The following is a 67,366-nucleotide window of genomic DNA, read 5'->3' on the forward strand; positions in this document are numbered from 1 at the left end:
CTACATGTTTTTTGTTGTGTAAATTGGTGGGTAACATGTTTAAATGACTCTGAGACAACAGTAACAATGGGTTTATTCTTAGCAGTCTTCTATTTTCCAGTCAATTTAAAAATAAATAAAAAAAAGAAAAAAAGAAGAAGAAGATGATATATTTCATGCTCTAAAAGATAAAGGGGGCATACTACATACAGAATCCCACAACAAAGAGAAGCAGAGTCTAAATAGACTTTCAACTTATTCAAAACACACAGGCAAATTGTTACATATATGATATATGAAAATTGTTACATATATAAAAATCACACTCAGAAGAACATGAACCCACAAGTTGTGAATAACAGATAACATGATCCCACAAAAGCAAAAAAAGACTTGTTTCACTTCAACCACCACATCCCCCACCACACCCACCACCACCACACCCACCACCACACCCACCACCGCCACCATCATAACCACCACCACCACCAACGGTGGTACTGACCACGGCTGTAGCAGCTATAGCAGCACCAGCTCCTAAAATAATCATGCTGCCATCTTTGGTGCCACTGCTTTTGCTTTTTTGGCCCATTTCCACATCATAATAAGAAGACTGCCGGGGCTGAGGGGCAGTTACAGTCGTGGGACGTTTGGTTTTATTGTTTTTGGGATCATTACAGAGGCAACACAAAACTATGACTGCTGCTGCTACAGAACCACATACTATGAGCGGGATAACGTATCCTTTCATTGTGCTTAATTACTAGTACCCACACAATAACAATAACAAAATCATCCTTGCAACTTCTCTTTATATCCACCACATATTATGTGAATTGGATCCGCATGAATTTATTTGGAAGCTTACAGGGATCTATTTGGAAGTTTACAATTATATATGTTTTTTATTATTGAAAGTGTGAGAAAAATTCTATCAGTTGACTTTTGGTAACCAATTAAGGGATTTTTTTTTTTTATTCTATGAATAATTTTCCAATGGGCGGTTTTACGTGGAAGTTTACAGTTACATTCTTTTAGCATTGTAGGAAAATATGAGGAAAGTCCCATATGTTTGACTTTTGGTAACGAAAGGACATTTTATTTATTTTTTCCATGAACTAAACAAATCAACAAACTTATCAAGAACTTTCGTGGAAAAAGACGATGACAAAGGCAATTGAAAGGTTCGACTCAAGAAATGCCTCATTAAACATGCTTAATAATTTAAATACTTATCTAACCCGCTTACCCCTAAACTAACGATAATTAAAACTTAAAAGGACACCACGTCAAACCGTCACCTTATCCTTATCTCAATGCAATCTGTTAAGTCCCAACTTACCCCCTGAGATTTGGAGTTATGTTAAGTATGGACCTTGTTATAATTAGGGTTGATAAATTACGACACGAACACGATCCGAATTAAAAAAGTTGGGATTTGACATAAATAAATTTGGGTTATAAAAGGGTTGACACGATTAACCGTTTACTTAAACGTGTCGGATTAGAATTGAGAGGCTCAACCCGTGTAACCTGTTTATGACCTATTTAACTCAACATGTTATAATTGTGAATATGACATATGTAATATGTTACATGTTTAAACCCAATTATTATGAATAGTTAAGTCATTTTAACATAAGTCTTGTCTATGTGTTATGATTTTTTTTTTTTTTTTTTTGAATATTTGGGTTAATTATGACAAAATTTTTTTCGTATTTGATTAAATATTAAATGTTTCGTTTTGATAAACAAGTCATTAAACGGGTTAACACGTTTATCTGTTTAATAAACGGGTTCAGTTAATATTGAAAATTCTTGACACGATTATTAAATGGATTGGATTTAGATTTACCTATTTAGTATAATGCTGTTACATCGACACGACACGAACACGACCTACAAATACGAATTGCCACCCCTAATTACAATGACACTCCTCTAAGAGAAAAGTCACTTATGCCCTTAAAATTATACTATTAAAAAATAAAAGTATCTTGAACAGTTTAAAAACCCATTTTAAACTTCAACACTATAACCATCTAACATCTAGTTCCGGTTCCTCTACTCTAATCATTCTCTACGGTTTTGTTTGGATTGAGGGAATTAGAGAGATTTGGAGAGAAAAGAAAGGGAAGGATAGTAATGAGTGTGTTTGGATGGAAAGAATACAAGAGAAAAGAAAGGATTTGGAGAGATTTGAAGGGTTAGCAATCCCTCAAAATCTCTCATTTGGAATCCCTCCAAAATTGACAAGATTTGGAGGGATTTGGAAAGAAATGGAGCAAATTACAAAAGCAACCTTGAGAGAAGGGGCAAGCTTGGTTAAGAGAAAGGTCAAATGGTAAATTATTTATTCCTTTCTTTTCTTTTCTATCCATCCAAACAAGAATATTACACATTCCTTTCTTTTCTCTCCTGTCCATCCAAACATGAATATTATTATATCTATCCTTTCCTTTCTTTTCTTTTCTATTATCTTATAATCCTTTCTTTGCTTTTCTCTCCTGTGTATCCAAACGAAACCTACAGGTTTCTCTATCAGTGCATAATCCAATGGCCCAAAATTTGCCATGTCAGCAAACTAAGCTAATGACCCAAATTTGCTTACTCTCTCTCTAATCTCTCCCCTAATTTTCCGACGTCGGCGACTTCACAACAGTGGCCGAAAGTTCCCAACGGTCCTGTCCTTGTAGCCTTCTTGGCGCGTCAGGCTTGTCCCCTTCTGATGGGTCGGGTTCAACGGTAGTGACGCGAAAATTCAAAGTCGTGGGTGATGGCTTTGGCAACACAGTCTAGGAATTTGGGGATGAGGTGGTCGAGTGGTGGTTTGGTAAATTTGGAGGCATCCCGACCCATGGAGAGAAGGGGACCCAAGGAGGAAAGGGTTTCCACGGTGCAGGAATCAGTGGTGGTGGAGGAAGATTGTGGAGGGATAAGATCGGAGAAGCGATCGGCAACGCGATTCTGGAAGAGTTAAAAGTCTTCAAGCTCTTGTTTGTGGTTCCCATCCATTGAGACCACCTGCATTTTTAGGGGCGGTCGCAATAGATGAGGGTGAGGAGTCGTCGGCGTCGACATCGGAAAATTGGGAGGAGAGAGATTAGAGAGAGAAAGTTAGAGAGTGAGCGAGCAAATTTGGGCAATTGGATTAATTTGCTGACATGGCCTATTTTGGGCCGTTTAATACTTGTAAGGAATGATTAGGGTAGAGGAGCTGGATCCCTAAGGTCAAATTCGTCATTGAATGGTTGTACGTAATAAAGAATGAAACCTCCACTGTTAGAAGGTCCATACTTAGAGGGGTGAGCGTAATTCACCCCAAAAAAATATACTCATATACACAAACACATTTCGTGTGATAAGCAAAACCAACCAAACCTTTGTGTTAGAACTCGGATGAAAATTTAGTAAACACCTTCTCCATGTACATCACAATGCAATGATCAATTCAAACAAACCTCTCCCCCCTAAATTCCTAATGGATTGCAAAATTTATCAGAGCTTTGAACCCTAAATTTTGATTCAAAACCCTAATTTATCAGTCTCATTTTGGACATAAATCCTAAGTACAGCAGTTCAACTTTTACTAAAAGACAAGCAAACACAACAGAAGTAATTTGGAAGCCCCACCATTAGCAATAACAAGCAATATCATAGACCTTCATCCCCATAGAAGAAAATTAATTGCAATCATACATATATTTGGAGAATAAAGAGTTCTATGAATTCAAATATTTTGATTATAACAATACAATGAACACACACTTGCACTACATATATATAGATATCAATTTAAGATACTGCTTTTTGCATAATTAAAGTTCCAGAAATATTCCAACCAACTAAAAACCTACATACAAGATAATAACAGGTGTTTCGTCACAGATGGGGAACATGACTTCATTTTAACATCCACAATAACAGCAGCCACAACTGCCTCCTCCACCACCAGTTGCATTACTGTCACCACCATTCATAGCATCATTGATAATAACTACAGTTGCTGTAGCAGTTGTAACAGCATCAGCTCCTGCTAAGATAATCACACTGCCATTTTTTTGCCATTGATTCTGGTTTCTCACCACTTGCAACATCATGACCATAATAGCTACAGAACTGCAGGATATGAGTCCAACAACATGCCTTCAACTTCCTTATAGCTTCACATATGAAAACATCCAATAGGCTTTCTCTTGTATCTAAATTAAGTTTGGCGAAGGCGGAACAATGTTAAGACCTTTCACAGATATAATTTTCTAATGTAACGTTTTATGATGGAAGTTTGCATTTAGATTCTTTAGAATTGTCGGTAAGAGAAGGAAAGCTTTCATTTTTGGTTCACGGGGACCTTTTTTTTTCTTTACTACGACCTCAACCTTCCAACAGTAGCATATACAAGTTGCAGATAACTAGACTCATCAAAAATGAAAATGAAGATAGAGGATTCCTGGGTTGGGATAGGGATTGGGGTCAGGATTTTAGGGTCAGTTTGGTGCAATGGCAAAGGGAGGAAAGGGAAGGGAAGGTGATGGAGGGGCATTAAAAAGTTCTGTTTGGGCAAAAATTGTTGGAAGGAAAGGGAAGGAAAGGGAAGGGTTTGGAGGGTTAACACAAGGCTTCAACAGTAAATTCTTAACCTCCAAAAAATGGGAGGAAATGAAGGGAAAGGGAAGGAGAGGCTTGGTGTGTGATTTCAGATGCCAATTTTGCCCTTGATTACATGTGAATTTAGTTTGCAAAACAAGAATTACAGACCTTGATTAGTTGATTTAGCAGTTGCAGAGAGAGAGGGGCAAGCTTGAGAGTTGAGAGAAAGAGGGCCGACAGCTGAAGCTTGCGAACGGCGAACCCGAATTGGAACAACGGGCGATGGAAACTGAAAGATCGATATGGGTTTTGATTTTTTGAACAATCTGAAATTGGGTTTTGATTTTTTGAACAATCTAAAATGATGCCAATATGGGTTTTGAAGTTTTGATTCTTGTAGACAAATATATAAACTGAAATATATGGGTTTTGAACTTTTGATTCTTGTAGTAGTTTGCAGTTGCAGAGAGAGAGAGAGAGAGAAAGGGCAAGTTCAGAGTTGAGAACGTGAATAGAGATGGAGGCTGAAATGATTTGTCCTAATTTTTTTTTTTCATTTTCCGGTGGCCGATCCATGAGCCTTTATATAGGAGACAAATATATATATATATATATATATATATATATATATATAAATTTATATTTTAAAATATAAAATGGTATAATAGTAAATTTATTAAAATAATTCTCCTTCCCATGCTTCCCTTTCTTTCCCCAACCATGATTATTATCCTTTCTTTTCTTTTCCATTCAATAATCAACCAAACACGATAAGAGACTAAAATTATCCTTCTCTTCCCTTCTCCTTATAACTAATGTTATCCTCTCCCTTCGAACCCACCCTACGAAACATAGCCTTAGTGTTGTGGGGGTTTGAGGATGTCCTCTGCGGAAATTGAAATTTAAGGGAGACTTAGGTGCTACTGGAAACGTCAGTTCACTAACCACAACGCATAAACAAATACTTTGAAACCAACAAAACAGCAACTTCATAAAGAAGCTTACCATAACTTAAAAAACATATATATATTTTCCAAAAATCCTAATTTAAACTTGATATGACTAAGTGTTCTGTTAAAAAGGAAAGAAGAAAAAAAAATTGCCAAGACTCTCTGCAAATGCTGCTCTCCCAAATTTTTTGCCATTCAGAGAGGGAGGTGGGGATAGGGTATTTAATATAGAAACTAATTGACATTTAATACCTCTCAACTCAGCTGCACGCTTGACATATCCTCTGTTCAACAGATACAGTAGTGAAGTGGATCTTGAGTATTTAGCACAACATAGTCAGTTGCAGTCTAAAATGACCAAAGTTATTAACAATATGCATTCAGTTCTAAACCTAAACTGCACTCACCAGCATCAAGCAATACAATGCCCCAACACATCATAAAGAATTTGGCCCGGATGGAATGAAATTACAAAATGAGATTCACAAAGTAACAAAGCAGGATAGTCATGCATAAATAAAGTATAAGACTTTATTTAGTTTGCAAATAACTAAATTTCTTAAGATTTTTTTTTGCAAGAAGTTAAATTGACCAGACGTAAGGCTTCAAGCATTCAACAAAGCATCAAAATCAACCCCAACTCCTACGACGAACCCACTCTCAATGACAAATTTCAAACTTTCGAATAACAAAAAGTAAAATTGATCATTTATGAAAGAAAAAACAAACGAAGAAGTAAAACTAATCAAATAACATTAAACTCGGTAAGAAAAATATTTCACCCATACTAATAATAAGGGCATTGGTCTGATAAAATGGATCCATCATTTAGTCTTCAAATGAAATGAGAACTCTCCGGACTAGGAGTACTCCCAGTCTCAGAGCCCGAACAATCTTTGCTAGAGCATCATTTTCATGGAACCGAGGGCCGAGCCAAAATTTCATTTCAAGGGGGGCGCAGTGTACTTGTAAAAAATAAAAAATCAACTAACATGACAAATACAGATTGTTCAAATCAAAAGGCAAACAAGAAAAAAAAAAAATCATTGCAAAATAATATGCTAACAAGGAGTAGTATAAGAAAGATAAATACTTGACAAATATAAGAACCGAAATATTAATTGATAAAATTTCTATTGAATACAATTACAACTGTCCACGATTGGTCTTTTTATTTTGAAAGTGATGAGTGAAATTACACCCATTGAGTTGAAAAAATTATAGTAATAAATTTAAATAAGAAAAAGAGAAATAAAAAGAATAAGAAGAGAAAGAAGAATTTTAAGTGGAAAAAAAAAAAAAAAAAAGAAAGAGAGAGAAAAAGAAAAAAAAAAAAAAAAATGACAGAACTTCGAACGGAAAAAATTAGGGTTTGATTGAAGAGGGGAATGTAACTTTTTAAAAAAAGAAATTTGAAAGAGTTAAAAAAGAAAAGAAAGAAAAAAGTAAGAGATAATTTTAACAATTGAACATTTTAATAACAACGGATGTCATTTAATTACTTATCAAACTAAAAAAAACCGGATGTCATTTAATCATACTCCAAAATTTTCAAATATTCACCAACTTTAGTGGGTTTATATTCATTTTATCAACTCTTTAATCTTCAATACTTCAAACACATACACCTTAGGAAGCAGACCTTGGATTCACAATTTAAAAGTTGCTAGGTTTCCAAGTGCTGACTCTAAAACAATCATTTATAAGTTCAGTGTCACATAAGTCAGACAAGTCATTATTGCAATTTTTTCAATGGTAGATTCATCTACCTATCTTAAAAGTAGGAGTGTGATTGTGAGAGACATGGTGGTAACTTTCATATTGTGAATCCAAGGCATGTTCCCAAAGATGTTAAGGTGGATGTTCTTGAAGTCTTGAGGATGAAAGAGTTGATAGAATATCAATCCACCACTGCATGAGTGATGACACTAATCAAAGTTAGAACCTAATTTTGGAGAATGTGATTCGATAGGGTCCATTGCTATAAAGACGGCAGACAGCTTACTTCATCAAAAAAGAAAAATGATACTCCAACTACAAGCCCAAGAAGTATTCCCAGTCCGGAGAGGTATTATTTCATTGATGAGTATATGATCAATCCATTTGGTAATTTATGATAAAAAATTGAAATTTCAATTAATCTTGACAAGAGGAATTTATTTTGCAAACTTCAAGTGAATATCATGGAAAGAGAAGGAATCAGTTGTTTGCATAATCATGCAGACATATCCTAGAAGCTCAGCACAACTACAGATGCTGCACCGGGAGAACATCTAGATATGGCAAGCCATCATCAGTACCTGCTATATTTCATCACCTTCCTTCATATCCTTGTATATGTATTTTCTTATTTTCCATAACTTGTAAAAGACTCGTCAGTATACAAAGCTCACAATAACATATAAAAATGAATGCAAAAGGATTCGGATGAGCTTTTTGGTACGCAACGAAGCACCAAATAAATGAACCATCCCCTTTTCTGAGTTTTTGACCGACACCGTAATTTAATTGTCGAACGTATAATAAATGCTACCAAAACTGATATATTAAAATAATTATCTTAAAAGTTAACAGGTGGTCAGCCATAATAACTTTGGCAGGAGATAAAGACAGAGATGTGGGAGACGTGGCTCATATGGCAATTAAAATTTGAATGGACCGGTTTCCTTGACTAAAATCATGTATCATGGACTTTTTCAGTTAGTATACAGGTTGCAAAAAGAAGTAAGGCTTTAATATACTAATACAGATTAGATTTAAAAATATCAGATATTGTGTATGACATTTATATCACATCAGGGAAACTAATTAGTCTAACTGTATGTATAAGAAAGATCCATGACCCAAACTCAGGCATTCAAATACCAGGGTTGATTAAAGAATCTTGTTTAGAAAGATCAAGAATCTTGTTTAGTGTGCCTGTGTATTATGTACACTGTACAACGCATACAATACTTGTCGCTAAGAGTCAACTTATTTACTATATTTAGCCACCTTTGGTGTGGAGACAAGGTTTCAAGTATTGGAATGATGACTAGAAAAATACAAAGAACTTCAAGTAAGACACTCAGATGAGTAAGGCAAACATCAAATCCAGCCACAGAAACCACCTGCAGCAGCAAGCTGGGCAGTCATTGGGCACAGGATCTACCAGATTGTTTCTTCATGGTCCATACTGAAAAATTATGTAAAAAACTATATAAGACTAGTGTGACTACAAAGTGGTTTTGGAAGGGCATTTATTTATTTATAAATAAACATATAAATCTATAAACTTAATTCCAGATGCAAACATTTGAGTAAGCATATTAGCTCATGCAAATAATAGTATTCCACAAATAAGCTCAATTTAGGTTGGGTTTTTTTTTTTTTAAATAAATTCTTTAGATCAAGGATAAATGAAGATATAAACAATTTGGGTGTTGCATAAGTGGAGGTAGTGACATTTAACGGCACCATACAAGAACCAGTAGATATGAATATTTTGACCCACATGAGTACATGACTATATCTAGGAGGAAACTTCACTTAGTTTCATGAACGTCGATTCTGAACTAGGGGAATGAGCAACTTCATTTGCTAAGGATATCTGAACTCCAAGAGCCTACTAACATGCAATAAAGGATACTTGGGAAAAAAAAACGAGTATACCCCCAACAACAACAAAGAAGAAGAAAAAACAATGATGACCACAAGGGCAAGCACAACTTATGAAATCAAGAGAGCAAAAAGGATATTGTTCTCCATAAACGAAATATGAGTAATGCTATTTATACCTATTTCCCAAGCCTAGGAGTGTAGCCGAAGGGATTCTTATACATTTGATGAAGTGGATGGGCCCAGTGTTAATCTCATCCACTGAACCAAAGGGATAAAAACCCCTTTGGCTACACAACACGACTTGTAAATGCATCCATAAAACACAATCGAAGTGGAAACACATCATATGAACTAAAAATTACAGTTCTTAGAGAACTTATATGAAACCAATAGTAATATCTAATCAACTCTATTTTAGGGCAACAGAAAACAGAACCATTCTACAGTCCACAAGTAAAACAACATTGTTTCTCAACTACTGAGTCATGAATTAGGACACAGAGAAGGTGAAAATTTGTATATTTGCGTCAACTCATATATAGTCATTAAGAACAACACCTCAATACCATAGAACGTCCAATAATCATTGGTAAAATTCATGTTATAGTACATGTAGTATATATATATATATCCATAGAAAGAATTGGAATACATGCAACACAAATTGGTTCCAATCAAATCATCGTGATTAAATGTATTTTCCAAGTTCTCACATCAAATCAAAAGCAACATGTTGATAGAACAAGTGGGCTCATCATAAAAATAAATATACATACTTGCGGGTGGTATATCGAAATCACAGAAGAACGAGGTTCCGCCGCCGTCATCGCGGTGGTTTGGTGCTTTCTCTTTTGTCTGTGATTCTCAGCTTGGGAAAGGTTGATTTTATAGTGCAAAAGTGGGGGATCCTATATGGATCCGGATCCGGATAGTGGCTAGGTCATTCAGGTGGTATTCCTTGGGCCTCTCCATCAAATGAATCAGGACCCATATCTCTTTATGGGCATGTTGCCTTAATTCTTATTCTTTCGATTTCGATTTTGCTGCCAAGTGTACTTTTTTCTTTGAATGACCCAAATAGGGCTACATGTAAAGGTGGTTGTACTTACTCCAGCCTGTCTTTGCTCTTATCCTTAAATTGGGTCTTGCCTTAACAAGACTTTGTTAATTTTCTGTCCTTCATTCCAGAGGCCCTTATGCATTCTCCCTGTCCTCAAAGAGTCCTACTATTACTCTTTGTTTGCTCCTTTTACTTAGAAGTGAGTGGTTTGGTCAGATCGGGGTTCTTGGCCCATCGATCGATAGTTTGTGGCCTAGCCAGATTGAGGTTCAAGGCCAGTCGATCGACAACTTATGACTGAGTCGGATCGAGATTCAAGGCCTGTTGATCGACAATTTGTGGCTGAGTCGGATTGAGATTCAATGCCCATCGATTAACAATTTATGGCTAGGTCGGATCGAGGTTCAATGTCCGTCGACCAACAGTTTATGGCTTGGTCGGATCGAGGTTCAAGGCCCGTCGATCGACAGTTTGTGGCTTGGTCGGATCGAGGTTCAAGGCCTATCGATCGACAATTTGTAATTCCTGATATCGACCAAGTGTTGTCATTTTTGTCTTCTTGCTTGAAGCCAGGAATGATGTGAGGTCAGCTTGATTTGACCCCTTGATAACGCGGCTAAGCTATATCCACATGTTTAAAAAGACTTAAACTCTTTAAGTTTAACTTTAAAAAGAGAAGAGATATCACTACATTACAGGCTTTTATGATAATAAAATTTTTTAAATTTGTGATTAATATTAAACAGGGAGACAATATTGAGGTACTGTCAAGCTGTTCATGAGGTGGCTAGGATATTGGAAGCAAGTTGGCTCAGAGTATGGGTTTATGTAATGATCCCTTGCCTGGAACCCTCCTGGTTAATCTAGGAGACCTTGCTAAGGTGGGTTACTACAATTTTTTTCTTGTGTTTGTTTGGTTATCAGGAAATAAATTATTTAATACTCCATCCGTGCCATAAAAAGTGTCATGTTTGGGAACCGTGACTAACTCCAAATGCATGTAGCAATGCATGTATTGAAAAGAATTCAGAAATCATTTTAAGTTTGTTTGTGAGTCACGGCATGACACTTTTTATGGGATAAAGGGAATACTTTTGAATGAGAAAATGATACAAACCAAGATTTCCCATATATTCCCATTTTGTTTTAGATTTCTCAAATGTGTTTGATACAATTCTTTGATGTTTTAAAAGTATGGAGCAACGGAAGATTTTGTACTGTGAAGCACAGAGTGCAATGCAAGGAAGCAACAATACGCGTGTCAATTGCTGTATTTGTACTGCAAAAAGAAGGAAGAAACTGTTGAAGCACCACCAGAACTGGTGGACTCAGAACACCCTGGGTCTCTATGTTCCTTCTAACTTTTGAAGATTATAAAAAGCTTCGGCTGTCCATCGGATTGCGTGCCGGCAAATCACTTGAGCTTATACGCGCCACCAACTCCTGAGAGAACACGAGGAGGCCATTTCTATTTCGAATGATTTATGTTACATCTTTACTTTTAAATAAAGTTGCCTTAAATGAATAATATAGAGAGAGGATATATAAATATACTGTATGCAATTTTGCAAAAATACGCATAAATAGTTATCAAACAAATGTAATAAGATCGTGGAAAGTTAAAGACAGTACCGACATATCAGTTCTTAAACGTATGGATAGAGCAATGCACGTATTGAAAAGAATCATAAACACTATATAATCCAAGTAACTGCCAGGATCTAAATCAAACTCCAAATGATTTCTGAATTCTGAAATTGTCCCTATGCATGCCAAGTATAAACACTTGTACTGTAGCAGAAAAGAAACATTTGAAATTGGCAAAAAGAGAGCATAATTTATTTAATTTGAATTGCAAAACAAGAAACAAACTGGAGTTCAAGCAATGCAGAGTTATGGTGCTTTGAAGCTTTTAATGTTGGGACTTTCAAGAAAAGCTTTAAACCAATGGCTTGGGGAACCACTGTCAAAAAGGGAGATCATGGTGCATCTTAAGGCTGGACTTTCAAAACAAAGCTTTTAAGGGGGCCAGTAACAACTTTTAAGCTCCATTTACTGCCATGGAAATTATATCCCAGAAAAAGCACCAAACAGATTTGGTAACTTCAAAACATAATGATAAACGCATTAATAGTTATTTCGGATATACAATAGCAAAATAATTCTCTCGAATTTTTAGAGAACTTGCCTCAGACTATATAAAATATAATAAGCATCTGTCATGTGACAAAAGCTTATTTATGTACAGAAGCACTGATACACAAGCTTTTGTTAGAAAAGAAATTATATTTACTGGAAAATGCATAATCAAAGAAGAAAAATACATAACTGGGATTTGAAATATGATTCATGTACCCCATTCAACAAAATATTGAAGGAAAATTTGAGGTACAGCTTATATCTAGCAAATTAGCCATTTAATCGGTAGGAATTCCCAGAAATTGAAGTTTACAATGACCAGAAGTTCGACGACATATACCATCTTTGGAGTTACTACCGCATTTTACATGTATGCCAAAGTTACTATCGGAATGAAAAGCTTCAATTGAAGAAATACTGACCTTCTTCAGATTCTCTACTTTCTCTACTCTATCAAGAGGTTGGGTTGACGGGTACGAGTCCAAAACTAAGCTCTTACCCTCCAAAACAAATCTTGTCTGGGGCTTACTTCTTGAAAACATACTACATGAAACATGTTTATGAGATGAATATTCTGGCACATATAAGTTGTTGAAGATTGAGGAGATAGGATCAATATTACATGCGTCAGCATAATCTACGGTACTGAAAGAGTCTCTGGTACTCTCAGTGGTGAAAGATGCTTCATCTGAGCTCGTAAAAATGGACCAATCACTTGATGTAGCATCCGAAAAGTCGATGCTCCTTGACTCAGCATAAGTCTCCACTGTTGGCGGTCTATTTCTATTTGCACTTCTAAGAATACCATTCAATGTGTGGTTGGTAAAGCCCATGGTAGATTCTGGTCTAAGGTCTGATGAAGCTTCAGGGCCGACAAAGTGGCAACTGGATTTGCTTTGTCCTGGTCTTGAAGATTTGTGACTTTTGGATGTCCAGTGGTTTGCAAATCCAGAAGCTTGATGCTGGGTAGCTTTTGCAGTAGAAGTGATTGTGGGCCGGGGGCACGACCTACAAAAAATAAAATTTTAAAACCTGAAGTAAGAATGAATAAGAATAATTGACATGGCAAAAACTTCAGGCATGGTGCCTGCAACAGCATCCAAAAATACATGAAGTGGATATAATGCAAAACCATCTCAAAGTTGGAGTGATTGCATTACATAGCAACATCCCATGTCACTAAAGTTTCACTCACAAATTATATACAGGAATTATTTAGTAAAACATATTATTGTTATGTAAGTGCAGAAACTTCAAAAAAAAAAAAAAAAAATCTCAAGTGAATTGCCACTCTAAACTAAATGCTTACCTCATGTAAAATAAGATATATGCTCCCTCCAACATCACCTGGCTCATCGGTACCGGATGGACCTGCCATTTAAGAATGATAGGGAACTTGAGAACCTATCTCATCAGGAAGGAAATTGAAGTAACAACATGAAATTGTATTTGATATATCAAAAATCTAAACTCTGAAGAATTATAGACCATAGTGCAAAATCAGCATACCCTCCCGCCACTGCTGGGTTTGAGGAGTGTCATATATACGGCATTCCATGTGTCGTATATAAACCACGCAATTATATAGATTTACTCGAAAAATATCATATAAGAAAAAACATGCAAGAAAACAGCATGCATGAAGCAATTGGGTTCAGCATAAACCATCAGATTAGCATCGTTTCAATACCGTCAAATAAAATAGGAACCCAAAATACCTCCAGCCAATACAACGATATATTCATGAGGAGACCAATTACCTCAGTGTCATCTATCCTGAACCAATTGCCTTGCAGATCTTTAACATATGAGATATAATGCCCAGAAAAAGATGCATTCAGCGTATCCAAATGCACAACAACGGCATAAAGCAGGTAAAGTGGAGGAATGTCAACTGTTCCAGTCATAAATGGGATCATATCCAGCATGTCAGGAAAAGTGATGCACTTATTTATCTTGCCATAACTACCCTCCTGGTAAAGCAAAAAAACACAAACATTAAGCGTCCACCAAAAGACCAGAAATTGAAAAAGAAAATTAGAGGCAGCAGAAACAAATATATGGTTTGCAAAGAAAATACTCCAATGTAAGATCATCTTGGATGGATAATATTAAAGGGATGACAGGACTAGTGACCTTCGTATTTACTGATGTATAGTTCCTTCTTGTACAAAAACAAAAAACTATTTGTATGCAGACTAACCAATATCATAAATATTTAAGGCAAGACCCCACATCTTTTTATCAACCAAGGCAAAGCCAAGTCTTGATGAAAAGGATTATAAAACAAAGATCTTACTCTTATCAATAACGGATGCAGTAATACCTGAAATCTCTTCAGGACAATTGTCAAGACATTTGGCGCTTCATGTATACTCAACTGCTTCCGCGCCCGTACATATGCAGCACACCTTTTCGTCAAAATACATTAAGAACTAGTTATTTCCTTGACTAGAACAGTAGAATCTATATAATCTGTAGGACATCGAGGATGACAACGTAGTAGTATATGGTCAACGAACCTTCCACATCTATACATGTTTTCTCCATCCAAATCTTCAGGGGTTGTAAACTGAGTGAGTGCATCTTCCAATGATTCAACCCAACCAAATATCTCCAATGTAAGATCCATAATATTTTCATATCGTTCCGACTCATGATGACATCTCAAACATTTGACCTGGTTGCAATGAGATTGATTTAGAAAAAATTCATCTGTATTAATACGAAAAATGGCAGAAATGCCAAAAGTTCCAAAAGGTATTTCTCAACTCAAAATTGATAAATATCAGAAGGGTACAAACAAGAATTTGACACCTTTGATCTAAGACGACCCCCAAAAGTATGTTGTATAAAGGTTGTTTCCTGCAATCTGGGATCAACCACTTCCTCTCCACCCAAACCCTCCAAGCATATAGATTGCATTGAGGTGACTAGAAGCCTGGATAAAGACTACATATTAAATTAAAACCTAGAAATAAGATGCACTAATTTTCCTTCTTTAATCAAAGTGCAAGAGACCAAATTCAACTTTTCCAAGCTCATGTATAAATGAAATCATATAGAGAAGAATAAATTAGTATATGGAGGAGGGGGGAGAAAAAAAGATGGGTACATTTGTTAATCCTGACAAATTGACAGACCTCAAAAATTCATGCGCATCTTCCTGACTTCCATCACCAATCTGGCAATTTATACTCCGCATATGAGAAAGAATTCTGCTGGGAGACAGAGGGCCCCCACTTTCTCTTAACATCGTTACATGTTGCTCAAGTTCACACATAAGGCACCAATCTTTCACACAACCTAAATTGCATGTGAGAGATAAGAGTTATACATATGCCCAAAAATAAAAAAAACAGTTTATTCATTCACAACTAACAGCAAGGGGATATGAGATGACTGAAATACAGGTTCTAGAATGTGATCTAGAGTGCAAATAGATGGTCAGAGGCTTTGTGCAGGTCAAACACTGCAGTACAGCATTGGCATAACAACTGCAAGAAGAAAAAAAAAAGAATTATCAATGAAACAGCATAATAAATATATATATATATATTCCTAAAACACGAAACTATATAAAAACCTAAACTTTTTTAAACACTTTTAAGTAGTAGCCATTGTTGTATAAAATAAAAAGAGAATTAAATGGTTCAATTCCATTGGTTGATATTGTTGATCATAAACAGTTGGGATAACAGACTGCTGATGGATTGATACTATAGGTATACCGGCAGACCCTTTGTTTCACCACATGGCACAAGCACTTGACGTCATTTTATTTTTTAAGAATTTAATGAGCTTTGTTTCCAACTTACAGAAAAACCATTGAAAATTCTAGCTCTTGCTTATGTATATAGACAATTCCTTTTACTCGTTTTCCATTCACAGTTTAATGCCAAAAGTTAACAGCAAGAAATTAAGACGGTACCTGTTCCCACAATTTACAAGGCCTCGAGGAGTTAAGCCAGAGAATTCACACTGAAAGAACTTCACATATTCTTCGTAAGGAAATAACATCTGAAAATTATGATAAAAGATTATCAATGAGAGTTTCCTTTTACATCACAAAGCCAAAAATATTTATTAGGATTCATAAAATTTAATCAGGTAGTAAGGAAAGTTCTTGCAGTTCAGATAGGGCTGCTACTGACTTGGGACTGACCTTTAGTTTCTTACGCCTATCACCAAAAACTTGCGGTATTTCCTTTCTGTCAAGTTTTGATGACTTCCTCAGACCAATCATTTTCATGATTCCCATGCTCGCAACCCCATTGCTTCCTTGTGCAGCAACAGTGTTCCTCATTGTAGCAACTTCTGCATCACAAATGTTGAATCAGAATATAGAACTATATGTAGGTTATGGTTTAAGAACAATCACTCATGACACCCACTTGACCCATCCGCATTTTGCTTCTTCCTTTCCAAATCTGAACATGATTGTTCTCTTGACGCTTTCATCATCAATTTTGGTGATTTATACATTTTGGACCCAGGAGAATACGATCCACTTCTAGTTTTAATGGTTCTTTTCATCAGAATCATTTCAGAAGAACAGTTCAATTCCACCTTTTCATCATTAGAAGTAAGTCCTTCCCCCGCTAAATTTTGCCTATCCAATAACAAATCCATTTCAATGCCACACAAATTTGTCCCATTTTTCGCTGAATTTGATGAGCTTGATTCACCAAAATCAGTTATTGAATCAAATACAGATTCAGGTTTGCTTTGTAAGTTATGGCCATCATTTGTTGTACTTCTTTTATGCTCTCCATTACTAAACCCACCAGGGATGTTGACATTATGTATTTTAGGAATTTCTTCTTCTGAAAACACGGAGTCACCATTTCTGATCTGCAGCCAAGATATAAGCATAAATTATCAGGATTTTCTACTAGATAAAGAAAAACCACACATATCATAAAGTATTCGAGGATTAGAACCTTATGTCTCATATGAGCTTCCTTTGATGGAAAAGTTTTAGATGAGGCAGAACGCTTAATTTTATTCTTAAAGGTCTCTTCAGAAGACCCTAATATAGCTCCATCATCTCTTCTTGACACTTCTTTGTTGGATTTGCGGGAAATTCTCTTGTCTATGGATCTCCTCTCCATTACAGAGACTCCAGAAGTATCCACTGTGGTACAAGCAACAGGTGCAGAGGCATCAGTTCTAAGAGAATGATGAATTGTTTCATGGAAAGGAGTTCTCTCATGCACAGGCTGCTTGATATTGAAACCAAAGCAGTGTGAGTTCATGTTGCCATCAAGCAAGACACTTTCACAAATAGACTCTTCAGCTATGGAAAGCTTAGGAGATGAGCAGCCGCTGCTGGTTTCAAGAAGCTGGCACTCTTGCTTGTGAACTTCCCTCCAGTGGATTATCTGGCACTTCCCGGAACTGCATACATATCATGAGATTGAAAACTTAATTAAAGAACTTTGAGAAGGTCCGACTCTTGTTGCACCAGTTCAAAATTCATGTATGTGGCAGAGAGCTATGTCTCACATGCATTCTCCCTTTCTTATCTCGTGTAATGCTAAATATATTGCTGAAGAGTTTGGTATTACAGGAAACAAGCATACAAGAAAAAAGAACAAATAGCACATGCATACATAATTTATAAAATTATCACAGAAATGGTTTTGAATGTTCATTACGCCATGAATTAAAATGAAGCATCTAAACGCCTAGAACTTGACACAAAATTAGTTTAAAACCTCAAAAACGTACCTAGATTTCTCCGACTTATGACAGTCAAAACTATTACAAGTCAAACAACCAAAATGTAATTTGCCAACATTTAAGAAAAAGTTGATTCAAGATGTCCACTACTTATAATTGTTGATCAAATGCTAGCAATTACAGACCCAATTATTCAATATCCGAATTAAGAAGGGTCAATGGGTAATGGTAAACTTGCCAAGTAGTAGAGCCTTTTCTTTTATGACTAGAGACAAAAAGGCAAGGACTATAAATGATTCCTAAGAAATTTTGTGGTGATAAGTTTCCTAAGTAATAAACTTTATGTATGAAAGTTTTAAAAAGTCAACTCGGTAAGACTTTATCCTGAGTAATTGCACCCTACTAAATTAAATTACTATTCCACATCCATATACTATTCGAGACTCCCACACTCACAATCACTCGACAAAAGACAGTACTTTGGCAGTCAGACTAACTCCACCCAGAGTTAAAATCTGCAATAAGTTATAGACATGTCAATAAAAATTCAACCATCATCCAAAGGATTGGTAGAAACTAGAAAGTTGCTGATATGGAAAAACCAAAACAGTCGCATATAAAAGAACAAGGTAAACAATTTCCACTATCATCCATCTAGTTATTCAATAAAAAAGAATGCATTTGAGACAATCTCAACACATCTTCAATAGAAGGAAACCGAGAGTGCATTTATTTCAAAAATTAGAAACTCAAACTTGTTCAAAGACGACTAAAACAAAAAAAAGAATAATCCAATGCAATGCCAGTTAAAGGCAATATAAAGAAAGGAAGCAATCAAAAACTCAAATGAACAAACACTTTGGGAAATAATTTCAAAATTATGTACTTTATTTACATTGGGGGTCTGGATTACATTGTGGGCTGGAAAGTTCGTGACACCAATTGTAGGCTGGAAGTTAATTCAAAATTGCAAGCTTTTACACTGTGAACCTTTGTTACATTATAAGCTGGAAAGTTTATGGGATTCCATATAAAGGACACTACAAGCATAAAGACCCTCTTTACCTTCTCTTCTGACAGACTAAATATCTTTGATGACAATTTTTTCCAGGAAATCCCAAACGAAAAATAAAAAACTATTCCATCTTTTCTATCGAATTGATCATAACCACTCCCTAAACTCCACGAAATTGTGCACCACAAATAGGAGACTAATAAAGAGGACCCACCATCCCATAGAAAGAAATCAAAATCCATTTTCTGAGAACCGAATGGGACCCATGGCATTAATGAATTATAAATATCATCTTACTTGTAAGCAATAGGGCAATAATATATGAAAAATACAAAATTTTCGTATTTCTAGAATTAAACAAAAAGGATTTGCATATAAAAGTGCTAATGCCTACAACTAGTCCATAAATTGCTAAAGTTTCCATAAATTCCAGACTAAGCAATAAAGTACCTCTTATTTTTAGGAATTGGGTTCAAGCTTTCCCTAGCCCCTTCTCATCAATGGTCTCCTAAGGCATACAAAGCAGTGTGATTCCTTCAATAAATTCCTACCTCTCTATCTATTTTTGAGATGTTTGGACAGAAGAGAAATGCTATCCTCACTCGGACCAAGACAGAAATATTACTAGTTCAAATAACAATTAAAGTGAAGCATGGTCAGGAACGACAAATCTCTTTACGATAACAGATCCATTTTGCAAGTCCGTTTGACAACCCATCAGAAGCAAGACATGCTTGTAAATGAAATTCATGTCAGAAGTTAAAGAGAAAATGAACCACTCACTCTCATCAAATCACTGAAATATATATCCTCTGTTGCCAGTTCATCCATTGTTCAATATACTGGAGGATTGAGCTTTAAGCCTCCTTTTTGGTACTTCAGTCAACAAAATAACCCAATGAGGACACCATTACAAGTGCCAGAGATCAGACAGCATGGCTCCAAACAAAACAACATTCAAAGTGCTATGAGAGTGCTCTGAGTACATGCAATGGACTCAAATAAAGCTTCTTTTTTTTTTTTTTTTTTTTTTTGATTAGTCAAATGAAGCTTAATTTAATCCTTCACTCTTTTTTATTTTATTTTATTATATTATTGCTATTATTATTATTTTGTTTCCTTTTTGGATCGTGTTATTGATTGTTGGCAAGTGGATGCAGGGAATGGCTTAAGCAAAGTGGCTTTACGCCTGTAACCAGCCATGATCTTATCGCCTTTTCTTTTTCCAAAAGGCCAGACAATGCCTTTAGCTCATTCACTATTCAAGAGCATAGAAATTTTATTTGCGTAAACTACTTTCATATCAAGAATACCCTTTTTAATCAATGAGCTATTTGTCAAAATTCAACATAAGCTTCTGGTTTTAAACTGTATTTTTTTGCATAAGTTTTCAGATAAATCAAATGTATTCTTACATAAAAAAATGAAGGAGTTAATCATACCAGTAGCGAATAGACTTGCATTGGGAGCAGCGGGTTGTAGCTGGAGCAAAGCATCTGGCGCACTCATGTATTCCTTTCTTTGATGAAGGTACAAGAGGGATAACACTAGCAGCAGCCATGGCTTCTGCCCTAAGAGCTTCTTCAGCAGCCAATTGAGCAAGTAAACTTATCCTCTCTTTCTTCCTTGAAGCCTCACTCCATTTTCCTAGTAAGATGTAAGCAAGCAGAGGAAGCACAACCAAAACCAAGAATAAGGCAGGTAAATCAGTTTCTCTTGGCTCAAGCATGTCCCCACTAGCATGCTCATGTCCAATTTCCTCTCTAAATGATTTCCTAGGGGTTGATCTCCTTTAGCAACACAAGCTCAAGTGAATTAACATCCAGGGTCAACAACACATGTCACAACATGAATCATGCTCTGCCATCTAAGCCACTCAAGTTTTCTGCTTCACAAAATTTACAGATAGCAACCAATGAAAAAAAAGTCAATACAATATACTTCAACAACATAAAGGATGCTCAAGCATCACTACTTATATATATATATATAGTGTGTGTGTGTGCGTGTGTAGACAGAGAGAGAGAGAGAAACACATGAACACACAGTGGGAAAAAGAAGAAGAAAAGTTTTGGCATCAATTATTCGGCTTCTAAAATGAGAAAGTAAATGCATTTTCTTCATTTTCATACTTAAAATATAACGTGGGAAAAACCAACTTAATTTGTCTAAATTTGCACAAAACATGAAAAGGACAGTAGCATTAGGGCTATTGTTGCAATAAATTCTTTTAATATAGTTATTGGGCCTTTACTTCAATAGCTATTAAAAATAAATAAATAAAATGGGAGGGAAGGGAAAAGGTTTAAAGAGTAATTTAAAAATTAAGCGTAAGGGATAATTTAAAATTTTCAAAACTATGGATGGGGGCATGACCCTATGTGTTCCCCTCTATTCCACAATTTCTGTACGTGCGAGATTTGTCCAAGGCATACCAATATAAATCTTAATAAGCAACAAGTTAGATGCAATCATGGTTATGAAAAGAAAAAGAAAAAATTGCAAATTCCATATGAAGCAAGATTGGAACGTGTTTCTTATAAGTGCAATCAAGGAGTTCTTTTACCAATTTTTTGGGTTGATTCAAGCTTTGGTCAATGTTATTTTAAGTTTCTCAATACTAATATGGTATTACTATATTGCATTATGTTTAATGAGTAAGGATATTTTAACATATTTCAAATTTATGGACACTAACTGTAACGGTGGTTCATAAATCTTATTTCATGTCAATCTGTGTTATTTATATATTATTTTGGATGGTTTCATAGATTTAGAATAATTTTAATTATCATATTTCAAAGTTTTCTATCTTGGAATAGTAGTCCGGGTATATAAAGACATAAACTATTTTAATCAATTAAAAGAATTTTGTTTAAAGATTTCGAGAAGGTTCAAGCTTTGTCTGATGTGTGCTGATCAAAACATGGGATTAAAGCCTAGGGAAGTATCTGAGCCAATTACTTTCCAAACCAAGTGTGAGTTTAAGGTGATTGGAGGCATTACTCTTGTGACAACAAGAATCCAAGGTGGATGGATTGTCCTAGATGGAAACTTAGGCCGACACAAAGATAAGAGAGAAAATGGCAGTTGAACAAGTGATTCCTCTGACATAACTCTATAACATAGCACATAGTTTCAAGAGAAAAAATTCTAACTTTGAAAGTCATTAAAGAAAGTTGTAATCTTTTGAAATTTGGGTGCGCAGCGTGCACTGTGTCTTAAATGCATGCTAAAGGCCATCTTTATATAGCCTTCAGAGGGGATAGGTTGCAGAGACAAGGATTGACAGGCAAGAAAGAATATCGTGCAAGTATAATTTATATTGCAGATAGATAAGACAACACACGTAATTCCTACGTAACTTGTGAAAGACATAATTAAGACCAAAAACAAGTCGTAGATATAGTTACCTGGAGTATTAGGTAGGTCAGTTGATTAATCTGGAATGCATTAAATGCAACAAGAATAAACGGGACAGATGGAATATTTAATGCAATTTGATATCCTAACAACATAGTTGTCAAACTTAGGAATCACTTGTTTCTCTCCACCTACGCGCGCTCAAACGAGGTTGACACTTCTCTTGAGAAGATCTCCCTCGTCGTCCCTAAGTTTTAGCAACCAAGCCACATGTCCCCTGGGATACCAAAAGGTCATTTGCGCACATGCTCAATGCAAACGACCCCTATAAGCACATGAACCTTCTTAGTCCTACTACAACTTGGGTGGTTCACATTATATATTTGTAACCCTATTGTTCCTTCCATGCTCTTCCTTTGAAGTCCCTTTGATATGGAAGACACTTCAGGGTTCTTCAGTAGTTCCTCAATATTTTTCTTCAATCTGTCTTTTTTTCTCCAGGGAACAGCCTCAAGGGTGAAAGGTGGCTGCATAACCCAACTCAACAAACTCTTTCCTACTACTTGGTGTCAGCTACATGAATTCTATAATTCTATTCCACTCCATTTAAAGTTATAGCCTCAGTCAAATCATATTTTATCATATCTTTCCTTACCAACTCTACCTATGTTAATTTTCATGTTCCTCTTCCCCTAGAATAATCCTCAATGTGAACTATGTCACTCTTCCTAATTGATGCACTTAGTGATCTTCTTTGCACATGTTTAAACCATCATAATTGATTCTCTCATTTTACATTCAATTAGTGCTCTACTTCAAATATCTCACAAATGTGTTTATTTCTAATTCTGTCATTTTTTGTCTTGCCACACGTCTATCTCAATATTCGCATGTCTGTCACACATGCTTTATGCATATATTGTTTCTTACTTGTGCATACACCCACAGTATGCAAATTTAACAACCTTCCTTCAATCTTTTTAAAACCCTAAAACCATAAGCTTTCCTAAACCTTAAAAACCATAAACTCAAATATAGATAACATTGCTGAGTTTTTTAGCTTTGCCCTAGAACAACGTTTTCAAAAGGAGACCAACAGAAGCTCTAGACACAAATCCAGCACCATACCCATGTTGTTTCATGCCATGCTCGACACGGAAACAACCTGCTATAAATTGTGTTCACACTATCACACCATATGTGCTTGTGCATAATTAGTGGAGAGAGCAATTCAAGAAATGGATGCCTTGACGACTGGCAGACAATTCAACCAGTTGATAATCATGAACATTAAATAAATTAAAAAGAAAATTCTACAGAATGGTTATTAGGCAAATTACATTGTATGGAGCATAATGTTGGGCATTGAAAAAGACACAAGAACAACGCATTCATGTAGTGAAACTGAGGATGCTACAATAGATGATAGGAGTAGCTAGAAGATATAAGATTAATAATGAACGTGTGAGAGGAACACTAGGTATAGCTCCTATAAATATTAAAATTAATGAAAGTAGACTTAGGTGGTATGACCATATTCAACGTAGACCCAATAATGCACCGATTAGAAGAGGAAGAATTGTTTGTTTAGAAAGTACGGACAAAGAGGCCGACTAAAACTTACAAGAAGTAATTAAAAACGAATTTAAAAATTAAATCTACAAGAATACATGGCCTATAATATGAAAGAATGGAAAAGGAGAATTCATGTGGTCAACCCCATCCATATGCCATATGTGATAAAGGAAATGATTGATGATGACGGTGATGATTGTCAACACGACACATGGTATGTATTATTTGACATTTTTGGGTTCTTGAGAAACACATCTATTTCAGTTAAGCTTCTGATCTCTCCTCTATTTCTCATGCCAAACAAATACTCTTTCCTTCATTTGTTCAAAAATTTGCTTTCACAACTATAACCGAACTAAGCGACTTAGGGTTTATGCTACTAAATCTCTTCTTGTTTGTCAGGTTCATAGTAGCATTTTGAAAAAATAATTCACCTATTATAAATCCAACTACATGTACAAAGTTTCCCAGAGTATATAACATTAATTTCAATACACAAGTCATCAATCAAACCAAAAGCTTCTGAACAATACATAAACTATTGTAGCATTTAAAGAACATCATTTTATAATGACATAAAAGAAACTAAAAATTTACTCCCATTTAAACAAGCCCAGTATTCAAAATGAGAACTCCAGTGAAATCCAACCAACAAGAGATCTCTTCTTCCACAATTTTAAATCTATTCTCACAAAAATTCAAAACAGGAACCTACAAAATCAAGGATTTTGAAGGGAAAATGCTGGAACCCAAGAGTAGCATAAGACTTCCCAATCTTAATTTTGCCATAAACAGAAACCAAAAGTCCAGACCCTTTTGAAGATTTTATAAGTACAAACAAAATCCAGTACTTAAAACCTAAAATTCAAATATAAATAATATGCATATGCATGTACACATTTATGTATATAAATGATAAAATCGTAAGCAGATTTGCTGGGTGGTTTCAACCAATCATACCTTTTTAGCAGAAAAAGAAAAAATCTCAAGAAAAACCCAACAACAACTTCACCATTTTCTTCTCCATCCACGCACCAAAAGATTCTTTGATTCCTCAAAATGGTATGAACACAGTTCGTCCCTCTGCTACATTGGCCTCACTTCACACTTCGCATCCGACCCTCTTAACTTTTTCCAGATTAAGAAAATCTTGTGTCTTAACACTCACACCCACATTAAATTGCCTTACGAAAACATCCGGACACGTGTCACGTGATTATTTGTTGATAACCCACAACTCGGTGGGACCTACTTGGGCATCATGTGAGGACTGAAATGAGCCATTTGATATCCGGAGTATGGAATGGCGTGAGTGTGAGAATAATCTTTGTGTCAAAAACAAAAATAATTTGTTTAATCAACGCCATGTGTGTGGGGGTAGATTTCTTCGGTGGGGTCCGTGAGATGAAATGTTGGTCCTCAATAATTAAACTGGGTGGCACGTGTAAGGCCATGATCAGCTAATACCACGAATACTTAAGCAGGCCCAAGGATTTGAATTGGGGTAATAGAAGTACTGTATAGAACTATAGATATATGATATACATGTGTGTATATTGTAGTAGTATATATTATTGTAGGGTATATATGTGTGTTTTATTCTTCCCTTTGACAGTTTGACCATTGACGTGTATGGGGAAGCATGTGATCTGCATAGGAAGTGGTGGTGCTGTTTTTCTCCTTGGTTTTATTCCATCCCCCAATAGAAGATGCTTTGTTATTGACAGTACTGTTCTATTTTTGCTTTTTGGTCCATTTAGTTACTATTTTACTCAAAATCTGTCATACCACAAAATGAAAATACGAGTCAAATCTTATTTTTTTTCAGTGGAAAATTTGAGTCAAAGCTGTTCTAAGGCAATGTTAAAGTTTTGACTCGTGTCAAAAAAAATAAATAAATAAAGTAATAAAAAAAATCCACCATTAAAATAGTTGCATTTTGTAGATAAAATCAATTTATAGACAGATAGAGGGATTATAAAAAATAAAAATAAAAAGAAGGACTAGTGAAGCCACTCACATATGCTGCAAGCATGATGATAATTTTGAAAATTCAAAATTTATGAGGTATGTGTGTGGTACATACATACATACATACATATATATGTGTGTGTATATATATATATATATACAGTATAATTTATCAATTGGAGGCACTCCACTCTCCTCTTATTTAAAAATAAAATTACAAAAAAAAAGTCTCTAAACGCAATGCTTTGCTTTTATATTTTTAAATATCACAATTGCCCTTCATCTTTTTCGCCTCATGTTGCCTCTCACTTTACATTAAATTGGAATAATGCAATGAAAATTATGCAATATTTGGAAGTGAGAAAGGTCACGCATGATAAACGCGATTGATAAATATTCAAAATGATTTGTAGTTGAAATTTATTATATTGACATTTTTGTATCAGAGTAATGATAAGAGTGGCAGATAAATCTGATTAAATTTATATAAATAATTGTTGATGTCATCGTAGCATCAGAGATATTAGTGACATTATAATGACGTCAGCCTCTAACCACATAAATTAGTCGAAGTTGACCGGCTTTCGAACTCCAAATCAATATCCTTCGCACCGTTATATATTTAAAAAATAATAATAAAATAAAAACTGGAAAAAAAAAAAAAACTACATGCAGATAATATTTTGTATGTCAAATGTTAAGTGAATAATCATAGATAAATAAAAAAATAAAAAACCAAAATGTTTGTTACTTTTCATTCCATATCTGTTACTTTTCATTCCTTAGGAATGCCAAAACTATTTGGGAAAATAAAATTTAGAACTCCATGCCAAATATTTGGTAAAGATAAAATATGTTTTACCATTATATAAATTTCCTAAACTACTCTTATTGATTTCCCATCCTGCAAAATATTATAAATGGGAAATTAAAATTGTAATGATTATTTTATATTTTCACTTCTTTTGCAAGGCAAGAAGTGTTAGAAGTTAGATTAATAGATGCAGAAAGTCGAAATCTAGTACTTCAAAATTTAACAAAAACACTGATCCACTAAACTATCAAGACATTTATTTATATTTTCATATTTGACTGTTCAAACATCTATAACTTCAACATTTTATTCCTCTCCAAAATTTAATTCTTGGAAGAGGGCAAAAGGTGGTCCGCAAGCTAGACATTGGATACTTTGAGATACAGTCCATGAAATTTGAGGGTAGACTAATTTACAAGTCTACAAATATGGTTAACATGGCACTTGTAACAGAAGGGGACACTCACCTGCCAACTGTGTAAGGTTGAGTATGATCTAGAATTTAATACCATAAATCATTGCAAATATGACTAATATAGAAAGAGTAGCAGGTGTTCTCCAACAACCATATTGCATAGTATTTTTTATATATATTTATTGTTGCTGCATTTGTTAGTTAATTCTACTTAAAAATTCACAATGGAGTTGGACTTTCCTTATATAAAGAGAGGTCCACTCTCTCACCAAACAAATTCACAAACTTATTATAAAATGGTAACTTTTGATGTTCGTCAAAGGATAATCTGGTTCTATTACTAATCTTGGATGCCTTTTCATGATTTCTAAAAGATAAAAGATTTGGCATACCCAAACAAATTCTACTCAATAATTTAAAACATTATTGTGCATTAAAAATAGTATCATTTGAGCTTGTGATGCTGGCTTGAATATGTTAATGGGCGTGACCAATTCCATATTTTAATAGAAATGTAATCTCAGAAATTTAACAAGTCTACAAAGATGGTTAAAATGGCACCATTTTTTATTTATTTATTTTTTTTTTGGCCAGAAATTTACTCATACACTTACTTTTTGTCTCTATAAACACTTGAATCTCAATTTTTTATTTTAGAAGATGAAGAAATACAACTAGGCCACAAGGACGTGCATTCAACTAGGGATGGCAATTTGACCCGGCCCCCACGGTTACCCGCCCCACCCCGCACCGTTTTTGACGATTTTGGGGGACCATTTTACTTATTTGACGGCCGCACAGGTTTGGTGTGGGGGCGGGGGGAGGTCGCCCCGCATCGCCCCGCCCCGTTTAGATAGGTAAATTACTTAAGTACCCATATTTCATTAGTATATATATTTCACACTATATATTTAGTACCCTATATAAAATATTAAAGTAAAAAATGAATTTGATTAAAAATATATTTGCAATGGTAAATAATTGAAGATGAGGGGGAAAAAAAAAAGAGAGCAAATCTATTTCAACAATAAATAAATTATGGTCTTAAACGGGGCGAGGCGGGTACCCGTGGGGGTAAAAATATTAAACGGTTACGGGAATGGGGTGGAAAGTACCCCCATTTTTGTAGTTTTGGGCGGAGACGGGGGCGAAATTTTTAAACAGTTGTCGGGGCGGGGGAGGGTACACCCACCTAAACCCGCCCCCGTTGCCATCCCTACATTCAACCAACGCTCATAATTTTATTTTTTCTCTTTTGAAAAATAAGTTTAGACTTGGTTGAACACACGCCCATAATTGAAGGCCCTTGTGGCCTAATTGTACTCTAAAAGAAAATTAGTTTGGACTTGATTGAACACAGGCCCATAGCCCTTTTGGCCTAATTTTACTCTACACCTTAAGTCAAAAAAGTGTGTGAGTAAATTTCTAAAAATTAAAAATTTAAATGAGTCGAATCAAGTGGTGACTTAATTTAACACCGATAAGCTTGACCAAAACTTGATACTTTGTTGATCTGAACCACATCAAATGGACAAAATAATTATTATTTTTTTTTTTTTGGGGGGGGGGGGGACTTTAGATCCAATTTCAGTGTTTAATGAGATGGGCTGAATCATGGACTAATTTAATTTAGTAAAAAATGTTAAAATTTCCGTTGCCGGGACTTGAACCCGGGTCTCTCGGGTGAGAGCCGAGTATCCTAACCACCTAGACTACAGCGGATCATGCTTCTTTATTTCTGTTCAAATATTTATATTTATAAATCTCGTAACCCACGGTCATAGGTAAAGAATGTGAGCAAGCCTATGTTAACACCTACCCGAGATATTAATTAAAAATATTTTTAAAAACTTGAATATAAGAAGCCAAATGTCTTGTAACAAAAAGAGAGGATTTTATGTTTCTTGAAATTATGATAAGAATGATAATGATTATGACTCGTCTTGGTGGTATAATCTATAATGCTTCAATTTAAGTCATATAATCCTTCTTGATTTCGTTTTATGTAACTTAGCTCTAAAGGCTTCAAAATGTATATGTTTGTTAGTTGTTCAACAAAAAAATAGTAAAAAAAAAATGATTTTTTTTTTTTTTCCTTCTCTCAATTGTAAATAACTGTGGAGAAGGATGGAATACCCTCTCTCAAAGAGGCCACTCAACAGAAAGAGAAATGAAGAGGGCTACCACATGTCAAGTACTCGGCAATAGTGTGTATATTTTCTCTTCCACTAAGATGGGATTGACATGTTCCAAGATGGGATTCCTAAGGGGCAAGTTGAGCACATTTAAAACTTTCCTTCCTCTAGACTTTTAACAGCCCGGAAAACGAAAGAACACTAGTTAATGAAGTGGAAATTCTAGAAATTAAAACTGCCAAATGGACCATACCAGCAATACTGATCAAATCAACCAAGCATTCTTGTGATTTTACTCGTATGACATATGAATACCACCACCACATAACTATATATGATATTTGTTACGCAAACTGTAAAGTGAATTGCAAAGGGCCTTTTTGCAACTAGTCACACACACACACACACACACACACACACACACGGAGGAAAAGATAAACTGTCCCAGCCAACCTGTTTCATCTTCTTCATTCAAAATTACTCCGTATAATCAATTTTACCCTTTTAGAGGTAATTGTAAATCTGTATGCTCAGAACTAACAAGTCTCATCTGCAACATGAATTCTCCTTGTCCAGTGTAACTAAATAGTCATGGGTCAAATTTTCTCACACAAAGCTCATACCGCTATTGCGACTTTGTATTCGGATTTTCGGAGATTACTTGATGAACTCGTCATCCTGTCTGGTAAAGATATGAAACCACAATCCCTTCAGGACTTTGACATAGACCCAGGCAATGGATTTGTTGAGTTCATCTGGTTACTATTATGCTATCATTTCATTCTAAATGCCTTTCATCACACCACAATTATGGCCAAAGCTATAACATATCATTGAATGTTCAATACCTCAAATAGATAATGGAAGAAAATAAACATCAAATAAATAGAAGACATTAGCTAAAAATTAGATCTTTATCCATTTGTGAACATGTTAATGCACATGAAACAACCCAACAAAAAATGTTGTTGCAAAGTATAACAAAATCATATCCAATTAGACCCTTGCGGTGAGGCAGCACCACAAGGAAAAAATGAGGGCGCAAATTCATTTCTGCATCATCTGGTCAAAAAAAAAGCTCACAAGGCTGTTTTTCATTTTGAAAAGCATTTTCTTATTTTGCAATAATCTAATTTTTCAGTTTAATCCTACCAATAAAATCTTATGGAACTGTTTGTGCTACTCTGAAGTTGGGCCTCTTGAGACTTGGGGAATAAATAATATGTTACTGAAATAGAAGTCTTACCAAATGAACCATAAAATACAAGGAATATATGAAAAACGAGGAGGAGATATATTTTTCGTTCTTTTGGTCGGTAACTCCACCACTTAACTCACTCACACACATGCCCACTCTATTGTCCCAGAACACTAAACCCTCCTCAACCTTCCATTTGAAATGAGGATGAGATATCACTAGAGCTAAATATTAACAACAAAATCATCAAAAGAATAAAGCTATCAACATTGCATGCCATTGCCATCATACCCGCTATAACGTTGCCTGACTGGTATTTCCTCTTCCTTCCTCAGTTTTAGATTCTAGTTGATCCTGATGAGCCACATCATAAGTTGCATGGAGACCAACAAACAGGTAGTAAACTAGCATTACAGCACTGCATATGAAGAACCTCCAAAATGCTTCCCTACCTAGAGATCCTATCAGAAACAGATTCATCCCAATTGACAGTGATGGCAACCATGGAACCAGTGGAACCCCCCAAACCTTTGGAACTCTCTGCTTCGGAAGCAATACCAATCCCAATGTACCCAAAAACCAAAACAGACCAGCCACTGTATAACCAATCCATCCTCTGCTATTTGAACTCCAAATAGCTGTTATCCCAATCGACGAACCAAAGATAACCACTAAGCACACAATAAATTTGACCAGATCCCCCTGTTGAGTAACACCCTTCACATAATATCGCCTCACAAGCAATGCAACAGCCATGAGCATAAAAATGAAAAGTGTACTTAGAGATAAAACACTGGACAAGACATCTAAGCTGGAGAAAAAACCAACAATACAACTAAGTGTGGTGGTCAACATAGTAGCATAAATGGGGGTTCCAGTTTTTGGATGAACCAGAGCAAACCAGGGCGGAATCATATGAGCCCTCGCAATCTGAGTTGTGTATCGAGCTTGTCCCATAGACCCAACAAGCAAACTCGTAGTCATTCCCTTAAGAGCAACAATACTCACCAAATACTTGGCCCATGTCATGCCAATTTGTTCAAATGCAACCGAATAGGGTGCATTGACATCTATCTGAGTGTAGTTCACCATCATTGTCAGTGCCAGTGCCATCAAGCAATAAACCACAGTGATCATTGACATTGACCCAACCAAACCCACTGGTATATCTCTAGACGGTTTCTTGGTCTCTTCGGCCATGGTTGCAACCATATCGAAACCTGTATAAGACCAGTACACAACTGCTGCAGCCTCAAAAACCCCTTTAGCCCCAAATGGGAAAAAGGGCACCAAATTTGAAGTCTTGCCATGAACAAAGCCAACCACTATAATGAACACAATGACCAGTGAACTCATTATGGAACTGACCCAATTCAAAATGGATGACCCTCTAGTTCCAGTCAGTGCTATAGAATTCACAATTACAAGCACTACAACAGCAAGTGGGTCTAGAAGATTAAAACCTTCAGCAAAAGAACTCACCCGAATTCGGAGGAAGTCCGGGTCGTCATTGATGATACTGGCGAAGTAGGAGGACCACGAACGACCGAGCCCGGCGGCGCCGACAATGGCCTCCAAAAGAATGTTACTTGCGGCAATGAATGCGATGAAATCACCCAATTCGATCCTGAGATAAGAGAAAGACCCACCTGCGACGGGTATTTCGACGGCGAATTCAGCGTAGCAGAAGACAGAGAGCATCGCGGAGAGGCCAGAGGCGGCGTAGGACAGGACGATGGAGGGTCCGGCGGTGTCGTGAGCTTCTTGGCCGGTGAGGGTGAAAATGCCGGAGCCCACGACGGAGCCGAAGCCAAGCCAGATGAGGTCCCACCAAGTAAGGCATCGCTTCATCTGGTTTTCGCTCTCTTTAGGGAGATCGACGAGCTCGGTGTTGTCGTCGGAGCGGCTAGCGAGGCGGTTCTTGAGGCGATGGATAGTTTGGGAGAGTGAAGCTCTGTATGTGGTGCAGTTTTGGAAGGAGGGTTCAGGGAAAAAGTCATGCTTGCTGAATCTCCAGTAGGGTTTTGGTGGCTCCATGGTGAATTGGAATTGGGGGTTGAGTGGAGTGCTCAGATCTTGTATTGGGTGAGAGTTGGGGTTTGTACTGAGCACCATCTGAGTATGATTCATGTCTCCTCTCCCAAGAAGGAATGACAGAGGGAGGGAGTTGAAAAGAGAGTAGGTGCGACCCGTTGCATTCGGAACTTTTACTTCTTGGGTGGGTTACTATATTCGAGTTTGGCATTTGACAATTTGTTACTTTCTCAACAATTTTAATTTTAATTTTATTTTTTCATTTCAGGTAAACAAACGCACCGCACACACCCTTTGTTAGAGTAAGATATAGTTAGGGTGGCAAATTATAACACCAAGTTAAATGGATTTGAATTTGTCATAAATGAATTTGGGTCATAAAATGATTGACACGATTAATTTATTTACTTAATTATATCAGGTTAGGATTAAAAGATATAACCAGTGTAACTTGCTTATGACCTATGTTATAATTATAAATATGACCTATAAAATATGTTATATATTTAAATCTAATTACTGTAGGTATTTAAGTTGTTTTAACATAAACCTTGTTTTGAATATTTGAGTTAATTGTGATAATTTTTTATTATTATTTAGTATTTGATTAAATATTAAATGTCTCGTTTTGATAAACAGGCCATTAAACCGGTTAACATGTTTATCTATTTAATAAACCGGTTAACATGTTTATCTATTTAATAAACGAATTAGATTATTAAATAGGTTGGGTTGGGTTTGAATTTACCTATTTAGTATAATATTTTTAAATAGACATGACACGATTATGATCCACGAACACAAATTGCTACCCCTAAATACAGTATTAGGAGGCTATTAGCTAAATTGAAGTAAATATTGGCCGTGCAAGCATAACAAATCGGGAGAGTTTGGTATGAATATACCAATGACCTGACATACTGAACTCACTCAATATTTATATAACTTAAATTGCTAATGAGCCGTAATTAAACATTTTTTTTTTTTTCAGTTGGAAAATAATTAAAGAGGACAGTTGGAAAACTCCTTTTACCAATTACACTAACTATAATTAATAAGATGCTCTTATTTTTATGGGCATTAAAAATCTAACATTCTAAGGCCAAACTACAATGGATTCCTTCCTATTTTGACCTTTATTCTCTTTTCTTTCTCCCTCTTGTATTTATAATGAAGGGGGATTCTTTTCTCATTTTGACCTTAAATTTTTTTTCCTCATTTTAACTTTTACTCTCTTTTAAAATGAATGGATTCTTTCCTCATTTAGACCTTTATTTTCTTTCTTTACTGTATTTACAATATACTAGTAAAACACACATGCGCAAAAATGTATGTATAATTATAAAGTTAGAAAATTTCTTAAGATAAATATATATATATATAAGAAATTTTTGTATTAGAATTTATTATTTATAAAAATATATTATTTATTGAAGTAAATAGCATTATAAAAAATTAAATATAAAAATATATATATATAAGAAATTTTTGAATTAGTATTTATTATTTATAAAAATATATTATTTATTGAAATAAATAACACTATAAAAATTTAAAATAAATTATAAAAAACTAAATATAACAATAATTTTGTATATAGAATTATTAATTTAGGATTTTACTAGTATATTTTGATATAGAATTGTTGTTACATATTTTTTGAAATAAATTTTATATTTCATCCTCTAATTAAATTTTCTTAATATTATATATTTCCTTCTCCAATTAAGTTTCTTTTTATTGAATTTCACTAGTTTAATTTTTTAATAATATGTATTTCCCATTGTATTTTTAGTAATAGTATAGATTATCGGTATAGATATATAGTTAACCTTCCATTTTCCATTATTATTATTCTTTTAATCTTTTTTATGTGAGTCGTTTGTCACGAAGTGATTCCTAAGACGTTTAGAGTATGGAAGACACGCATGCTGGTTGGCAAAGAGCAGAGTTTGACTGGGAATGGTTCCAGGGAAGGGGCGTGTAAGAGCACATGATGGTACCTCTTCAGAGTTCAGGCAGGTCGACTCGGTTGAGTGCGAGGAGCTTGTCGCTAGTCTTGGACTTGACTATGAAGAAGGGAGTTGGTCATCCCTGCACAAACTGGTCGGGAGCTGGAGCCGTTTCCCTTACGAGACCAAGGCAGGCCGAAACTAGTCAGCATGTATCTTGGGAGGGCAGGTCGTGGTGGTTGACCAGGGCACTTGCGTGAGCTGAAGCAACACCTTTGTGCCGCACGGGCTGTGCTGCTACGCCAAATCTCTAGGCCCGTAACAAATGGTATCAGAGTAAGACTTGGGGTAAAGCACAGTGGGGTGCCCTCTCGTCGATCCGGGAGGGGTCAGAGAACGAAGACGGTGCACTGAAGTTGCGTCAATGAGGAAGAATCAATGCAATTTGAGGGGAGAGCCTCTATCTCCCCAAGAAGAAGCGTCCGTTGAGGTTGCGCACCGGAGGACCAGAGGGCCGCGCGCACCAAAGTTCGTGCTTAGTCCTTGGGTGATGCAAACCATGGTGAAGGGCGAGCATCAAGTCGACAGGAGGCCCTTGCTTGCTCAGGATGTCGCGGAGGCGGCATGGCAGAGAAGAGTCACGTCCTTGAGGAGTGGACATCCCTTTCATCCGAGGCCTATCATTGGGCGAGCATAGTGCAGGGAGCTGCACAAGGAAGCGATGGTGGGAAGGCGAGCATACCGCTTGGAAACAGACTTTGGAAGGGAGTGGACGCAGTAGTGAAGCGCCGCACTGCAACGAGGGCGTCGCAGGATTTGGGTGGGGGAGAGTGTCATGAAGTGATTCCTAAGACGCTTGGAGTATGGAAGACACGCATGCTGGTTGGAAAAGAGCAAAGTTTGACTGCGAATGGTTCCAGGGAAGGGGCGTGCAGGAGCACAAAATGGTACATTTTCAGAATTTAGGCAGGTCGACTCGGTTAAGTGCGAGGAGCTTATCGCTGGTCGTGGCCTTGACTATGAAGAAGGGAGTAGGCCATCCCTGCACAAACTGGTCGGGAACTGAAGCAGTTTCCTTGACGAGGTCAAGGCAGACCGAAACCAGTCAGCATATATCTTTGGGAGGGCAGGTCATGGTGGCTGACCAGGGCGCTTGCTGAAGCAACGCCTTGATGCCGCACGGGCCGTGCCGCTGTGCCAAATCTCTAGGCCCGTGACACGTTGCTCCAAGAGAAGTTAGAGATATAAAAAATTGAAACGTAATTTGAAGATCTTGGTTATTTGGTGGTAAAGAGAGAGAGAGAGAGAGAGAGAGAGAGAGAGAGAGAGATTGGATTATATGAAAATTAAGGTTTGGTTTGGGGTAAGTGATAGATAACAAAGAATAGATGATAGCAAGTTAGAAAGGGAGTAAGTGATTTGTGTCTTGATTGAATCTGGTAAAAATAATTATACTTTTATGTATATAAGATTTAGTAAATTCGTGTTATTTCTTTGTGTAAATTCTTAACCTGACCTGTCAATGATCTGGAATTTAAATTAGAGTAAAACTAATTTAAAATTTGAATTAACAGATCGACAATTTTAATCCTCCGTGCTGTCAATTTTTTTCATTTCGTAAGTTGTAAACCAACATAGATAATATGCCTATTGTACTCAGAACACCAGACATTGAGAATGTTTTTAAGCAAACTACACTTGCCAAGTGACTTTGTTCTTCTCCTCCCTAAAACACAAGATGGCTTTGCTTTTGAAAATCCATAAACAGATGAACATAGCATTGCCATTATATATATATTGTACAATAATATGATCTATGGCTTCCTCTTCTTGTAACATGGTTGGTTAGTCCTTGTTTGATCAATGAGAAACCTGGATGCAATATTTGTACACTGCCGGGAAGAAAAAAAAAAATACATATACAGCCACTGCAGAACAAATAACATAATAGTGAAATGGTGAAGCAATGCGTGTGAAATATTCAGGACAGTTTTTTGTACATTAAAAAGGAAGTTTCAGAAACCTCACGCCGAAAATTAAAGAGCAACATAACACGATAATTCTAAGAAGCTTGAATCACTCGATTTGAACTAATCGTGCTAGTACTTGGCAGAGATGGCCAAAGTACTACTGTAACAAATGAAGCACCAAAACCTATCAGACCTGAAATGGTAAAGCAACCATTTCCTAGCTAGCACAAGAAAACATAACGACGACAAGTCACAGGCAGCAGAGGGTCTCATTTCTGGCCCTTCTTTCTCCACAGGTCTCCGAACATCCTTATACCAGAGCCTTTCCTCTTTCCACTACCATAGCCATCATCTGAATCATCGGCCTGACTAGGTGAACCCATGAAGCCAGCATAACCACCAACTGGAATCTCAAACATGCTGCTAAAATGCTTATCCATAGAACCACATCTGTCAGATATTCTTTTCCCATTCAACTCCACACCTCCAGCAAGCACTGTTGCTGCTGCATCAGCTGCTTTCCTCCATTGCTCCGTCTGTACTCTCATTTTCTTCATTTCCGCTTCCAATGCCTCATTTGCTCCTTCCACAGTTTCGAGTTTCTCAGTTAATACAACTGCAGTAGCTTTACTTTCTCCCAGCTGTTGTTCTAGTTGAGTCAGCCTTATAGTCATTTCCTCTTCCTTGGCTCGAGCTGATGTCATCTCTAAAGATGCTTCACTCAACTGTCTCTTCAGGCTCTCATTTTCTTGACAAAAAACTTCTAGTTCCTTTTCCTTGTCTTCTAAGTTGGCTTTCAAGGAATTTATATCATCATCCTTCAAAGCCAAGTCAACAAAAGACGGCTTCTCTGGCTCAGGAATAGCTGGTGATTCTGTTGATATGCTCACTGGCTTACTTTCAAAATCCTCTTCACTAGTTGGTTGGTCGAGTTTAGCTATAGACTCCATTGTCACTTTTTCCAATGGAACTTCAAAGACGTCAGTTTCTTGCTGGTTCACATCAATAATTTCATATGGTACACTGTTATCTTCTTTGTTTGATTCTTGGATTTCAATTGAAGGAGGCCGCTTCTCTTCAATTTCCAAGGGGTCTTGGGTTTTCTTCAATTTTTCTTGGGCTTCTTTCTTTGCAGCCTCTGCAGAGGCTAACTGTTCCTTCAGAATCTTGAGCTCTTCCTGTGCATTCCCAAGTTGAGATTCTAAAACTGAAAGGCGAGAACCAAGTTTCTTTTGATTGACTGAAGTACTAGATTGGACACTTCTTGGAGATCGATGATCCCCTAGCTTAGGGCTCCTTCCAGCAACAGGTCGTTGCAGCGGATCAGAATTTGATGACGTGGATGTCCTAAGCTGAAGTGGGACTCGGGGAGATTGCCTTTGAGGCATTTCTGATCCCCTATTCCACATAAAAACACAAGTTTCCATTGAAGGCCATTAATACACATTCATAACTTCCGAAGCATATAATATTAATCAAAGGTTAATATACATCTAAATAACAACGTAAACACTGATTGCATTTTGGGGGCTGCCCTAATGGCTCCTAAAGAGATAGTTGCATACGTTAGATTGAACACGACATTATATATGGTAGAGACAATAAGAAATTTTCTTATGGAAGCCGTGAGTCACAGCAGGTGCTTAAAGAGATTATTTTTATCAAAAGCAAAATAAAAACCAGTAAAGGTTCTATACAAGAGAGTGAATTCTAAAGGCATTTCTATGCAGTAATTGTCACAAAAACTAATGTGGTATAAAATTACCAAACTATCAAGTGATTAGTGATGGAGCGGATGCAGTACTGATACAAATACTATGGTAGACAAGTTTGCACGCTGCAACCCAAAGATGGTGGAATAAAGTCCAAGGGGACTCCTACATCTAGTTATGCAGTAATACTCTAGCAGTAGTCACACACTAGTTTTTACAATCTTACACATTAACTTATCAGAAAATTTGCCTACAGTGTTGACATGATATAATTTATAATATTATTTGGATTCAAGAAGCTTGCTTAAACAGGCAGTGCACAAAAATAACAGAGTAATCAAGTATTGTTACAAAAAAAAGAATTCTAAAGCAAATAATTGTGTTTAAGAACAATATAACAGAAATTGCAACTGGAAAAGGAAGCTGCATTAATATCGTAGATTAAATTCTCTAACCTTGATCTTGGCATCTCATCCACTAGAATGCAATTGGTGGAAGAAGAGCAATAAGGACGACTAACCACTCAAGAGCTTGTGATCTGCAAAACTAAAGCCAAGATCAAGGGACAAAATAGGAAAACATTGTTAGGGAAAAAAGCTACCGGTATATACTTTCAAAATGAAGCATCTCAAGGAGCAGCATGACTTGCATACATTCCCAATACATTGATCAAACAATAATCACTGTTATTCGTACTAACTTTATGCCAAAGGGCCATGGGTTTTATGCGAGGGGCAAACCGCTCCATCCCACCTGATTATTCTTTGTTTTTCTTATAATATTTGTGCAACATAGCCTGAGAAGGAATATTTGTGTCATTCAACAAAGACCATATTTTATCACCTCTTGAAAGCAAGGACATACTTTAAAATGCTAATTACACAAACCTACGGGTAAACCATGCTGTGGCATAAAGTACATCCCTTCTAGATTTAGATTTCCCAACCACTGATTTTAAAGTTTGGAAGCACAAGCAGTACCAAGTGTAACTTCTGCTGCTTGAAAGATACTAAGTGGCATAAAGTACACCATTTTTAGATTTTCCAACCAATAAATTTGTGAAGTTTGAATGCAGAGAAGTAGTACTACCTGTAACTTTTGCTGCTAAACATAGTGCAATGCTACACCAACCCTAAGAATATCACATTGGCATGCCTCCATAGTCCATTATGTGCAATTTAGCCATGCATTACTCAATCCTAATAAAACAGCTTTTAAAATGCCAGATTCTTCAAATTCTTAAAACAAAAACCTGGAATCGAAACTCTAATACCATCAAGAAAATCTCCCAACCTGTATACCTTCCTCATTACAATTAATGGGATTATCAACAAATATGGTAAAATGTTTTTTTATTTTTATAAGAGTAAAGTTACTAGAAACCCCTTTTAATATAAAAATAGTGCATATAATCCCCACATAATATTTTCTGTACAAATAACAGTTTTATTTATTGAAAAAAAAATTAGGACTTGAATCTTTCCATTAGTTTTTCTGTCCAATAAATAACAAATACATTCATTTAATTAAAACTAATTTTTAGTAAAATTGATCTACTAAATGAGACCCATCAATATTGGGCCTTTCATTATCAAAATGTACAATTAGCAAGTAGCAACTTATGACATGCCTAATTGACAATATATTAGTTTTCAATAATATGATACATAGTTTAAATGAAAGAAATGATCAAGACCCATCATATGATTTGTCTAATTTAGTAGATGAAATGTATTTAAAAGTCAATTCAATTAAGGCAAGTGTGTCTAGAGCAAAATGTTAAATTAAACATTTTGAAAAACACAGTCCTATAATCCCATTGGCACTTCAATTTTCACTTCTTACACTCCAAATTTTGAATGCACAAAAAATTCACAAATGAAGTGTGAAAAGTTATAAGAATAGTACCAATATGACTACCTTTTGGAAATAGGAACATTGAAGCTAAATCAAACTATGTTTTCACACTTTCTTTCTATTAATAAGACAAATAGTTCATGACACTTGGTTGATGAAGTATACTGTTGATAGCTTCAACCATCATATTCTTTTATCAAAGCAAATTAATGTTTGCTTTATCCATAGACTTAAATGATCAGATTGAAATAATATTTAATACACTTGAACTACTAAATGAACCCCATCAAATGGTGGATTAATTTTTATCATAATGTATTTGATACAGATCTGAAATTTAGTGTGCCAAAACAATATGAGATATCCCAATTGGATAATTTTGGCTAAGTCGAAAAGATATTCAAATTCACCATATGATGAGTCTCATTTAGTAAATCAAGCATATAAAAAAATTAACTCAATCAAAGTTAAGTCTCTGTAGAGGGAAAAAAAATTAGGATGATGAATTAAAGAAAGATATATACCACGTTGATACTACAATTTTTAACTTCACACTCCACATTTTGATGAGAAATAAAATCAAAATGAAGTGTGTCTGATACCAATAAGATTATCCATTAAAAAAAGGAATAAGATTATCCATTAAAAAAAGGAAGAATAGGGTTCAACTGCGGACAGTAGTTACTCTATTGAAGTGTATTTTTTTTTACATAATTTTATTAAATGAAAGCCATAAAATGGTGTATCTCGATCCTTTTTCATCATTTTGCATTTTTAAGAACCTAATCATCAGGCTTAAAACTCTAAAATGTAAATTTCTAACGGAAATTGAAGGTTGCCCTCACTCTTCCGAAAGATCCTTACCCAAAATTATCATTTTTATGCAATGGTGTGTGGGCATATCGGACCACATGAAAATGTATTTCTGATCCTCCTTTCTTATAATAAATACGCCACCATCACTAATGAAAAATTGTTGCCCTTTTGATTAAAATTCTCACAAACTCTGCGGTGAATTTAACATTGATTCGTTGCAAAAAGAATCTCAAATCTGATCTTTGAGGATAGGTATTTATGTCAAATTGTCATCCCACTAATTTTTCGTCTAATTTCGCCTGGAAGCAAGCAGTCATGAAAATATCTTTTTAAATTAAGAAACGAAGTAATAAGATAGATATATAATTAATAAATAATTAAAAGAGAGAGAATAAGGAACATATTTACCGGGAAAAAAAAAAATGGAACAAATGGTCAAAACCAGATATGAAAATGACAAAGTTTATTAAGTACTGTTTGAATCCATACTTTACCAAATAACTAGTTCAAGCAAGTTTTTTTTTACTGTTTCAAAGAAAGCATCAATTACATTATTCAAACATCAAAATACAGAATGAAACAGAGGGGGATCATCAGGTCTCAACTCCCAGCACAACAGAACATACATAATCTCTCTCTCTACAGATTCTAATAGTCCATTTGGTTGCCAAGAAAGCTTAACAAAAGGCAAGAACACATCCAAGCTTGCAACTTTGGCGAAGTTGGAACAGTTGCTTGCAAGATTCCTTCCAATTTTTTTGGGTTCCCACACTTTCTCGGCAACCAAACAGATCTCAAACAGAACACAAAATAAAGAAAATAAACGCAACCCTGGTAGAGAACATATCATTCATTTCATTAACAAAAACCCATGAAAGAGAAGCAGCGGAACAGCAAATAGCATATTAAAGCCACAAGAAAGAAAATGTATCTCACCCCGAAGCCTGTTACAGCTTCACAGACGTGGTCTGAGTGAGAAAATAGCCCATCCGATGAAGACTGAAGAGACTCTTGTTGTGAATACGCAATGACTAGAAATAGAAAGAAGAAGAAGAAACAGCCGCTCACTCACTAGTCTAAAGCTACATTAAATGTAAGAGAAGGGTTTGGTTGAAGTGGGTGGCATTGTATTTACTAGTACAGAAACACCAGTAGAGGCAAAACTCTACCAATTAAAGTAATGGGTGACAGAGATGTTTCAACTTTGAAGTTTGAATTAAAGCAGGTGTGGGATCACTGTATCTCTGAGAAAAAATATTACTATTAGGTCGTTTGTGAGGTCATCCAGGTCTAAGATGATGCTAATTATTAGATATTGGGTAAAGTGCAAATAACCCCCCTGAACTATGGGGAAATTTGCAACTAACCCCCTGAACTATCAAAAATGCAAAAAACCCCTCAAACTATACAAAAAAGTTGCAGATCACCCCATCCGGTGACCGGCCGTCCAAAAATGAGCGCGTGATTCACACGCGACAGACAAACTAAGTTTTTTGGACAATAATGCCCTTCTATATATGAAAATACCAAATTATCCTATAACCACCACCACCGTCGTCTACGACCACCACCACCTTCTGCAACCACCAACATAACCACCACCACCGTCCGCAACCACCAACATAACCACCACGAAACCCTCCTGAACTCATGCCAAAACACACCGTTAAACGAAATCAAACCCACCACCATCACTACCACCTCCATCGGCATCTCAACGGCACATCACCAAACCCAATCGAACCAGTACACAAACCCACAGCCACCACCCCAATCCCGCCACCACCATCACCCGTCATCACCAACCACAGCCTAACCTTCTCTCCATCAAACCCATCACACACCGTGAAACCAAACCCCCACTAACCCACTGCCATCACCCCCTTCAATCACAATCTCTGGTTCTCCCTCGGGAACGAAGGCGGTATGGAACTGCTACTCGGTGGCGTCGAATTCCGGTCTGATAGCGGAGCACTAGTATGGGCGGCGATGGATCCGTATGCGAGCAACGAAGCTTTCAATTGCAGCAACGGCGATCTGTTCAAGTGGAAGCACTTGTGGAGAATGATTGCGGAGTAATTTGGGGTCGATGAAAACGAGAAGTGGGTGACCGTCCCGATCGGAACAGGGAGGTTGGTGGATGAGGCGAAGCTCGGCCGCTGTGCAGCTAAGCCGCAACCAGCCCATCGCCGCGAGTTAACCATGGCCGAACCAGCCCATTGCCGTTCAGCCCACCTTGCTCGCCGGTCCTCTCCACCATCCGAGCTCGTTCCAGCTGTCACCGCAAGAGACGGTGGCGGGGCAGGCGCAGGAGATGACGGCAGCGAGATCCCAGCGGCGACGAGGATGATTTGGGTTTTGACGCGTCGACTCCGCATCGTCACCATAATCGCCGACTTACCTCCTCTTCCGTCACCATAATCGCCGCCGCCGCCACCATCTTTTTCCTTCATTTTCTTCATGATTCAATCTCCAGCCTGATGCTTCTCTCTCTCTTCAATCTCCAATGTTATATGTATATATAAACACATATATATAAATTCAGAAACACACCAGAAATATATATATATATATATATATATATATATATATGTTTATTTATTATTTTATTTCTTTATATATATATATATAATCATAAGGGCAATTCAGACTTTTTATTTTTCCGGTTAAGTCGGTCACCGGAATGGACTGAAATGCAACAAATTCATAGTTTAGGGGGTTTTTTTTAGTTTAGGGGGGTTAGTTGCAATTTGTCAATAGTACAGGGGGGTTATTTGCACTTTACCCTTAGATATTTGATGGTATAATTCAATTCAGATTTAAGTATGGAAATTTCACCTAGGACCATGTCAGAAGTGTTCTAAAATTTATTTTTTTATTTTTATTTATTTATTTATTTTTTTACATGTTTTGGATATTTTTAAGATATGACGGGAATATTTGTAATTATATTTTTTAAAAAAATTGAAAATCAATGCAATTTTAAATATATCATGGGTTAACTAGAAAAATAATATAAATTTAAAAAAAAAAATTTAACAAAAATTAACTCTAAGCTTCAAATTAGTGATTTCCAATATAAAATGAGTAAAAATTATTATCTTCCATATATCATAATATATTATTCTATTAATTTTTTTGATGTTTCCATGTTGTATGTCTGTACTATTTTTTTGAAATTTGTTATATTGTCGAGTTCGCGCGCATGGGGTACCCTAGTACTTCTCTTCGGCCGCCATGACGCTGTTTTTCGCCGGGCCTTTTCTCCCTCGTCCGAATTTTGATTTGGGTAAATTATTTTTGAACTTCGTTAATTTTTCGTTGACTATCCATTAGTGTGCTTGGTAGCACTTGTATCTTTTAAAAAAATTACGACTTTGCCCATAAGGCTAAATTTGTCCGTTTTTAAAACTTCGCTTCTGTATTTTATCTTGAGATGGGGGGGGGGGGGGAGTTATAAGCAACATTAGAATTTTTGGGGGAAAAAAAAATTACATAGGTAAAAATATTTTACTATTTATTATATTCATACAAAAATATATCTATCTAAACTTTTGCCAATTTATTTAAATTAAAAATATATATATAGTTATTTAAACAATCTTTTTATCAAACTTTCCCAACAAACACAAATAATATTTATGCCAAAATTATAAATAAATAAAAAATTAATTAAACAATTAGATTTTAATTTATAAAAAAATAAGAAATTCATGTAATGCTTGCACAAATTAATAATCATTACAAAATATATCAATAAAAATTATAACTATGATAAATAAATAAATAAATAATTTTTAAAAAAACACAAACAAATTAATAAAATAAGAATTTAGATTATTCAATCATCTATTTTTGTTGATATTCAAAACTTCAAATGAAATTATTGTTCTAGATTTTGTAAAAATTAATTTTTTATACAATTCTTATAAAAGCATTTCAATAAAAATAAATAAAAAATAAAAGTGATCGGAAAAAATCGTGTATGAGATGGAATTTTAGGATAATAAGGTTACAGAAATAATAGGTGAAAGGATTTTAAGATAGTCACGTTATGAAAAGAATGAGTCAGTTTTTTATCGGGATTCTATAGTCATTAATTAAATCACTTTCCTTTAGATCATATATAAATTATTTTTTAGGAAAAATTATATTTTAGTGACCAAAATTAAACATAATTGCTATATAGTGACCTTAAAGTCAAGAAAAGGTGAATAGTGACCAATTTTGAAACTTAATTGATATTAAGTGACCATTTGATGATTTATTACCTAAATAGCCTTCTTATAATATATTATTATGTAAGTAGACAAATTTACCCTCTACATTAACCTAAATAAATACTTACTTAAATTGACTAACAAAAATACAACAGATTATTAGGGTGAGTCTCTGAAGAGAAGATCAAGATGGGAGAGAACTGATGATGGATATTATATTATCATTTTCTTCAAGATTGTAAGAGACATGACGAGAAAATTGTAAATTTTCTTCTTATTCATTATTTTCAAGGTATAGTTATTATACTTTACGAGTTGATTTGTCTGAGAGATCTTCCTTAAGATATAAGATTGTAATTTTTAGGGATTTTTAAAATTACTTAGTTATAGTTCAAGAAATAATGACTATTGTTGATTAATTTCGTAATTTTACTAACTGTTAAAGGGTGTTTCAAAAGTATGATTTGCCACTGTAAATGTTATAAGCGTTCATGTTGGAGAGCCTTGAAAAATAAGTAAAGGATGGAAAAGAGATAATGTTGATAAAGAAATTTTAATTTTTTAAATTGATAAATTGTAAACTAAAAAGGAAAATATTAGATGGTTGAGAGCCTTGAAAAATAGATAAAGGGTGAAAAAAAGATAATGTTGGTAAAGAAATCTTAATTTTTTAAATTGGTAAATTATAAATTAAAAAGGAAAAAAAGAAAACGTTGGATTAGAGAGAGAGAGAGAGAGAGAGAGAGAGTAGGAGGATGAATTTAATGACTTATTATTTATATTAGATGTCAATTTTGTCATCTAAAATTTATTTTTAAAATGTTTATTAAACTTTTAAGTGTTTTTGACCAAATTATCCTTAAATGGTCACTTAATATCAATTAAGTTTCAAGATTGGTCACTATTCACCTTTTCTTAACTTTAAGGTCACTATATAGCAATTATGTTTAATTTTTGTCACCAAAATATAATTTTTCCTATTTTTTATCTTTTGTTAAATGCTAATTAAAGAAAGAAAGAAAGAAAAAAATTCTTAGGGGGGCCAAATATAGATTTTATACCATGCCTAGTATATTATTTTTATTTTTACCTATACTAAAAATAAATTCCAAAAAATTAAGGGGGGTTATGGCCACCCCCAGCCCCCCCTTGGCTCCGCCCCTACATGGCTTCATGGGAAGCTATGTTTGTGTCTTAAGGACGACGTATATCTCTTAAAACTTTTTTTGCATGTGAAATGACAATTTTGCTCTCAGGTACATACTTGGTTTATTTTTACCTTTTTTGCTTCCGCATTTTTTTTTTTTTTTTTTTTCTGCTTCCGCATTCCGGATCCGTTATCAGGTCAACTTTCAGGTCACATTGACTTATCCGGGTTGTGAAAATTTGGAATATCACTGGTGGTATCAAGTATTTTTATTGCAATAGTCCATCAAATATCAAATGATTCTGGACCATCTAATAATATTTGTTCTAACACGAGATACCTATATGACATTTAATAAATCTCAATGATTCTGGACCATCTAATAAATCTCAATGAAAGATGATATTTCGGCCCCATTTATCAAAGTAAAACAATAAACCTCAATATTCGGAATGTCCTTTCAATATCATGACTATCAATCTCATATGTTAAAAAATAATAATAATATATATATTTTTTAAAAATAAAGAACATCTTTCTCTTAATATTAGTGATTTTATTCACGGTTATACATATATTTTTCAAATTTTATTATTTATATATATATATATATATATATATATATATATCCAACCAAAAAATAACATATTTGAATTTCAGAATACTTATATGTGATACCGCCACAACACCTATCGGTGCAGTATCAGTGCTTCCTATCTCTTGGTCCATTTACTCCATTGCAGCTCTTTTTATAAAATAAAATAAAAAATCTAAGCAAACAGATTCATACTTAAAATACAGACTGAGAATATCGAAGAAGCCTCGGATCCCTTTTTATTTAAGACTATTTTCTTGTTTCACTCACACTTGTTTGGACAACGCTAGCTACAGTCAATGAATGCATTTTAAACTTTGAATTTACCTTTCCAACTTTCAACAAAGTAAAAAAGTTTCACACTTTTACTACACGAGAATAAAGAAAGGTTGAGATCATCACATTTCTGTCACGTCAATTTGTCCAAAAGTAATGTCAGTCCCTTTTGGCTCTCCCTCAAATTATTACTATTACTACGTATATCAAAAAATTTAAAGTTTTATCCACACAAAATATTTAAATAGTTGAAATATTTATTAAAATGTGCAATATGTTAACCTAAAAATAGATGATCAAAGTGTCCTCGCTAAGACTAGGCATTACATTATGTACATGTATATATAAATACGCTTCCTTTACTACACGCCTTAGAAGGAAATATCTCGAAAGTATATGGGTAACTGTTATCTGTATTTAATATATGTATTTAAATAAATTTTCCTTATTTATTTAAGACAACCAACACCACATTCTGAATTTGTTATTTTTTCCCCAGTAAGAGATATGTCTGAATTGTCAATTTTTAGTTTTTGAATAAACTATACAGATCCAAAATGATTATGGAGTAGTAATTTTTAAATTTGGGTGGGCAATGTGAGAGAACCAAGACAAGTAAATATGCTAAAGCTAATTTAGTAATTAAACTAGCAAGAATATAGGTTGTGAGGTCCATGACATTAAAGAGGAGAGGATTATGAATGAATGAATGAAACCGATGCAGTAAGGTAGCAATGCATACGAAGCCTGCTAAAGACAGAGACATCGCATGTGATTGCTTAAATGTCTCTCCAACTACTCCCAACCCCCCTTTACTTCATTACTCTCTATATAATCCTCCCTAATTCATACACAAAGCTTCTAGGCACTGCGAATTCGACTCCCCTTGTTCTTTTATTCATCGCTTCCACTCATCCATCTGATCAATTCTTCTTGTGACATTAAAGAACAAAAAGTGATGATCGCTTACACGCGTGCACATACACACCAGCCACCTAATGCTGACTATGTATAACAAGAGATTCATTTATTACGTGCCGACATTTCATTAAATATTCTCGTGGTTAGTTTGGTCAAAAGCTAATGGCCGAAGCAAATCTTTGTTGCTTTATGTCAAACAAAGTGGAAAGAATTGCTTTTTCCCATTAATGACTATATATATATATATATATAAACACCCATCCAATTTACGTAGAAATTTAATACTTCGCGATTGTACGTCAATCATTTGTTGATTATTTTGATACATTGAAATGAAGGTGACAGGGACACAAGATGGCCAAGCAAGGAATTAAAATCATATCATGTGCATTGGTCTAGTGCGGGTTTGATAGAGATGAGTGGTATCCACAAAGTGCGGAGTAATCGCCATGCTCTCTTGTGCACTATAAATCGTTTTATGCACATGAGAGAATCCGTATTCACCAAGCAAGATGCTGAGGTTTCATATTATCGGTCTCTAACATACCTGGTACCATGCAATTTCTTTCTTCTTTAAAAGTACTTGGATTCGTTATATGTGCCTCTTATGACAGAATGGTAGGGCAAGGATCCTTTCCCTCCAAGTATTTTTCTGACATCACATGGCACCAGAATTTAATGACGTGGAACCATGTGTATCATCCCAAAACAACTCCAAGAAGACCTAGTCCCAAATATAGGGCACTTTTTTTTATCTACTTTGTGCCATGAATTAATAAGGTCAGACTTGGGCAACGTCCCAAAAAAAAAAAATTTCTATTTTAGATGTTTGTCAAACCGCATTCATATAGAGCGCAAAACGAATGCCATGGGTACTCTGCAAGACCATTTGTCCAAGAAAAGGGATCTCAATCATTGTAAATGGCATATCTCGACAACCTTCCATTCACTAAAATAATATCTGTTCCGTAACATCTGTATAGGGGGGAGAGAGAGAGAGAGAGAGATACCTTGGCCCGGAAACTAGTGCCATGCAACTCCTGGTGCACTTGTTCTTGCTCGAGCTTCAGCTAGCGAAACAGCCATAGCCAGCATCATCTGCTCCTCAAAGCTCTCTGGAACAATGGGCCCTGCAACAGTTTGGAAGCTGCCTTCAATTTCATCTTGTGGCGGCATTGCAGCAATCCTACCAGCATCTTCTGCTGCCAAAGAACTTGCATGCCTTGTCTCTACTTCAGCCACCACTGATTCATGATCAACACCCCATTCTCTGTCATCCCCAGTCACCATCATCCCGCCATGGGGTGAGACCTCAATTGAGCTCCCTGCACGAGGAAAATTCTCACCCTCTTGCACCTCTCTATTGGAAAACCTGCTAGAGCTAGGAAGCATGTTGGCCGACATATTTCCACTAAAGTTACTGGAGGATTCTCCATCCATTTGCTGTCGCTCGGCAAGGGCAGCAATTGCACAAGCCAGTCCACCAGATGGGGATGACGATGATTCAGCTAATGGTGCCATGGCTGCCGAGACACGGCTATCTTCTGTTATGTACTGTTCTGACAGAGCAGTGTCACCATAGGCTGTATTTCTCTGTCGACCATTCTCCTGTCAATGGAACAGAATAAAAATGATGATCCAATTTTTCAACCCCATACACAGAAAGAAGAAATAAGATCAATTTGTGAACATTATAAACAGTAAGCAAAACACTACATGCTACACCATCATTTGGGTAGCAAGATTTTTCTAACTATTAATGCCGTAAATGACTGCATGATGAATTGCAGTAATCTTTTAAAGGCTACAGTTAGACAAGAATGATATTGCAGAGAATGAGAAATAATTCTCTATAGATCTCAAACTTCTACATTTTTGGAACTTTTGTACTTGGTATTTTCCATGCCTATATCAGAAAATAGCCAGTCATATGCACATATGAGACTGTCAAATTAACTAATACCAGTCGATGATTAGAAAGACCGAGGGAGGAATGCATTATAAGAATAAATATAAGGATCGCCCACAACCAGGAAATACATAGGAAAAAAGAAGTCAGTCTTGTGAAGAATAAATTTATGAACTACCCACAACAACAAGATACATAGGGGACAAAGGGCGTATATATAAACATCAAGACATAACTCAGGTGCAAAGATTCCAAAATGGACCCCAAATAACGAGGCACACAAACACACACGACTTACATGCAGAAGTTTGGAATTTGGAAATCACCATCAAATTGATTCAATTAAAATGGTTCCAAGGGTCAAAATTTCAATTTAATATAATATAATAACCATGCCTCTTCTTTCCGTTCACCAATATACAACCAGAGTCATGCACTTTAGTCAAATGATGCATAGTAACTGTTTGAAGTTCAAATGAAAAAAATTCAGTCAATGTAATTGATTCAGAACAATACCTGAATAGACAGCCAGATAGCTTCCATGACCATTATGTCCTCAAGATCCAGGTCAAATTCATCATCTCTGCACACATGGACAGTACCAGAGCAATTAATTCTAGCATGGCAAGTAAATCGTCTTATTAAACCAAGCCAATTGAATTAGTCACTCAAGACACATGTTAGAAAATATGAGCCAATAACAGCTAGCTTCACCCCACGATTATAGGCATATTCAAAAATTTGGGCCTGTTGTCATAAATAAGAATAAAAAATCTATCCTGACAGAAAGGTACTTATGCCATGACTTGCGAGTGCTGATAACATAGTTAAAGTATATCAGGTATATCATACCCAGCTCTGCTACATAAGCGGTTAGAAAAGGCACCCATAATTATTTGATCACAGCAATAGAATTCCAGAATTCCACCTTTTCTATATCATACTTGACCTTCCAACTTCAGACAAACCTCCTCTTCTATAATTCTGTGTGTTACAACGTTTCTCAGGAGTTAGATACAACAATTTTGCATCCAGTTATGAATTTGTTTATGGTTACAATTTGGTTCATTAGATAGACATGCATAAAATACAATATATTCTTTTAGTAGTATTCTTTTAGCCTGTCGTTACACTATCTATATCTGTCATGCCAAAATGGCCATAAACCATAGTTTACCAATGGCAACCTTGCGCCATGTCTCTACTTCTTGTTGAATACATATGTCCTTGAACAAGAACTTCCAGCAGCTCCATGCTATTATACACGGATGAGCAACGAGATAATGGCTACAGATTAATTAGGGGCTTATAATATCTCATGGTAGCGTATTTACGGCATACTCACACTGGACTACTACAAGGTCCAGTGCATTAGTATGGTACAGGAGGGGATCCTATACTGTCTTAATTTGTCCCATGAACTAAAATATGCTTGTCAAGGGTGGATTTCTAAAAACAAAACTTGGTAATTGTTATGGTCCGCATCGGTCAAACATGAAAAATAATGATGTCATGTGAGGAAAATGATTTAATTCCAATATTGTCTTCATTTACAAGACATATTTATTAAACAAGTTAATATTTTCTTAGGGCAATTTAGTAATATCACACTAACTGTTAACTTTGATAAATGACGACATGGAAGGTCGGTGTAATTTTGGAAACCATAGAGGAGGTCCGTTTAATTTTCTCAAGCCTTAAGCGAGGTTAGTGCAACTTACCCTTCCAAAAGTTGTGGAGTTTTCCTCAACAAGCTACTCTCTCTCATCATGTGAGAGGATATTGTAGGCAAGATCTCCTATAAACCAAAATTTAGCCAAAAATTTGCAACTATATAACCAGAACACCCTCATACTTGTTCTTTTTATATGCACAAATAAATTGAGGGCACTAGTACAAGTCAAGAAGAGGCATCACCCACCATAAGAACTGTTTCAAAAGTCACCTTGCTCATGGCTTGCACTGCAACCAATAGTTTTAGTCACACTGGGTAAGGTTAAATTAAAGAAGTACTGCATTGCACAAACATTTCAAGAGTTCCAGATTGGCTTGAAATACAAGATTCCCATTATATGCACCGCATTTAATTTTTTTGTAAAGAAGTCTTCTCTCACTAACATATTTTCCAGTGTAGAAATAATGGGATGTGCTTGTATTAAAAAGCCAGTGAGAAAATCAGTATACAATCTTTAAATCTCTCAAATGTGGACAAATAATTATTAGCTCACTCAATGAGCCCTCATTATATCTTCTATAAATGCTACTCTCACTAAAAAATCTTATAAACAACCACAGAAGTTTAAAACCCAGTGTATATCCTGCCTAAGCAAAATGCAGGAGACTAAAGACACCTAACCTTTGTTCTTATTTTGCAAAATATGGCTGCTCTGAGCCTTGAACTCACTCCCTCAGAATTGTCAGTTTAAGTTCTACGGTTCTACCATTGCACCACGCAGTGTTCATTGTTCACTAAAAAGATTTTGGTTGACCATGAAAACAAAAGGAAAGTAATGACGTATTGAATATTAGTTAAAAACTTGAATACAAAATATCTATTGGGATAAACATCGATGTCAGAACTTTAAAAAGATATAAAAGAAGTGCAATTCAGAACTTTAGAGCACAATCAAATCCATTCTATTTCTCTTCTTTAATGACACAAGAATATACAAGGATTCATAAAATTCAGAAACTGGGGTTCAACCTTAGTAATTGTAGAAAACTAACCAAAAATAAAATAAAAAAGAACTACGCATACAAATTTATACCTGTTTTGCCTCGGGCGTAGAGGTCGCCTATTTGTCGAAGCAACAGATGAATATTGAGAAGAAGAGATTTCTTCAACTTCTACAGTAGATATAGAAGATGGCAGTGAAGATTAAATAGAAGCCATGCATGTTATAGACGATACAGGAAAAAAGTAAGTACTTGTTAAGAGAGAAAATGAAGCAATCACATATAGAATTGAACAAATATTTCTAATGAAAATACCTGCTGTTGGGCTATATTCAACCTCACCCAGTCCCATACTTCTGCTTAAAGACCTCACCTCCTGTATTCTCTGCATTCTATCTTCTTCATCTTGAATTTCATGCTGCCGCATCCTTATTTTTGCTTCTATAACTCGTTGTTCTTCCTAAGCACATGATAAATGTGAATATATTGCAAATTTAATATTCCGAAGCCAAGGCAATGATTCCAAAAGAAAATTAGAGAAAAACCAAACATTTTTGTGGCAAAGCAAATCTTACAATTTGCTCCATTCCCTTTTCCTCCTTTGTTTTCACCCCCCTATACTCCACAGCATAGTTCGACGTTTTACAGAAAGGACACCTTTGTACCGTTAAGGAACACTAGCATAGATGATAGAATACATAACTTGAAGAGGAAACAGACAGCAAGTGGAACAAGGTAGGTAAAAGTATAACACAAAAATATAAAAACATAGTTCACAGAAATCAAGGATGCTGTGTAGGGCGAGCTGAATTAGGGGTCTTCATCTGCAGAAAACACTCTGTTGCAAAAAGAACATATCAATAAGCATTCAAATTATTAAGAACTACATTAATCATAAAAGAAATGTGCATAGCAGATACCTGTACAAATGCCTTTCAAGCAACATCTTGAGCGATTGAGACTCGGGTAATACTGTAAGATTTTTAGCGGAAGATAAAAAAAATCAATTAGAAATTTATACTCCATACTCCATAAAACACAATTAAAACGCCATTCACCCCATCTGCTCCAATTTTACCAGGGCAAAAGAAAACAAGAACTGAATCAAAATTTTAATTTTCCATTGTTGTGGATCAACTCAAATATGTATTCCGCAATAACTGAAGATTCCGAAGTGAAATTTAATCGAACCCTGTATTTAAAAACATTTGGGTTCTGAAATAAAAGAATCAACCCAATTATGAGTTGAGCATTAACGGAGTAAAGTAGCTCTAATGAAAAAACAAAAATGATGGCGATAAATATAATAAAATAACATTAATATGATCTAACTAAGTTGTGCAATAACTAAAAATTAAAAATAATACTGAGTTGGAATTCAATTAGGAACCTTACATTAATTAAGATTGGGTCTGAATAGAAGAAAAAACTCAATTATACATTTAACAATCATCAAGGCAAATAACATTTATAAATAATAATAATAATAATAATAATATAACAAAAATTATAATGATCAAGGGAAATAACTGAATTTTAGATACTAATTTCATTTCCAGTTCCAAAATAAACGAATGTCCTGTGCAATAACCCCGCCTAAATGATTTCACTATCCCTCCCTCAATTTCTCAGAATCCAAACAGAGGCAAAAATCAAAACAATTCAAGTAAACAAAAGAATGAATTAAGAGCACGGACCAAGAAGCAAATAGGACATTCTTCAAGATCACAGGCACATTCCTCATCTCCAGGATAGCATGGGGCAAGCTTCGAATCGAGTATGAGCTTCCGAAGCTTCTTGTGATCCACATCCTTGTGTTGATACAACCCTTGCGGCCTCGTGTACTTGTCGTCCACCACTTGTCGCCTCCGGCTCAATTTATTCCCCATCGAATTATCAAACCGAATCAATTTACACCACCAACAACAAATATACAATCACAAAAACCCTAATTTTCATGTTACAACATATTCACAACACAAAACGATACATTTTCACTTCCGTAAACCACAAATTCACGTCAGGAACACATCGTCACATCCTGAAAAACAACCAAAACCAGAACAAGAAACTCAAAACAATTGATAAAAACAATTCCAAAAATTAAACAAAAAATCACTTCCTGAAAAAAGAAAATTGCATATACACGCACAACACTGAACTTCTAATAGAATCGACGAATAACAATTGCGTTGAAATGAGATTAGAATAACGAGCCTTGAATTCTTGGAAAAACGGCTATAAACGGAATCCGAGCGCTTACGAGTTTTAGAGAGAGAGAGAGAGAGAGAGAGAAAGAGAAGAGAATGAAGATCGAGAGATTTGTAGATGAGAAAAGGGAACAAGATCAGAACTTTCTCTGATGTTATATATATATACAAGCGAGTTTTGTATATATCCTCTTGTGTATTTATTTAATCGGTGTTTTTTGTTTTGTTTTGTTTTGTTTCTTTCGACCTCTGTGCTCTATCCGACGGAAAGTTTTATGTGAGAGAGATAGAAAAAAAAGCAGGGACGGTAGAGTAGTAGACCCGGAAAGAATCAAAAGGTTCAACGAAGTGACGAATGCTGTTCCTACTCGCTGATTGGACGCGTGTTGTCAATCGCGCTATAAAAATGGGTAAAACCGTAAAAAGAATCCTTTTGTTTTACTTTTACTTTTACTTTTACTTTTTAATTATGGCAATGACATTGCATATTAATAAGACAAAATTACCCTTCTAACTGTGCACAAGACCTTGTCCTACCTTTGTACATCTGAATCTACTTGACTGATTCCATCTCCCTTTTCAATTTGATACTTCTTGCAAGAACTAGCACCAGATGGCAAACAATCAAATCCAAATTTTACATATTCACACACACACACACACACACACAGGTTTAAGCATAGGATTTGTGGGAAAACTTTAGTTATGCTGTGTTTGTAACGAGGGAAAAGAATCAGAATAATTTTAATTCTTAAACTTCCCTCCACTTTCATTTTCCTTTTCTTTATTTTTATTTTTAATAAATTTTCATTTTCCTTTCTCTCTCTTCTTTGAAATTGTTTTCTCTTTTATTTTCCTTCTAATTAATATTCCCTTATTTTCTCATATTGTTATTGCTCCTAATTGATGTGCATGTTATGTGGAGTGTTGTGTAGAGGAAGAGAAATTTTACGGCGTTTTCTCTTTTAAATTAACAAATGTGACAAGTCGGAATTCAAAAGAAAAATCAAAAAAAAATTTCGATACCTTTATACACGCAAGACTAACACTAGATAATAAACCAAGCATTACAACTACTCACTCAAGATCGAAAGAGTTTCGTTTTAATTATAAAATAAACCATTTTAATTTATAGAATGAAATGTATATTATACATTGGTGTATGTACATGTATTGAACATGAAATGTATGTATGATTTAATAGACAGGAAATATAATAGATTCAGTCTCTTTTATTAAATCACTTTTATTTATCTAAGTCAAGGTCCTAATGCATTTAAATAATGAAGTGAAATAAAAAGGAGAGTCCCCCATCGTGTCAACCAATTCATGGAATCCATCTATGATTGGAGCGTACTATATTAACAATTTATAATTTCTGCTTCCATATGTGATTTGTCTAAAGTGAATATATGTGGTCCATGGACTAGTTGCTTTTGTTGAGATTTGTGTTGGTTGGACTAGTATATCAAACCGTAAAATTTGTTGACCAAATGTATGTTATGTGACTTAGTGTCTATAGGTTTATGCATAGCTAAACTAGTACAAGAGAAATTTATCAAGATTAGTTATCATGCATCAAAGATCCAACAGTGAAGATCCCATGAATACAGGACGATGATATATATGTGTGTGTGTGTGTATATATATATAATGATATTTTATTACTGTGAACAAACAGTGTGGGTGGGGCGTTGGTTTAATAGTGTGAGAGTGGTGTTTGGTTCACCAACTTGGTTGGGGGAGGGTGAGTTATGGTACTACATTGTTGGGCTTTAATGAGGCTGACTCGTTCCTAATAAAACCTAACCACAGTAACCTCTAATGTCACTTTTATAATAGAAATGATCTCGTAGTTCCCTTTTGAAAGGTTTGCGCACGGACAGGCTCGTTTTGGTGCACAAGTACGAAGCTTAACGCAGGTCTTTTATTTGGACACTACACGACCTGTTTTGTATTCTATGTTAATGATCCAAAATGGTTAATGCAACAAAATGGCAATGTTTTGATGATGAGAGGGATCCTGGTCCCTCTTGAAAAATGGACGTATAGCAAGATGGAGGTAGGTACATTCATGTGTACCTTCTTTTCTCTCTTATAGGCAAGAAAGCTCAAAAGTCATCCCGATAATTAATTTATCCATTTGTAAGCTTTGTTTGTTTTGGGAAATGGAGGTCTAGCAGGGGGTACATTCGTTGCATTTGCAGATTTCAAGAAGTAAATAGTTGAACTTAAATGTTTACACAGTTGAATTTAAGAACAAAAAATTTACACCCTTTTTTCTTCTTTTTTGTTGTTATTTACTTACCTAAAAAAAAAATTGGGGAAACATGAGGCCAATGTCTCCCACTTTTGAGATTATAGTCTTACACATATATTGTTCTTAAATCACAAAGTAATTACTTTGACTCAAAGTTCGGGACAACCTTCCTATCACGTATGCAACACACACACAAATCTAATCTCTCTCCTAATCTCTTTCTTATTGTAAGATCTTGGGTATTTATGCGTCTTTTAACTTAAAAGTTTAAGCTGTTAAGTAGTATTGTATATTCCATTATATATATATATATATATATATATATATATATATATGCCATATTCATTTTTATTGGATCGATCTTACGTGTGGGATGAGTCCTCTAACACTTGTCCTCTTCACAAAGGGACCAATGGAAAAGGAATTTGAACTTTAATTATCCAACGTGAATGATCTTTGGCTGCTTATGTTAATCGTTATTATTATATATATAAGAGGGAATTAAGAAGGATAAAGAGAGGAAAAGCTTACAAAGTAACAAATCCAAGTGCATGTAGAATTGAATTTTATAGGTATAAACTTAATATATGTATAAACCATATATGGATCACCAATTAACTACAAATAAAGAATGAAAGAACATGAAAATACAATAAATATATGCACACAAATAAATCTAATTATCAGCACAGAGGCGATAAAGCTCATCAAAAGGAGGGAGCTCCTTGAGCAATCTATCAAAGTCCTTGAACGAAACTCCTCTTGAGAAAACCGAATTACCAGTAGGCATGGGCTGATCTACGCGAGACACCGCCGACCTCCGATTCAAGGCCGATTCCGGCCGCTTGCATTCTATCGTGGAGTCTTTGCCGGTGAGCCTCTGAACCACAGACTTGAAGTTCCCGGCGTCGGTTTCCACGTACTCGGTGTTTATGATCACTACCTTCATGGGCCGGTGTTGTGATCTGTTGCCTCTTGACATAATGAATATGAATTTATATAAATGATGGAAGAGCCAGAAAATGTGAAAAGGTACTCTAATTCGGGGACAAGAAGTAACCTTTTTTTTTTCGTTTTTTGGTGTGTTTTATGGGTTTTTGAAAATTGAATGTGTGTATGAAAAATATAAATATGATTTGTGTAAGATTGGTGGATTTTATATTAGTTTGGCGAGACATGTACGTACGGTATGGTTGGCAGTTAAGAAATGGAGGCGCTGATGAGATGAGTTGACCGTTTCGAGGCAGTCTAGAAGGACGTTTTAGTTTATTGGATTCAGTCAAACCACGCAATTCTGAAAATTAATTCTCATGCAAGTTACTTGAAGCTTCATCCCACTTGTAAAAAGTCCAACCACGCTTCATTACTGTGTGTAATCACTACACACAGTAATGTGTGTATATGCATATATATACATTTGTATATACAGGGTTTTGTTTTTGTGGGCGTTGTATGTCTTGAGCGGTCCCTGTCATGAGTTGTAAATTTTTGGTGCTCAATTCGGCAAGTGGTTGTTTGTTTTGAATTAGCAGGATTGAGAAAAGGGTCAAAACCATGTGTCGGCCTTGAAATTCAAGATATTATCTTTGAATTTATTCCATCGAATTTCAATTAAAATTATGAACAAAGGATATGAAAAACATGAGAATGTCTACCTCGTTATATGTTGAAATTTCATTAAAAAAAACTCAGTTATATATATATATATAAAGAATCTGTAAAAAGCTAAGAACCTAACCTTTAATTTGATGGGGAAAATTATAATTTCTTTTTCTTTTTCTTTTTTCAGGGGCCAACAAAATTGTTAAAGATGACATGTGGCTTTTCCACAATCAATAACTAAAGAATCCTAATATAATACAATTTTTTATTATTATTTAATAATAAGACTAGCATGTTATTTTGACTCAAAAAGATCAAAAGCTAAAAACTGCGTAGTAGTAGTAAACATTTTCCTAACTTGATCCATTGCTTGTACGGCAAATAAAGAAAGCTGATTTGTTCCGAGTCATGTTGGAAGCATGTGCATAAAATTTGGGTCCACGTACACGTGATTCAACATTCATACTGCGTCTCACTCTATTAAGTCCCTATCTCTGCACTCCACCTTACCTGCTTAAGCATGCATCCTATCTAGTTGCATTGCATCTTACTCATTATACACCTACTGTGTGTGTACATATATTTATATATTTAAGGAAAATATCGTGATTTTGAATGAACCGACTTAATCTCATCACATGGACTGAAATAAAGCTCCGTGGTTTTGGATTAGGTTTCACCAACTTTTTTTTTTAGGAATTTTAAGCCACTGTATAATAATAATGAGAATGTACAATTTGGGTCATAAGGCCAAACAACCCAAAAGGGATACAAGCCCACTTAAGGGACATAACCTGGAAAGAAAACCAACCCAAAAAGCCCACTTAAGGGACCAAACCCGGAAAAAAATCCAACCCAAACATTAGACAGTGACAATAACCAACCAAATTACTTGAGGACGTTAATGGTAGTTACTGTGAAGACATTCCGGTGAAGAAACAATTGTCGGTAAGAGCTCCGACCACGATCTTTAATCTGGAGACCGAGGAGGTGGGTGGCAACAAGAGGGGGAAATATTCCAGTCGACAAAGATCCTTCTTGTGGTATTGCAATTCTGAAGGCAACTAAGTCTGAGGATTGAGGAGATGGTCGAACAAACCCTAGTTAAGACTATTTTTTGAGAAGATCTATTCTTCTTAAAGATTCTTTCATTTCTCTCTTTCCATAAATGGTAGACAAGAGAAGAGAGACAAACTTTCCGAAGGAGATTTGGGACGGATTTTGATTTCCACCTGACACTAATGAACTGGACAAGCTCTTCCCAGTTTGAGATTGATGTGTAAATTTGACATTTGTCTTTGATGAAACGCCAGAGTGGAGAAGAGAAGCAGCAGTTGAAGAATAAGTGGGTATGTGATTCAAGGTAGACTTGGCAGAGAGGGCAAACATTTTCATAATGAGCCATTGATTTGCAATCTAATGTTGGAAGTCTGGATTGGACTACGAGCCAAAGATTAACCTTCATTCTTGGGATTATAGGAGATTGCCACACCAAGTTGATGTTGGGAAACGTGCAAGTTTTAAAAACTTTTCGAGGGATTTTCTTTCACAGATCTTGATTCATCACATAGAGACAAGTTTTATACAAAAATAAAATATGATCTATCATTCAATTAAAAGATTGAATACTTACATCAATGTTTGAGTAAACCTTAAATCTCTCCTCTAAAGTGAATGTTCTCACTTATTGTAGATCCCTTTTGCTAGACACCTTTTCCATGGATCTCCATCTTCTTGGTAATTGTTTTGCCTTTAGGAATCACTCATAAGCCTCCATGAATGACCTTGGAAAACTAAACTTGTGGGAGCCTCCATTAGATGAGAACATAAACCCTAATTTTCTAGAGAGAGAAAATATTTATTCCTTTTTCCTTCTACTAAAAATCACCCCTCCCAAATATACATAGACCATGTATATTTATAGGCAACATAAAAATAAAGAAAATGAAACAACAAATCCTTCTCCATCTGTAATTCATATGTCTCAAATCTAATATGATTCCAATATCAAGTTGGGCTATGAGTGAGAATCCATTGGGCCTATTATTTTATTGGCTACAATGAATTAATAATTGGCCCGGTCCATGGACCCAATTCAATTAATTCATAAATTAATTTCTACTCCACTAAAAGAAATTAATTGAACTCCAATTAAATAATAAATAACCTCTAAGTCAATATTGCATTTTGACCCCTCTATGCATAATTAGTTATCGGATAAATAAAGCCATCAATCCGACTACTTAATTAATATATCTATTTTGGTACCTCTGATTATTTCTGGCTCGATCACAATAAAACATTTGTTTGACAAAAATAATAATTTAAATAAATAAATATATAATAAATCATTTTGTCTAAAAACACACGAAGGCCTTCGAATTTACTTTGTGATCAACCATAATCAATACAAAATAAATACAAGTAGCAATGATGCAAATATTGAAAATATAACCCTCTAACTATTAATTACATAACTACCCAAAGTGTCGGTCTAAGAATCCCGAAGAATCCGCCGAACAAATCAAAGTAATTATTAATTAATTAATGAGTCTATACTTTTCTCATGCTTAAGAGTCAAATGCCATGACGGTGATAGGGAGTAATTGCATACGACGGCTCTCGCAATATATCTCAACCTAACGCGAATCCAGTTCAAGTCTTAATTAATTATGAGTCCATCCATAATTACCGACTATGAACAATTTATAATTACTATTTATATATCATGCATTGATTGCCATCACATACATATATATAAATATTTCTTGTAATTACATGGACACTATCAATTTCATAGTGAATCGAAACATAATACATTGAATTCACCAATTATATAAATCATAAATATTTCAGATATGTCAGGAACATATGTCACTATAATCCAGATAAGAATTTGCTATGCCAGGGCATATAAATCCCAACAGCTCCCACTTGCCCTCATAGCCAATTCAAATTGCACCTAACTCCAATGTTATCCAGATGATGATCAAAATTATTGATCAATGACACCTTTGATAATGGATCAACAAAGTTGTATTCCAATGCAATGTTCTAACTACAAGTGCATTTTCTTGCCGGACAATATCATGTAGAACATGATACTTCCTCTCAGTGTATCTTGTTCCTCTATGGAACCTTGGGTCATTGGTTTGGACTACTTCTACACTATTGTCACAACATAACTCAATAGGCAGGCTAGTATACTCCACAACCTCTAAATCAGTGAGATCAAACTAATAGGCTTCCTTTGCCGCCTTTAAGGCTACAATATATTCCACCTACAGGTTTGAGTCAGCAGTTAAAATCTGCTTAACAATCTACCAACTGATCTCCCTTCCATTAAGTGAACATACACTAAGTCATGAACCTCATAGTATCTACTTTTGATTAAAAATCAGAACTAGCATACCTGACTAGGGCCATAGCATCACATCCATAAATGAGTATGATATCCTTGGTCCTTCTTAGGTACTTAATGATATTTTTCACAACAGACAAGTTATCAAGTCCAGTATTGGACTGATCTCTACTGACTATCCCTACTATGTAGCGGATGTCCTGTTTGGTATAGACCATGGCATATATGAGACTCTCATATGCCGAAACATATTGTTCCAGTCTCATTTGCTCAATCTCCTTTGATAGTCTTGAAAAATTACTTACTAGAGAGAGCCATCCATATCAATAAAGCAAGAACTCATTCTTTGAGTTATGCATACCAAACCTAGTCAAAACTTTATCAATGTAGGATTATTAAGTAATTGAACAACTACCTCTTTATTGATGACAAAACTTTCACATCATTCTAAATGAGTAGGATGTCATCAATATATATAAAATTAGAAAAATAATGACATTCCCTTGTACACTCATGATTTATTCACTAAGAAATCTTCTGGTATCTTATTGTAGATTAACTTGCCTTCCATAGGAATCACCCTACTAGAAAGTTCTACAAGATCCCAGTATTTATTAGAATACATAGATTCTAACTCTGATTTCATAATAACTCACCAAAACGATCTGTATCCACATCGGTTCACGCTATCGTGTAACTTACTGGGTCCAACTCATGTTTAACAGGGATGTCCATAATGGTCTCACCTAAAAACATGATTCTGTCGAATTAGATGATAATCCTCCCACTACATCAATGTACCGATGCAAGAATCTGTGTAGTTGATGATGCTAACGCATCAATAGGGAATTCATATATTATTCTCAATCTCTATAATAAGTGTGTTCACATGTGATACATCCGATACTCATACCAAATTCTCTAACATTATGCTACTAGGTATGTGATTCATAATATTATTCTCCTATAGATAAACAGTGAATGAAAACAATCAACTTTTATCTTTGAGATCATAAAATAATCCATCCTAGTGACATTTAGAATAGCTATCAAATCTAGCATGCCTATGATCTGCTTCCAACTTACTTGTCCATATCAAGCGCACATGTGCAAGACTACCCCATATGTGCATATGATTCAAACTAATATTTAGTAAAAAAACACAGCTCAACGGTATCCTTGAGACAGACTAAGATGGAATGCAGTTCATAATGCGCATCGATGTCATTAACGCTAAACTCTTAAATGAAAGAGATAATGTAGCATAGCTGATCATAGATCTAACCATGTTAAGTGGAATTCTGTTATTCCTATTTGACACCTAAATCCATTTAGCGTCAATTTGCGGAAAACTGGTACATAATACCCTCATTGACCATATAGTCTTTGCACTATCCCAAGAAATACTCATATCCTCGATCAGATCGAAGTGTCTTGATAAGTTTACCTAATATGTGTTCCACATCAGTCTTAACCTTCTCAAAAAAAATACCAAGAGTTTAAGACTTGTGTTGTATAAGATAAACTTATCCAAAACGTGAGTAATCTTGCTTGGATGTTCATAAGACCACACGTGTCAGTGTGTACCGACTCCAATTGCCCTTTATGTCTATTTCATCTGGTTGATTAAGCCCTAAGAGTTATCTATCCTTCAAAACAGGGTTCACAAGTTTGGTTTAGGCTCCCCTGCCTCACTAGGTAATTAACCTTCTTTGACCAATCTTTGAATCTTATTTTGATTGATAACAACCCAAAAATAGACATTAAAAATACAATGAGTCAGGAATAACAATTTTTCTCTTAACATTCAATCTAGAAGATGCAACATTAGTTTCTACATCCCGCAAATCTTAAGAGTTTGTGATTATAGTATATTAACCATCTTTCAATGCACCAGAAGCAATCGCATATCTATTCAATGTTATGAAACCAGTTTTACAAAATAACAACACAGTTTTAATAAACCAAAAGTGAAATAAGAATGAGATTGCGTTTCACTTCTGTGCATAAAGATAGTTCTCTAATACTAATATCCTCATACTCTCTAATTTCAGATGTAATACTCCCACTGACTTAACTACAACCTTGGCATCAGGTCAAAAGATAAATATATATCCATATCATTAAGGCTTCTGGATTCCTGAAATCCTTACAATAAATTACAAACATGTTTAGTGGCTCCAGAATCTGTCCATCAGGAATTAATAGACGCAACCACATAACATGGCTCAATGATTAAATATATATTTTCCTATGCCACGTCATTGCTTAAACAGTTCGTCCTTTAGTGTTTTAGTTAGCGACAAAAGAAACAGTTTTCTTCGCCCTCAACATACACTGCCTTATTCCCTTTAACCTTTTTGAATACCCATGTTTTGTGCTAGTCTAGTCCTATTATCATCCTTCTTCTTTGCTTTGCCCGTCCACTTGGGCCTAAAAGAAGATGGTATAGACTAGGTTAGATTGATAGGAACGCTTATACTCTAGATTATCCCTTCATCTGTTACCAATTCTATAAGAATATCAGCGAGTGTGAACTCAAACTGATTCCTTATTTAGTTCACTCTAACAGAGTCGAACGAGTTTGGTAACAAGGCAATAATCATGTCAACTTGAAACTTACCACCCAAGTCAGCCTTATTGATCTCCAGCTAATTTTTAAATAATAAACAATCATTTTTCAAAATTCGATTTCATACTGGAGTTCCTTAGGCTATCTTGATGCTATTCAAGTTTGACATAGTACTTTGGCATACTCTCTATCTAATCTCACCAAAACATCTTATTAAATTTTAATATGATGCTTGAAGAAAATAAAATAATGTAAATGTTAGCTTTGGAGCGTATTCGAGGTAAACTCTAGAATATTGCACCAAGTCATCTCATTTGCCTTATTTCACTTATTCAAAGCATTAATGTTCTCTTGGGTATCTTAAAATAAAAGGATTAGGTTTAGAAGTAGTAAATACATTTGTACCCTTACGTTGTGAATAAAATATCTAAGTTCATTTCTCAGTCAATATTAATGAGGTCCAGTTACATTGAATATGTAAGCAAGTAGACAAATTGATTAGACATAATTCATCTGAATATAAATGCATTCATATGATATACAAGGTGAATTATTAATACTATCATGCATATTTAAAATTAAAATGAGTTTGTTAACCACATAATATAATAAATCTCAATCGAACAAGAGATCATTATCATTATTGGTGAACAATCCCTTTTAATTAATGCGGGTCCCTCAACTCTGTAGCATAATAAATCAACCAATCAATATGTCAATAACTTATCCTGTTGGGGGAGTTCATTATTACTATTGTTGAGATTCATTTACTATTAGGCGAGCACTTCCATTAAAATAGTATGTGGGTCCCTTAACCACTGCATGAAAAATCGGATAACCAATACACCAATAACTTATTCGGTTGGCGAAGTTCATTATTGCTATTGGCGGGCAAATCCAATCATCTCCATATCTCTTAAGACAATGCCTTGTCTATCTATATGAAATGATTCCCGATTATGTTTAGCCTTTCTAAAATCACCTAGTGTAGACCACTCCGTTGGGGAGCTAACACTATTGATTTTAGATTGAGTGTATAACATTATTAATGCTCTAATGAAAAATAAAACATTAAATATGTTGTCATTATAATCTAGACTCTTTAAATCATGCGTAGGGCCTTATTTTTAAAGATCTAATTACAATGAACATTTAATATTTTTATTTTCATGAGATTCTTGTAATATTAAGACTCTTCAAATCATGCGTGGGGCCTTATTTTTGAAGATCTAATTACAATGGTTTTAATAACGAAGGCCATGGGGTAATGTATAAAAATCCCTGCTCCCACTCAATTTTTAGTCATTAATAATTAGGGTTTTCAATTTACATGATATAATGCATGCAAAACGTCTTGATTTTAATCCCATTAAATTTAGAAAATATTTGGATTTTAAAAGATTCACTAATATTTAATTTGAAGCACACTTTAAAAATAATTTACAAAAATAATTTTTCGTTTCCCAATAAGTGCCCTCAAATTAATTAGTAATCTTATTCAATTAATTTTCATAATTTAATTAATGTAAATCGAGCCATTTAAATAAATATCATGGATCCAATGCATGAATAATAATTAATCAACAATTATCAATTACATGCATCACATACATCAATAAATGACAGATAAAGCAAATAAAAACGGCCAATGGAATCAGCTTTTAACATTTAATTGCTCTAACAATTATACGGGCGTCCTCCAACGGCTTGTTAACACCTATAGGAAGCTGGTACGTGTCAAGAAAAACAAAATAGCACCCGCAGCCATTAAAACCTTGTTCCCAGCAGCCCCACGCGCGCCAAAGCTTCTCCACGCGCCTGCACGCGCGAGAAGACCTTGGCAGCGCGTGGCACGCGCTGCCACGCGCCATGTGGGGCTTGAAATAGCACGCGCCTGGTTGAAAAAACCATTGTCTGGCGCGTGCAGTGCACGCGCCAGTTGCTGAACCTCCTGCTTTGGCTGGCGCGTGAGGACCACGCGCCAGCTTGTAAGTCCTGTCCACTAACGGCGCGTGCAGCTTACGCGCACTCTCATTGGGTGTATTGATATTCCTTCCAATCCGCGTCACATGGGATTACGCCTCTCTGGTCGCCGGAATATTGCCGGAAAATCACCGAAAATTATAAAAAATTCCAGAAAAAATAAATTTAGGCTCTAAAAATTCTAGAAAAATTTCTAAAAAATTCCAGAAAATTCTTGAAGCCTAATTTAACCCTCTTGGACCTTCTTGAAGCTTCATAGCACCCTTTGATGAATATTACATAGCTTTAAATAAATATACAATTTGAAATACAATGGAAAAAATTAAATTACATCATTGAACTTTCAAACGACTAAATCAAAGCCTTAATTACATTCATCCAAAGATAAAATTACATTCAATATTCCTATAAGCTTCATCCATGACCCAAAACACATATCATCATCCATTCACAATTATACATACATCATCATGTATCAATATATATCAATATATTAATTCATACATCAACATACATCAATAAATAAATATATGCATATCAAAATTGGATCCATGAATGATGAATTTTCATAAATTCATAATCTCTAGTAATGAATCAAACCATGCTCTGATACCACTGTTGGGAAACGTGTAAGTTTTAAAAACTTTTCGAGGGATTTTCTTTCACAGATCTTGATTCATCACATAGAGACAAGTTTTATGCAAAAATAAAATATGATCTATCATTCAATTAAAAGATTGAATACTTACATCAAGGTTGGAGTAAACCTTAAATCTCTCCTCTAAAGTGAATGTTCTCACTTAT

The 67,366-nt window shown here is 35.3% G+C and overlaps 6 protein-coding genes and 1 non-coding gene across 14 annotated transcripts; all 7 read right to left on the reverse strand.

Annotated features, from left to right (window-relative positions):
- Window positions 1-382: 382 nt before the first annotated feature.
- LOC132309997 (uncharacterized) lies at window positions 383-4,085 on the reverse strand. The gene is made up of 2 exons (XM_059808239.1): window positions 3,905-4,085; window positions 383-687 (listed from the first exon to the last, which is right to left on the reverse strand). The coding sequence occupies exons 1-2, from the start codon at window positions 4,083-4,085 to the stop codon at window positions 383-385; spliced, it is 486 nt and encodes a 161-aa protein (XP_059664222.1).
- Window positions 4,086-12,445: 8,360 nt separating this feature from the next.
- Window positions 12,446-25,105, reverse strand: LOC132308661 (ubiquitin C-terminal hydrolase 15). 5 transcript variants are annotated; one of them, XM_059806818.1, is made up of 15 exons: window positions 24,917-25,105; window positions 20,461-20,903; window positions 17,262-17,718; window positions 16,713-17,172; window positions 16,484-16,635; window positions 16,250-16,338; window positions 15,730-15,815; window positions 15,462-15,624; window positions 15,136-15,259; window positions 14,841-14,998; window positions 14,645-14,729; window positions 14,079-14,291; window positions 13,628-13,689; window positions 12,941-13,326; window positions 12,656-12,861 (listed from the first exon to the last, which is right to left on the reverse strand). In XM_059806818.1, the coding sequence occupies exons 2-15, from the start codon at window positions 20,745-20,747 to the stop codon at window positions 12,806-12,808; spliced, it is 2,778 nt and encodes a 925-aa protein (XP_059662801.1). In that variant the 5' UTR covers window positions 20,748-20,903; window positions 24,917-25,105; the 3' UTR covers window positions 12,656-12,805. The 5 variants fall into 5 exon arrangements, with proteins under 5 accessions (XP_059662800.1, XP_059662798.1, XP_059662799.1 ...); XM_059806817.1 differs by having other exon boundaries at window positions 12,446-13,326; window positions 16,484-16,632; XM_059806815.1 differs by having other exon boundaries at window positions 12,446-13,326; window positions 24,917-25,104.
- Window positions 25,106-28,805: 3,700 nt separating this feature from the next.
- TRNAE-CUC (transfer RNA glutamic acid (anticodon CUC)) lies at window positions 28,806-28,878 on the reverse strand. The gene has a single exon. It is a non-coding gene; the product is annotated as a tRNA-Glu (tRNA).
- Window positions 28,879-30,497: 1,619 nt separating this feature from the next.
- On the reverse strand, window positions 30,498-32,709 carry LOC132308663 (cationic amino acid transporter 8, vacuolar). The gene has a single exon (XM_059806821.1). It carries the CDS (start codon window positions 32,617-32,619, stop codon window positions 30,784-30,786), a length of 1,836 nt encoding a protein of 611 aa, XP_059662804.1. The 5' UTR covers window positions 32,620-32,709; the 3' UTR covers window positions 30,498-30,783.
- Window positions 32,710-36,404: 3,695 nt separating this feature from the next.
- LOC132308664 (interactor of constitutive active ROPs 4-like) lies at window positions 36,405-41,961 on the reverse strand. Of its 3 annotated transcripts, XM_059806824.1 has the most exons (4): window positions 41,767-41,961; window positions 38,858-38,953; window positions 38,613-38,703; window positions 36,405-37,843 (listed from the first exon to the last, which is right to left on the reverse strand). In XM_059806824.1, exons 3-4 carry the CDS (start codon window positions 38,624-38,626, stop codon window positions 36,715-36,717), a joined length of 1,143 nt encoding a protein of 380 aa, XP_059662807.1. In that variant the 5' UTR covers window positions 38,627-38,703; window positions 38,858-38,953; window positions 41,767-41,961; the 3' UTR covers window positions 36,405-36,714. The 3 variants fall into 3 exon arrangements, with proteins under 3 accessions (XP_059662807.1, XP_059662805.1, XP_059662806.1); XM_059806822.1 differs by lacking the exon at window positions 38,858-38,953 and having other exon boundaries at window positions 38,613-38,695; XM_059806823.1 differs by lacking the exon at window positions 38,858-38,953.
- A 6,901-nt stretch (window positions 41,962-48,862) lies between these two features.
- On the reverse strand, window positions 48,863-55,060 carry LOC132308665 (E3 ubiquitin-protein ligase DA2L-like). Of its 2 annotated transcripts, none has more exons than XM_059806825.1 (9): window positions 54,727-55,060; window positions 54,272-54,615; window positions 53,495-53,546; window positions 53,367-53,412; window positions 53,150-53,231; window positions 52,890-53,034; window positions 52,667-52,745; window positions 50,415-50,481; window positions 48,863-49,597 (listed from the first exon to the last, which is right to left on the reverse strand). In XM_059806825.1, the coding sequence occupies exons 2-9, from the start codon at window positions 54,461-54,463 to the stop codon at window positions 49,013-49,015; spliced, it is 1,248 nt and encodes a 415-aa protein (XP_059662808.1). In that variant the 5' UTR covers window positions 54,464-54,615; window positions 54,727-55,060; the 3' UTR covers window positions 48,863-49,012. The 2 variants fall into 2 exon arrangements, with proteins under 2 accessions (XP_059662808.1, XP_059662809.1); XM_059806826.1 differs by having other exon boundaries at window positions 54,737-54,761.
- A 2,660-nt stretch (window positions 55,061-57,720) lies between these two features.
- LOC132309998 (VQ motif-containing protein 10) lies at window positions 57,721-57,993 on the reverse strand. Its single transcript, XM_059808240.1, has one exon. It carries the CDS (start codon window positions 57,991-57,993, stop codon window positions 57,721-57,723), a length of 273 nt encoding a protein of 90 aa, XP_059664223.1.
- Between the last annotated feature and the right edge of the window lie 9,373 nt (window positions 57,994-67,366).

This window comes from Cornus florida, unplaced genomic scaffold (genome assembly GCF_030987335.1).
Source record: "Cornus florida cultivar Cherokee Brave unplaced genomic scaffold, ASM3098733v1 CherokeeBrave_3.0.0_Hap2_Chr05, whole genome shotgun sequence".
Lineage (NCBI taxonomy): Eukaryota > Viridiplantae > Streptophyta > Magnoliopsida > Cornales > Cornaceae > Cornus > Cornus florida.

Coding starts and splice junctions, on each gene's coding strand:
- LOC132309997 (XM_059808239.1), bottom strand. CDS start 4,085: ATGGTCATGATGTTGCAAGTGGTGAGAAACCAGAATCAATGGCAAAAA. Junction 688..3,904: donor AGGAGGCAGTTGTGGCTGCT/GTTATTGTGGAT, acceptor GTGGTTCTGTAG/CAGCAGCAGTCATAGTTTTG.
- LOC132308661 (XM_059806815.1), bottom strand. CDS start 20,747: ATGCTTGAGCCAAGAGAAACTGATTTACCTGCCTTATTCTTGGTTTTG. Junction 15,816..16,249: donor CTTGTAAATTGTGGGAACAG/GTACCGTCTTAA, acceptor TTCTTCTTGCAG/TTGTTATGCCAATGCTGTAC. Junction 14,999..15,135: donor GGGGTCGTCTTAGATCAAAG/GTGTCAAATTCT, acceptor CATTGCAACCAG/GTCAAATGTTTGAGATGTCA.
- LOC132308663 (XM_059806821.1), bottom strand. CDS start 32,619: ATGAATCATACTCAGATGGTGCTCAGTACAAACCCCAACTCTCACCCA.
- LOC132308665 (XM_059806825.1), bottom strand. CDS start 54,463: ATGGGGAATAAATTGAGCCGGAGGCGACAAGTGGTGGACGACAAGTAC. Junction 53,232..53,366: donor AATTCAGCTCGCCCTACACA/GCATCCTTGATT, acceptor AACGGTACAAAG/GTGTCCTTTCTGTAAAACGT. Junction 50,482..52,666: donor CTACGCCCGAGGCAAAACAG/GTATAAATTTGT, acceptor CCATGTGTGCAG/AGATGATGAATTTGACCTGG.
- LOC132309998 (XM_059808240.1), bottom strand. CDS start 57,993: ATGAAGGTAGTGATCATAAACACCGAGTACGTGGAAACCGACGCCGGG.